At 44.6% G+C, this 68,753-nt stretch overlaps 4 protein-coding genes across 9 annotated transcripts; 1 reads left to right on the top strand and 3 right to left on the bottom strand.

Moving 5' to 3' along the window:
* Positions 1–13,024: 13,024 nt before the first annotated feature.
* SAAL1 (serum amyloid A like 1) lies at positions 13,025–34,277 on the bottom strand. Of its 2 annotated transcripts, none has more exons than XM_024559026.3 (12): positions 34,103–34,277; positions 32,624–32,743; positions 30,221–30,304; positions 26,919–26,998; positions 24,850–24,909; positions 24,598–24,713; positions 23,977–24,157; positions 21,752–21,834; positions 21,479–21,667; positions 15,705–15,901; positions 14,014–14,106; positions 13,025–13,327 (listed from the first exon to the last, which is right to left on the bottom strand). In XM_024559026.3, the coding sequence occupies exons 1-12, from the start codon at positions 34,235–34,237 to the stop codon at positions 13,235–13,237; spliced, it is 1,431 nt and encodes a 476-aa protein (XP_024414794.2). In that variant the 5' UTR covers positions 34,238–34,277; the 3' UTR covers positions 13,025–13,234. The 2 variants fall into 2 exon arrangements, with proteins under 2 accessions (XP_024414794.2, XP_024414795.2); XM_024559027.4 differs by having other exon boundaries at positions 15,705–15,898; positions 34,103–34,276.
* Positions 34,278–35,763: 1,486 nt separating this feature from the next.
* On the bottom strand, positions 35,764–53,849 carry LOC112303318 (serum amyloid A-2 protein). 3 transcript variants are annotated; one of them, XM_024558865.3, is made up of 3 exons: positions 53,184–53,849; positions 36,414–36,552; positions 35,764–36,037 (listed from the first exon to the last, which is right to left on the bottom strand). In XM_024558865.3, exons 2-3 carry the CDS (start codon positions 36,539–36,541, stop codon positions 35,875–35,877), a joined length of 291 nt encoding a protein of 96 aa, XP_024414633.2. In that variant the 5' UTR covers positions 36,542–36,552; positions 53,184–53,849; the 3' UTR covers positions 35,764–35,874. The 3 variants fall into 3 exon arrangements, with proteins under 3 accessions (XP_024414633.2, XP_071077521.1, XP_053781705.1); XM_071221420.1 differs by lacking the exon at positions 53,184–53,849 and adding an exon at positions 38,791–38,881; XM_053925730.1 differs by lacking the exon at positions 53,184–53,849 and adding an exon at positions 38,791–38,881 and having other exon boundaries at positions 35,764–35,926.
* Positions 51,470–54,435, bottom strand: LOC112303317 (serum amyloid A-2 protein). Of its 2 annotated transcripts, none has more exons than XM_024558864.3 (4): positions 54,367–54,432; positions 53,856–53,944; positions 51,951–52,089; positions 51,470–51,762 (listed from the first exon to the last, which is right to left on the bottom strand). In XM_024558864.3, the coding sequence occupies exons 2-4, from the start codon at positions 53,938–53,940 to the stop codon at positions 51,600–51,602; spliced, it is 387 nt and encodes a 128-aa protein (XP_024414632.1). In that variant the 5' UTR covers positions 53,941–53,944; positions 54,367–54,432; the 3' UTR covers positions 51,470–51,599. The 2 variants fall into 2 exon arrangements, with proteins under 2 accessions (XP_024414632.1, XP_045050216.1); XM_045194281.2 differs by having other exon boundaries at positions 51,599–51,800; positions 54,367–54,435.
* A 9,068-nt stretch (positions 54,436–63,503) lies between these two features.
* On the top strand, positions 63,504–66,483 carry LOC112303322 (serum amyloid A protein). Of its 2 annotated transcripts, none has more exons than XM_045194285.3 (4): positions 63,504–63,572; positions 63,995–64,083; positions 65,863–66,001; positions 66,152–66,321. In XM_045194285.3, the coding sequence occupies exons 2-4, from the start codon at positions 63,999–64,001 to the stop codon at positions 66,156–66,158; spliced, it is 231 nt and encodes a 76-aa protein (XP_045050220.2). In that variant the 5' UTR covers positions 63,504–63,572; positions 63,995–63,998; the 3' UTR covers positions 66,159–66,321. The 2 variants fall into 2 exon arrangements, with proteins under 2 accessions (XP_045050220.2, XP_024414638.1); XM_024558870.3 differs by having other exon boundaries at positions 63,505–63,572; positions 66,190–66,483.
* The last annotated feature ends 2,270 nt before the right edge of the window (positions 66,484–68,753 follow it).

The raw sequence follows: 68,753 nt of genomic DNA, 5'->3' as shown, positions 1-68,753 counted from the left end.
AGCTTTAAACATCCTCATACCCAGTTTGCACCCCACACCAATGAAATCAGAATGTCCAGGGATGGAACCCAGGCATCAGTTTTCTTTAAAAGGTTCCCCGGTGATTCCTACCTGCATCAGAGTTTGGAAACCACTGCTTTAAGCTTGTTTCATTAGCTTCACATAAGTCTGTTTCTAGATAGGAAACATAGTTTTTTTTCATTTAAGTAACATTTGGTTCATTTAAGTAACATTTGTGGAACAATAATTGCCGTATTCCAAGCACTGTGTCCCCAGCCTTTAGCACTGTGCCCGGCAGGTGGCTGATAATCAGTAAATGCCTGTTGAATATAAAGGAGCACAAGTTAGGCAGTCTCTCCAGTTCCACATCGGCGACTGGGTATAAAATGAATTTGGAATTCTTCAGTTCCGCTTTTCCTTTAGATGTGTTAGCATTTAGAGGAACACTGTGTAACACATTAGGTGGTCCCTCCGGATTCTGGACACAAGTCAGTCAGCCTCCTGAAATGTCATGAAGTATCTTTTTTATCTATTGTCCTCTTTCTTTTCTCGGAAATGAGTCTATGTGGAAGAATACTGAGTACATCCGCCTATAGAAATTCCAGAAGTCTGTGAGAGTTTTATCTGCTACAACTTGGGCCACTCTGTAGCCTCTGACTCTTTTTCCATGTTACAGGGTCTGAGAATGCAACTCACACTATTATTGAGAGTGGAAAGAAAAGGTTAACAGCTTCATTTTGCCACCATAACAAAGCTGGTGTTTCTCTGAAACTACCTCCCATCTGTCAGTAGCAGGAAAATTAATAAACCCAAGATCCAATTCAGTTTAAATTTATTCTTGTCCAATTATTTAAATAGACCCTTAAGAACTGCATGGCCAGTTCTTATTTAAAAAAAAATAAAGATGGTTCAGTGTCTCAAATGGCTTCCTCCTAAGAAGGTACCAAGGGATAGAGAGGAGGGGCCTAGCGACAGGGACTTCACGGTGGGTGTGAAGAGGACTGTGCTCTTTCCGACTCTGACCTCTTAGCTTCCAGATTGCTGGCTGCCTCGCCGATGTCTGAGGCTGCGCCCTACAGTTGATGTAAATTCACGATTTTGCCTCTTTTGGCTTGGGTCAGGCTCCACAGTGCTCCCGGAGTGACTAGGCCTCACCCTAGCTCCCACTGACGACAAACCCTTGAGTATCTTACAAACACACCATTCCTCCCGCCTCCTGCACCAGGGCCCCTCCTCCCCTCCAGACTCTGTTGTGGCACCGCCATGCGCTGCTGTGGCAGGCCGGCCTGCACGTCCGCTAGCTCTCAATTGACCACTGATATTACATGGGATATTCAGACAGCCTGAGAAACCTAAACCTCAGAGCTTCCCTCAACAGGCAAGAAATGGCCAGGCCCTCGGCTGGAATAGGAGCAGCTAGAGAGGTGATTTCTTTGTGAGGTCCCACAAGAAAAGTGAGGGCAAACATTTATTTGCTGTCCTTAACTGTCATGTAGGGTGGGCGACAGTGGAAGGCGACCTTACTGTTGGGCTGCGTCAAAGTGCAGGGGGAGTCACCCACAAAAGGACCTACCCATCTCCTGCAACTATGTAAGCCTCGAGAGAGCCCCAAATCTCCAACCACATGTAACTTGGAGGAGGGAAGCACATCACTTCAGAGGAAGGGATGTGGATCTTGACTTTCAGACAGTGATGGAATGAATGAACAGCCATAACTAGCTCTTATTTTCCTTTCTTGAACTGTTACCTCTAAATCCCACTGACTGAGCACAGCACTTAACACATGGTAAATTCAACAAGTCACAACATACTGCGGCATGAAGGAATGACAGGTGTCTACGATTCCATTTCTCTCATACTGGTTCGGTGAATGTCAACAAAGCACTTACTGATCACGTATTGGAAATGTATCTCTGAATGAAGATACGACAAGAGACCCGTGTTCTATTAACAATAACCCAGTTCTCCCAGAGACCAAATCCTCTGCCCACTGAAACCCTCCAAGGCTCAAAGATTTGAACTAGAGGTAAGAATTCCCCAAACTTCAGGGTGTGGCGAATAAACTCACGGCAGCCCCTCTGTGGTAGGAGGCACATAAACATCACTAGACCAATGCGTATGATCACAACCATTATTGGTTACAAAACCCCTTTTCTGCTCCCTCTGTCCTTACTTCCAGGACCAGACACTCGTGGCCTCACAGGACACCCTTCCAAGAGCATGCTGGGTCCACTTCCCAGGCTTTCTGTCCTGTTTAGTTATTTAGGCAGCAGAGCTATATACCCTTACTCCCCTTCCTATACGATCCCCACCATCCAACTGCTTTCTTTTATCCAGAATTGCAAAAGAAAATAAACATTTCCGCTCCCTCTGGCAACAAACTCTTGAATCTCTTTTTCATCACTTTTCCAGATGAGAGACTTGGAGGGGAGACAAGAAAGAAAAAAAATTTTTTCAATTAGTTTCCATTTCTTTCAAGTCTGAGTAAACTCTGGGCACAGAGCAACAGGATGATATGATTATGGAAACTATTAATCTCTCCATCAAAGGAGGGCCAACTCATGGTTACGGAGCACTTGGCACGTTCCTCCAAAGGGCTTCTGCAGCGTGATCCTCCAGCGTCCTGTGGGGCCATGAGTGCAGCCTGTGGCAGTTTCGAAGTGACGCAGTAATCCGTGAGTTGCTTTTTCTACAATTGCTCTAAAGAAAGCAGCCAACCCACATTAAAACATGTCCGAATAGAATGGAAGAGAAAAATGTAAGATTTTCAGATGACTCAAGGCTCATCTAAAAATCTGGATCTTTAAAGACCAGAGATCACTTGATGTGGGCAATAAGCAACAGCCTGCATTTAAAGCAAGAAGTCTCCAAATTGTTTTAAATACGGAAAACTATAGTCATAAAAATTGAAGTAACTTCTAGAAGTTATTTAGGACAAACGAGACAGTTGCCTGATTTGTCTAAACCTAAAACACATATAAAAAGAACTCAGAGGATTAGATTCGGGGACTTTGTTCCAGGGTCCACAACAACAGATTTTTTTTTCTAGCAGTTGTGACAAGAGTACAGACTTGTCTGTGATGGGGAAGCTAAAGGACTTAAGTTTCCTCTGGAAGAGCTTGCTGACTGGCCCAAGTAACTCCTTGCTGCTGGGTACAGGTCGGAAAAGGCCAACATCAAATGCATTTCGAAGAAAGACCACAAATGCCACCAGCCTCCCCAAATTCAGTCCCAAAGAAGAGTGAACTGCCAGAGATGCCAGATGGTAAGGGGTCAACAGACACCACTCAAAGCAAAACTTCATGCCCCGACATGAAGTCACTTATAATAAAGCTATGTATACACATTCTCTTGAATTGTGGACTATGATACATATACATCCCCCACCCACCCAGCCAACCTTGCTTTCAACATACACTCCTTCCTGGCAGCAAGCTCACCCTCCAGGAAGTCAGACTCCTCCCAGAGAATGCAGAAAGCCTCTTTACCCCTTCCTCCCACAGTCCCATTGTTGGAGTCTGCAAGGGTCTGACTAAGCAGGAAAGTGTCAGTTTTGTGAAGGAAGTGTTCCCCAAAATGTTTCAATTTCTAATGTAATCATATAAACCCTGAACTGTAAGGAGGAAAACTCATAAAAAATCATTATAAACAGACTCCATGATGTCAAAGAGAAAACAGCTTTGGAGTTTAATAAGCAGACTTCTTTTATTACAATAGACTTGACATCATTATTTATTTCCAACACTAAAACACAAAGCCATGTGCTACGTTGTGAACCACTATGAAAAGGACATGTGGATTTTGCTGAGGATTTTAATATCCTCTTATTGACAATAGATAGAAGATCTGAACAAGGACTGGGAACAGGAAATGATTTTAGTGATTTCATTACAGTAACAGAGAAAAGCATTTCCAACAACAGGGATTGACAGATGGTCTGGTAAGGCTTCACTTCTAAACAGCCGGCAGGTCAACAAGCCCAATATTGATATAAGCTCAGTATGTAATCAATGAGGTGTCCTAGCGAGCAGAAAAGCTTTGATAAATATATGCTGTAGCCTTAGTAGTGGAACACAGAAAGCTGGTATTTAAAAGATAATTTCAAACCATGTCACAAGAAAAGGTATTTAGAGGCAACAAGAGGTGTACAGTAAGACTGTAGCTAAAGCTCTACTGTTCTAAAGTAAAATCATATTTGTAATACAACTATCACGTAAGGTATACCTTCACGTAATTCATCTCTAGTGAAAAGTAAAGGTGGCTTTAGAATTTTCAGACTTTTGAGACTTTTCAGATCGCACTCAAGAAAACCTAAAATGCTTTGTAATGTTCAGGGGTGGGTCGAAAGTAGGTTTAAGGTTGTGAGTACAGGAAACAAAGTTTATTCTTGTATTATTTATTAATTATTGTATGATTTTCCATACAAACAACTATAAACCTACTTTTGCCCCACCCTGTATTTTGAAATCATAAAGTGCATTGCATCCAGCTTTGTTCTTTTTTATTCAAATCGTTTTGGCTATTTGGAGTCTTTTATGGTTCCATATGAATTTTAGGATTGTTTTCTTCTATTTCTGTTTCTAAAAAATGCCACTGGGATTTTGATGGTGATTATTGAATCTGCAGATTACTTTGGGTAGCATAGATATTTTAATCATATTAGTTCTTCCAAGTCACGATCTTGAGATGTCTTTCTATTTCTTTGTTCTCCCTTAATTTCTTTTGTCAGTGTTTCACAGTTTTTAGTGTATAAGTCTTTAAGTCTTTCTCCTCCTTGGTTAAGCTTATTTGTAAGTATTTCATTTTTTTTAAAGCAATTATAAATGAGATTGTTTTAAAACAGCCATAGACCCCTGGAACAGAACAGAGCACCCAGATATAAACCCCACACACAGTCAAATAATCTTCAGCAAAGATGCCAAGTATACAAGGGGTGACCCTCAAAAAATTTATTTATAAAACATTGTGTATTTGTTCTTACCTGTTTAAACCTCAGACACCTTCAAAGTGCTCTACATTTGATGCAACACACCTACCAAGATGTTTTTTCCACTGCTCAAAAGAGTTTTAACTCATTGATTTTGATGCCTTTTAGTGCTATTATGCCATTTTTTGTTTCACCTCTTCCCCATTGGCAAAACATTTCCTTTTGAGGACGTTTTTCACCTGGAAACAACAACAAAAAGTTGCATGGGGAGAGATTGGGTGAATAGGGAGGGTGGGGCACAGGGGTCATGCCATTTTTGGTCAAAAACTGCTGAACACTCAGCGCGATGTGGGCAGGTCACACTCACAAATCACCCACCCTGAAACGGGAGAAGGCAAAGATGATGGCATAGGCAGATGTGGCTCACCTCCTTGCACAATCACATCAATTTTACAACTAAAATACCAACAAGCACCACTCAGAAATTGAGTTGAATGGAAGTCTGACAACTACAGAATTAAAGAAACCACATCCATCCAGACTGGTGGGAGGGGTGGAAACATGGAACGGGCTGGTCCCATATCTACATGTGGTAGATAAAAATTCAGGAGGGATATCTCTGGAGTGAGGAGTCCCAGCCCCACACCAGGCCCCCCACCAGCCCAGGGTGCCAGTGACAGGAAGGTAAGTCCCCACAGCTTCTGCAAAAATTGGTGGGAATTGAGTTGGTGGAAGAAACTTCTGGACTCCCAAGCAATTCCCCTTAAAACCACACACAGACTCATCTACTCAGACTCACTCCCTCTGAGCTCCAGTGCCCGAGTAGCAGCCTGAAAGGAACCTGTGGCATACAGGGAGGAACTGAAGTGTCTGGCATCAAGGTAGTAGCTGGGAGCAGCCTTCTCCCAGACAGAAAGGCGGGGAGAGGCCCTTGTCCTCTTTCTGAACCCTCCTCCAACAAAGCACCAGAACCAGCATGCAGGTACCCTATCTGAGACTCCATCAACCTGGCTAACACTGTTTGCCCTACCATGGAGATCCCCTGAGACTCCATCCTACCTAACTACAGGCCCACTCAAGCTATTAACCGTGACTTTTCCACATGAACAGGTGGTCTTGGCTCATGCTTCGTAACTTCCTAAATCCTATCAAACAAGCAACAGCTGGCCTCAGTAAGCTCCACACCACCAGACTTCTTGCTAAGTAGTCCCAGGTCTTGCATTGGCAGCAGCCAGCCTAGGTTCACAGCTTGGCTTCACCTGGGAATCTCCAAGCCCAGCACAAGTAGCAGCCATCTGAAATGGCTTTATAGCTCATGCACGGTGGCCCTGGGCAGAATACAGGTGACCGCTGACCTAGGCCTGCACCTCCCAGGAAACCCCAGAGCCTGTGCACCCAGTGGACAGTTATAGACCATACTGGAGCACCACCAGCCTACCCCTGCAAAACTGATCCTCTACAAAGGGCAGAGGTTTGTGGTCAGTGGTGACAGCTAGTCCTTGCAGCTGTCTGGCCTGGGTAAATCCCTCCCATTAACCTGACAATAGCAATCAAGACTCAACTACAAGAGGAAAGTGTACTCAGCTCACACCAAGAATATACCTCAAGTATAGGGAAGGCTGTACTACTGGACCCTACAGGACACCTACTATATTAGGCCACACAACCAAGACATGGAGTCAAAGCAGCTCTACCTAATACATAGAAACAAATACAGGGAGGCTGCCAAATTGAGGAGACAAAGAAACATGGTCCAAATAAAAGAAGAGAAAGAAAAAGAACTCAACAAAATGAAGATAAGCAATCTAGCAGAGGCAAAGTTCAAAACACTGGTTATAAGGATGCTCAAGGAACTTAGTGAGGACCTTAGCGGCATAAAAATAGATCCAGTCAAAAATAAAGGATACACTAATTGAAATAAAGAACAATTTACAGGGACACAACAGTAGAGTAGATGACATTGAGAAGTGGAACATAAAGAGGAAAACAAAAACAAACAAACAAAAAAACCCCAACCAATCAGAACAAGAAGAAAAGAGAATCCCCAAAAAATGAGGATAGTATAAACAGCCTCAGGGAAAACAAGCATTCCAACATTTGCATCATAGAGGTGCCAGAAGGAGAAGAGAAAGAGCAAGAAATTGGAAATCTAGTTGAAAAAATAATGAAAGAAAACTTCCCTAATTTGGCGAAGGAACTAGAATACACGTCCAGGAAGCACAGAGTCCCAAACAATATGAATGCAAAGAGACCCACTCCAAGACACATCATAATTAAAATGCCAAAAGTTAAAAATAATGAGAAAACCTTAAAAGCAGTTAGTTACCTTCAGGGAAGTTCCCATAAGACTGTCAGCTGATTTCTCAAAAGAAACTTTGCAGTCTAGAAGGGACTGGCAAGAAATATTCAAAGTCATGAAAAGCAGGGACCTACAGCCAAGATTGCTCTACCCAGCAAAGATAACATTTAGAATTGAAGGACAGATAAAGAGCTTCCCAGATAAGGAAAAACTAAAGGAGTTCATCACCAAACCATTATTATATGAAATGTGAAAGGGACTCATTTAAGAAAAAGATGATCAAAACTATGAACAAGGAAATGGCAATATATACATATCTATCAACAATTGAATCTAAAAAATAAACTAAGCAAACAAGAACAGAGACAGAATCATGGATACATAGAGCATTTTTATGGTTGCCACATGGTAGGGGGGTGTGGGGGAATGGGTGAAGAGGTGAGGGGATTAAGAAGTATAAATAGGTAGTTACAGAATAGCCATGGGGATGGATAGGAAATGGAGTAGCCGAAGAACTTATACACATAACCCATGGATGTGAACAATGGGGTGGGGACTGCCTGAGGGAGTTGGGGGTGCTGGGTGGAGAGGGGCAAAGGGGGAAAAATTAGAGCAACTGTAATAGCATAATCAATAAAATATAATTAAAAAATAATGGGTAAACACATTGACAAGAGTCTCAAAAAAAATTCCCTGAAGCCAAACACAGCCTCTCACACAACACCAGCTGGCACACTAATACAGATAGGTTCCTAGAACACTCACCTGGATGGGGAAGCCTGTGCTACAAGGGGCCCACCCTCATACACCATAAGGGAAGGACAGTCTCTTCAATAAATGGTGTTGGGGAAAACTGAATGCCCAAAGGCAAAGGAATGAAATTGGACCTTTATCTTACATCATACATAAAAATTAATTCAAAATGAATAAAAATGTAAATGTAAGACCTAAAACTGTAAAAACTCCGAGAATATAGAGGAAAAGCTTCTTGACATCATCTTGGCAATCATTTCTTAGATATGACATGACAAGCACAGGCAACAAAAGCAAATATAGATAATCAACAAAATGAAAAAGCAATCTATGGAAAAGTATTTCCAAACCACATATCTGATGGAGTTAACGTCCAAATACTCTATCCTATCTCTATATAAGGAACTCTGACTCAACAGCAAAAAACCCAAATAACCTAATTAAAAATTGGTAAAGGAAGTGAATAGACAATTCTTCAAAGAAGACATACAAATGACCACCAGGTATGTGGAAAGGTGCTCTACATCACTAATCATCGGGGAAATGCAAATCAAAACCCAAATGAGCTCAACGCAGGGTGCAGATGTTTTATTGAGTTGTGTACTTGAAACCTGTATGGTTTTGCAAACCAATGTCATCCCAATAAATTCAATTAAAAAATGAGATATCACCTCACAGCAGTTAGGATGGCTATTATATACAAAATACTCACACACAGAAGATAATACCAACTGCTGGTGCAGAGCTGGAGAAAAGGGAACCCCTGGACACAGTTGGCGGGAGTGTAAATTGGTACAGTCGCTATGGGGAATACTATGGAGGTTCCTCAAAAATTAAAAATAAAACTACCATATGAGCCAGCAATCTCACTTCTGGGTATATATCCAAAAAACTGAAATCATGATCTTGAAGAGATATCTGCACTCACATATTCAGTGCAGCATTATTCGCAGTGAGTGGCCAAGCCACAGAGCAAGCCAATGGCCGACAGACAACAGATGAAGAAAATGTGGCATGCACATACAAAAGAACATTATTCAGTCTCTAAACAGAATGGTACATGAAAGTACTCTGCTTAGATGAGATCCATTAACAGTCTATTGGTCAAAGCAAAGGGACTTGGCCAAGCTCAAAGTCAGAGGCCATCCATCAAGAAGCTATGGCAAAAGAATGGGTACAGGGGTAAAGAACCGAAAACAATGATCTAACCTGCAACAGGCTGTATGACCTCTTCTGTCTGCCTTCTATGCAGACCAGCTTCTCCCTCTGCTCCTCTCACACATACCCTCTAGAATGCAAGTTCCATTTGGCAAGATTTTTGCCTTTGTCTAACACAGTATTTACAGTGTGCAGTTTTGTTCACTGCTGTTTCTAGTGTCTAGAACGATGCCTTGGTACATAGTAGACAATAAACATGACTGGCCACCCCCAAATACAATCCTTAGTCTTGCAAGTTACATGATCTTTAAAGTCCAATGCTCCTGAACCAGTGTTACTTGCTCAGTTTGGATCAGAATCAATCCCTTGTTCAACTATACACTGTACCCAGAGGAAGAAGGTCCTGGGTAGGTCAGGGACAACTCCCAGAGAAAGGGGAAAGGATACAAAGATATCCAGGTGTCTAGTCCCCATGATACGTAAGACCCTTCAGGACCTGATCCATGTCTACCCACAGAATGTAAGGACAGTATAGTTATTAAAAAGACATGCTATAAGGCCAGGCAGGACTGAATTCAAACCCTGGGCCAGCTACTTACTGTATATGCAACTTTGGCCAAGTTATTTAACCACTCTGAATCTTCATTTCCTCATCTGTAAAATGGTAACAATTACCTTATGATACCACTGCACAATTAAATAAGAAAATATATATAAAGATTCTTATAGAGTTCCTGGCACACAGTAAACCCTCAATAAATGGTGGCCATTTCTACCCGGCATGTAAGTCTGGTGTCTACCACGCCATTCTGTATCCTTAGATAAATTCTATACCACATTCATCTTAATTTCAACTTTAGTTGCCTGTAATTTAGTTAGGGGTGCACACTCAGCCCAATGTAGCCAATCCACAGGTCAGTGACCCTCATTGCCTGGTGAACAGGTGTTCCCCGCTCCAGGTCTGATTTCAGAGCAGCATGGCCCTTTCCCAGAACTCTGTTCCCTGCCAAGGCCCTGAGGCATGGAAAATTAGGAGTAAAATGAGAATGACCTCCTCTGTGATGCTGCTAAATTATGTAAGTCTCGTGGGCATGGATTCCCAGGGGAAATGCAGCTGTGAAAGGGGGCAGTCACATGTGCACAATAATCATAGTGGAACAAGTAGCCTAAGAGTCCCAGCTATTTGGTTTGGAAAACTAACTTGGAACCCATGGAGGCTCTTTAGCTTTTACATTACAGATGTTCTTTGAGTTGTACAGAAGTGGATTTAAGCAAATTTGACTTTATGCATATTAACCTAAGGTACATCACAGTATTTTACCAATGCAGACTTTGCATTCTCCAGAGATACAGAACAGTCAGGGTGAGGAACACAAGCCATGAGGTGAGAGTGGAAGACTGGAAGCCTCTACCACAAGGTGTCCTTGATTGCTGCTTTAGGTCTGGCCTGACCTTAGGACTACACTGGCCCAGGCTCTTGCAGGTTTGACTAGCCCAAGGAATAAACACTGGGCACAGGTGATCTCTAATAATCTGTCTGTCTCTAAAACTCTACGATTCTGCTTCTCTCCCTTAGTCTCCTCTACCCATAAAACACACCATTAAAGATCACCAGTAAGAACTTTTGTTAGTAAAAATGCCCCACTATGGTGCTAAAACATATCCTACCTGGTTAGTAGTCACCAACATTCCTCCTAACAAAAGTCTCCTTGTCAAGTCAGCTAAAACACTGAACTAGATACAATAGTTTTTATACAATTGGTTATATACCAACAATAATCTTTTCTATCATGTGTTTATGTTGGTTTCAACTGTATTAAATTCCATAGTATTTAATGCTAATACAACAGTCTGAATTTTATTTAGACATAAAAAGAATAAGCATCATTCATAATTAAATTCAGGCTTCGAATTGTGTGTACAATTTACTTGCTTTTGAAAAGTACTAACAGGAAACCTCAAAGATATACACAAAAATAGAGAGAATGGTATAACAAACCGCCATGTAATCACGTCCAGCTGCAGCAATTCCAATTCAAGGCCAATCGTGTTTCATCTACTCCCTTAGCCCACTGCTTTGCCCTCAGCCCAGACTATTTTGAAGCAAATCCAAAATATCATACCATTTCACTATAAATATGACTTTTTAATGGTTCTTTTATTAGATCTCACACTGACAATAAAAAGAAAAATATTAGTAAGTACTAATTCAAGAGCTGTGTTCATCTATTTTCTCTCTTAAAACTTATGCCAAGCGCAGAGCTTGGTGTTGCAAAATGGTAAAAGAGAATGTACGTTCAAATAGAGTACACAGTTCGGTTCTCAATTAACATGGTCCTATTTCCTTAAAAAATAGTTCACTGATAAGTTTTTTTAAATAAGTTAAAACAGGCAAGATAATTATAACCTCAATATTTCTATTTCTCAGTTCACTCAAATTCACAGTTAACTCTCAGACACAGCATCACTACAGCCCAGTCCTGCAGAATACAAAATGGTTCAACATTTCATGCACTTAAGATTTTCTGAACCCCAAACAGAGGTTGCATCTTAATGTATATGGTTGGTTTCTGCATGCACTTCCTCAAAAAAAGTACACAGGCTGAGAGATGGCATTTAAACTATGTTCCACTTATATGCCCAAGTCATTCAGGGTCATTAATTCAAAGCCAAAGCAATGGAAAATGTTAAAGATAGAGCAGAAAAGTCTTTTGATCTAGAAAGCTGGATCAGCCAAGAAAAGAGCTGAGCTATATAGCCTATTAACTTCAGGAGATAAAATATCTTTAAAAAAAAAAAAAGAGCAAAGGAAACTATGCCTTCTGTATTATCTCAAGTGGTACAGATACTTCAAATTTAACTAGAAATAGAATGACATTTAACATGCTAACTCATGTTCCTCGTGTAATTTCACCCCTCCTCTGCAAAAGAGTATAAGGTAAAAAATGAGTTGCAATTTCACTTGTACATAAGATTCTAAATTTTATATTTATGCTTCTAAAGAAAGCACCATTTCAAAACATCACTGTATTGATGCAAGCCCTACAGTGTTTTTGGTGAATTCTTGAGATTGTATAGCATTAACAAAGTTTTCACATCACTCATGTTTTTTTTTTAAACAATTTATTATAATTTATAACTTAGGAAGTTTTCAAACATGTCAAAGCATTATGAAATTAGGTACCATCTCATATTGTCACAATAACAAGAAGTAACAAGTAAATAGGGCAGGTCCAAGGCAGAAAAGGGAAGCTAAAAATAACTTGGACATTCCTAGTCTTCCCATCAAGGATCCTTCTCCCCTATAACTTACCCATTTTGAACGGCACTTTTTCCCTCAGAAACCCAAGGTCTTTTTATAAAGGTGTTCTTGGAACCAGAGACATGGAAATAGAGAACAAACTGACAGTGACCAGAGGGGAGGGGGAAGAGGGATAATGGGGGAAAGAAGGGGAAGGATCAAGTTAAAAGACCCATGGACAAGGGCAATGGTGCCGGGGGCGGGGGGGGGGGGGGGGGGGGGGGACGGGACTGAACTGAATGTGGGAGTGGGGCAGGGCAGAGCAATGGGGGAAAATGGGGACTACTGTAATTGAACAATAAAAAATATTTTAAATAAGAAAGGTCCTCTCGGGAAAACAAAATGAGAAATTAATATGCACTGAGGTAAACATGACTAATAACTTGGGAGTATTACTCTTATAGGGTTATTTGCACCTTAACCTTGAACTTCAAGAGCTAATAAGAGTGAAATTTTTAGCACCAGCTAGCAGGCAGCAGTGATTTCACCTGTGCCTTTGAAACTTCAGGTTGAACATAGTCACATAGAGCCATGAATAAGCTCTGAAGACATACAAATACATGTAAAGTAAACCTACCAATTACTGTTTAAACAGTAAGAATTTAATTTTATGGTTTAATTCTTTTAAAAGTGAGATAAGGCTGGGGCAGGGAGAAGGACATGGGTGTAATTAATACCAGATAATTACAGTCTTACATGAGCTGTACCTAATACTTCCTATATGTCAATTTCAACTGTCAATAAAAAAAATAAAATAAAGTTTATTTCTTCAGAAGAAGAAATTACAATTCAGTTTTTAAGTCTGAACCTTTAAACTTGGGAAGCTTGTTTCTAGGTCACCAGCAAGTGTCTTATCAACTTCATGCAGGATTTTGAGAAAGTCTTCCACCTGTGAGTCAAACAAAAGAACCAAATAAACATCAGTAGAGAAAAAGGTCATTTAAGATGTTGATTATTGACTATAAAATGCTCTACCTGTGGTTTCTAAATAGTCCAGAGGAAATTAAATAATGACATATCCCCAGAGGACAACAGTATTTCCTGAATAGTCCTCGGAAACATCAAGGAAGTGACTAGCCCTTACCATTCTGTTTTACTCTTAAACGGCTTTATGCTTCCACTGACTATCCTTGCGGGTCCATTGATGAAGTTTTATGTCCATCCTCCTTCCTGCTATATTCCCTCACTCCCACATTCCATACTTCACTTTCCTAAAACAGTTCCTATCCTGCAACTGCCTTTAACAATAGCAAACGTGATGCAAAGTGAAGAAACAGATAAACCTACTGACTATACCTACCTAAGAACCTTATTTTTGATTAATATGTACACGCTGTCACATTTATAACAGAAAGGACTACTACAAAAATTAGTGCTGATTCCTTTCTCCTAAAACCTGAACTGTTCCTCAGGCTAGTCCCATGAGTTACCCAGTGGTCATCTATGTGGCAAAGGCACGAAGTCGTGTGAATTGTGTGCACTCTTTTGACAATGGCCCTGAAGGTCAAGTGTTTATTTTAAAACATTTTATTTGGTAATCCTCTGAGTCTCAGCCACCTATATACATTTACTCACCACAGGGCTGTAGAAAGGAAGAAGGTTTTGAAATGCACAGGTACACTTCTGCTTGCTTAACTGGCCCTCCTTTAGTCCCTTAGCCACAGTCTCCTGAAACAAAACAAAAAGACGTTAAGAAAGGAAAATTTCTGTATCTGCTGAATAAATACAAATCCGTATATATAATTCCCTTACTGATCCTACAGGCATTTCAAGTGTCCCAAACTGAACCTGGTATCATTCCGCCCTGTGTAACCCAAGCATGTGCTCCTCGGCAGTCCTTATTTTAGTGAAAGGTACCACCACCCACCCGCCCAGCTACACAAACCAAAAACTTGGGATACAGCAGACACTCTTCCTCCTCTGCTGCTGACTCCTCCCCCTAATGTTTAATTCTATTAAATCTCCCATCCCACCCCTCCTCTCCAACCACATGTCTACGGTTAAGGCTCTCGTTTTTCAGATTACTCTTGAACATTACAGCCACAAGAGCCTGTTGATTGCTCTCTGGGCCTCCAGTCTCAGCTCTCTCTAATCTTCTCTCTGTTGCTTTTGGAGCAATCTTTCTAAACAGATCCTATCATCTGATGCTTAAAAAAATCTTTAGTAGCTCCTCAGCTTCCTCAAGATTAAGTCCAAGCTCCACTAAGTACAGCATGTAAGAATTTTCACGTCCTGTCCCTGCTTTAGTCTCATCCCTATCATTTAAAAATGAAGAAACATCTATATCCTTCCCTCCAAAAACACAAAAGCAAACAATGGGAAAAATATTTGCAACGAATATGCAGAAGATACAGTATTACCCAAGTAATATTTTATCTTTTGCAAGTTCCATGCAAATAATCAAAATGGATAAATTTATAAAGCACAAAATACAACCAATATACAAATATATGGAAAGATATTCAAATGCAGATATGCAAACTCACTAATAATAAAAAAATATCAATCATAGTAAGGCACAATTTAATCACCTCTTGAATTTTACTTGATATAAAATTATAAACCCAAGGATCAAGTACAATCAACATTCCACAGGTTAAAGCCTTTTGGAAACATGTAGCCATTATGCTCAGTCATCTCTATGTTTATGTCACACCTAGTAATCTGACCTCTGAAAACCTATGCTAAGGTAATAGTCCCAGTCTAGAAAAGGGAAGCAGAACAATTCATCAAAAAACAAGTCGCCAGAATAACAGAAATTTGTTTTAAAAAATATCCTTGAGAAAAATTCAATAAATATGAATATATATTTTTTCTAAAATATATGGACAGAAAGGTTATGCTCAAAGGAAGAATATGCTAACAATCCAGAACATATTTAGGAAAACTATTCCTTGAAACAAGATTACAATCAATTTTAAAAACTGATTTTTTTTTTGACAAATTAGGTATCAAACTCACTCTCAGTAAAAAGTCTTTCAGTGAATTGATCTAAAGTCAGGAAACGTGCTTATAATGCAGTGTCCAATGAAAATTGTATGTACGGGATTATAAATATGTGAAAAACAGATGTATAAAAATATAGCATATCACATCAGTTGCTGGTTTAAGACTTATGGTGATGTTTTTTTTTTTCTATTTTCCCAAATTTATGTACTATAGTTATACTATTTTTATATTAAAAAATAACAGTAATAATAAAGTTGGGAGCACTAAGCAATCCAAACTGTCTTTTGCTAAAGAAACCATTAATACTTCTTTCTTACCTTTGTTAATACCTGAAAAATATTAGAAAGCAATTCACATGAAATATCCTTTAAGATTTTCAAGTGAAAATCATCTTGGCTTAAATCAGACTTTTTAGTTTCTTCTGTGTTAGACTCCGCTGAATTTTCTGGTTTCTTCTGACATTGCTCCATGTTTTGCAAGACACGAATCAGGCTGTCAATCAGAGGAAGATCTACTGTACAAACAAATCAAGAGGCATGAGGTCAGCCAGTTAAATGTGGTTGTTCATACATCATTCATTCATTCATTCATTCATTTATACATTCATTCACACTGAACACCTATTAGTGCCAGAGACGATACCTTAGGTACTACAATTAGAGTGGGAAACAAGATCATCAGGGCCTCAGCCTTCTAGAGACTTACATTTTGTACTCTCAAATAAGCAATGAATAAAGCAGGTCATTTCAGATTTTGGTAAGTTCTATGAAGAAAATTAGGGGGGTATAACAAAGCAGCTGGCAGGGGAGGCTCTCAGAAGAGGTGACATCAAGTAGAGAACTAAAGGAGAAGAAGAATCAAAGCAAAGAGCCCAGAAAAAACATTTCAGGCTGAGGGAACGAGGGAACGAGTGTGAAAGCCCCAAACAGAAATATCATGGGAGGTCTGAAGAACAAAAAGAAGGCCAGTGTGACTTAAACGAGTGAGCAAGGAGAGCACAAGATGAATTTGGAAGGCTAGGCAAGAATCCCACCATGTAGGGCCTTGGAGGCCATAGTGAGAAAATAATTTTAATTTTAAACTTTAACTTTCATGAGACTCTTAAACAAAACTTTCCAATTTTATGTTTTATTAAGGTAAAAAAAAGTATAATTTCTTAAAAGCAGACCATCATTTTGATTAGCCTATAATAAAAAATGAACATAAAACTAAATAAAGCCCCAACTCAAAGTATGCTTAGCATGAACATGCTAAAACATATCTCACTCTGAACCAATCATTTTTAACCTTGCTTAATAATTACTAATCTAGGAAAAATGTTTGCTATAGTACTGAATCAAGTATACTGATTTTTTTAAAAACCCAACTTCATTTCCAAAGTTAGGTCTTTTACATTGCACGAAAATATCATTTTTAAAAAGCTGGCAACCCGGAAAATCTTATCCTTTATTTCTCAGCTCAGAGTCACCTCTCCAGAGCAACTCCCCTGACTGGCTGCTTTACTGTACTCCCCTTGGAATTTCCCCACTTTCGTACTTGTGTTACCCCCAACTCTTGACTCCAACACCCAGTTCCTCAGGCCACGATTTCCTGCAGGTCACAATAATCGATTCTATACAGCCTCTCTACTCTCTCTCTCCCTCTGCAGTAACTCTGCAAAGCCCCAGTTCAAGGCTTCAGGCAGGATGAGGAAATGAGTGTCAATCAGTAAAGTTAAAGGAGCATCTTTACACTTTCTCACCCAATAAGAAAAAACCATAAAGTTTTGGGGAGTAGGGAGAGGAAAAGAATACTTCGCCCCATAATATCAAGAAAGATGTGTTCCTAGTATTCCAAATAAAAACTCTGTATGAAAAAAAGAAAAAGAAAACAAGCAAAAAGAAAAAAACAAACAAAACAAAAACTACGATTTCCAACAGAAAGCGCATATATATATACAAGGAGGTCAGGACCAGCAATGGGCTCAAAGTCAGCATTTCCACTTTCTTCCTTTCAGAAATCACCACAAAGAAACAAAGAGAATAAGCAACAAAACCCAAAATCCAGCTTGGAAAAAGTAGGAGACGGCTGAAACCTCAAACACAAGGTAGCTGGAGATAGCATAAAATGCAGTGTAAATCAATCAGGGAGCGAGGAAGGAATGAGGAACTTGAGGTGGCTGAGATGAGAAAAAGCCAGTAAAGTCCATTTCTCTAAGAATCTCTTATTTGCAACAGTAGGAACAGAGCACACAGAATGAGCAAGATCATAGCTGGCACTTCCCTGGGGTTCTAAGAAGCTGAGGAATAGGGCATAAATGAGTAATCTCACAGACAAGCTAAATTTGCAGGAAGCAAATGGCAAGGAAAAAGTGATACTTAACTGCAGCTAACTCTCGTCCTGAGAAAAAGAGCTAGAAAACTCATAGACCCAACTCCTGTTAACCCAGACCAGCGATTTTCAACTGGTGTGTTGCAAGAATTTTTAAAACGCAGTATCTAACTATTTAGTCAAGGGCAATGAGCTCTTTTCTCTTAGACTGTCAAACTAAAAAATGACAACGGCCAACACAACGATAACCAACTGGTGTGAATGAAGCAAAATTACACCTATTTTTGTTGCCAGATGAGAAAAAATATAACGTATTTTTTGGTGTGCTGCAGCACTTTAGTAGTTTATGTGGGCCATGAGATGAAAAAGGGTGAAAATCAATGACCTAGAACACAGTCTTAGCCTCTCTCCTACATGAACTTCCTGCAACTCAATCCATTCAAAGATGAGTAAGCAAAAAGAAATGGGCGTAAGAGCAATACAAAGATTTCAAAGAAAGAAAAAAAGAAACAGGAAAAACAAATGGCAGGTGAAGAATACTCAGCAAAAAACGTTGACATGAAGCTTATGAATATTAAGATACACAGACCATGATTTTTGAAAAAGCATGTAATCAAGCACAACACAGGAGCTCAGACTGAGAAACCAAAGGCCCCAGGAAGGGGAACTTGAGATGGTGGAGCTCGAGGAAGAAGTAAAAAGAAATTAAAGCCACCAGAGAAATGAAGGCAAAACTGGACACAGTAACAGATTATGGATGTCAGAAAGAAAAACAGCACACCAAAACAGTGAAAATAAAGGCTGGTTTTTTTAAAAGGAAGATAATGGTTATGGAAGACAGGAAAGGAGATCCCACATAAACAAAATTATAACACTCAAAGATGAAACCCAAAGTAATAAAACAGAACAAACATCCAAAAAATGTAATTCAGGAACATCCCTCCCCCTGCCCCCACACATGCTGACTTAAATTTGTAATTGAAAAGCACTGGGAAAAATTGAAAAGGAAGAGTCAACACTGAGATACATCTTTTGAAGTTATTAGATTTTAAGGATTTTTGAAAAGAGGGAGTAGCTATAATTATATTTTGGGAGCAGTTATAAAGGTAACCATCAGTCCAAAATACAAACTTCTCAAAATGTTCGAACTGTACACAAAGGACTCTGGTCCAGGTGGCAGCACAGGTGAACACGGCCCACCTCCTCACACAGCACATCAATGTTACAGCCACACTGTGGAACAACCATCACTCAGAACCGTCGGAAATAAGGGGGTGCGGGGTACAGGAGGGAGGGAGGCAAAGGGGGAAAAATTGGGACAACTGTAATAGCATAATCAATAAAAATTTTAAAATAACCACACAAAAACAAAACAAACAAATCATGTACAGAGACATTTAAATGTAACATACAGAATGGAAAATATAACAGCATTCAGATCAAACACACCTAAATATCAATACAGTTATATGAGTTTAATTCACCTATAAAAAAGAAATCAACACACCTAAAACAAAGTATTGAGAAAGTTTGAAAAGAAAAAGATAGGCAAAGATAATAGTGACAAATGCAAACAAAGGAAAACAAGGGTTTGATCTTTCTAGCTGATACAATAGACCTCAAGCCAAAAAAAAAAAAAAAAAAAAAGCATGAAAAAGGACAAAGATAGGCAATTTATGATGAATGTCTACATTCCAAATAACATGGCATCGCTCATTAAGCAAACTACAAATGATAAAAAGACGAACATATCAGTAGAGACATTAATTCTCCTCTCATTCCATATCAAACTAAGTCAAGTGAAATAAGGTTATAGAAGACCCCAGCTCTAAATTCATAAACTGCTTGCTCAACATTTCCACTTGAATATCTAGAAGACAAGCTCAACTTGCGGTTAAAGTAAATCTTTCCTATCTCAGTAAATGGCAACTCCTTTGGACAAAAATGCCAGACATAGCTTCAATTTTCTCACCATCCTGTCCTGTCAGCAAATCCTGCTGGCACTGCCCCAAAATGATCAGAATCTATTTTTTCCCACCAACTCCACTGTTACTACCTTAATCCAGGTTACATCATCTGTTGCTTCAAGTTCACAGCAAACTCCTAACTAGTTTCCCTTTTGTACCTTGTACCTCTACATTCCTTATCAACACAGCAGCCAGCAGAAGCCTATTAAAGTCAGTTCATGTCTATTCATCCTCTGCTTAAAACCCTCCACAGCTCCCTACCTCATTCGGAGTAAGAGGCAAAATCAGGCTCTCCACACTGTAGTCCGTTACCTCTCTGGCTCCACGTACTATTTCTCTTTCCCATGTTAACTGCACCCCAGCCATCCGGGGCCTCACTGTTCTTCCTCAAACACAGAAGGCATAATTCTAGTTCAGGGCTTTAGCACCTGCTGTACCTTCTGTGTGGAATGCTTTTGTCTCCAAGTATTCACATGACTTACCTCATTATTTCCCTTAGATCTGTACTCAATGTCACCTTCTCAATGAGTTAACTTATCCAAAAAACCCAAAAAGACACTTGAAAATATTCGTTTATTTTTTTATTAAAAACTCGTAATAAAATAGTAATAGATTAGTATCTTCTTAGGCAATAAAACATAAATAGCTTAAGCCCAAAAGAGAATCATGATTAATGGTGAAACTCTAGAATCATTCTCAATAAGGCAGAAACAAGGTAAGTATGTTTTCTGCCACCATTATTACTTAACACCAGACATACAAGGAAACCCATTAGATAAGAGAAAGAAATCAGAGATAGGAAAGTGATAAAACCTATCTAACTTAAACCCAAAGCAGTATCAGATAAAGCCCAAGATTACCACTGGAACAACGATTAAAAACAGTATGAGAATTCAGTAAGGTTACTGGACGTAAAATTAATATAAAGAAGTCAATAGCCTTCATATATTCCAACAACATTAATCTACAGAAGAAAAGGCATCACAGACAATAGCAATCAAAAAGATAAAATATCTAGGAGTAAACCTAATAAGGAATATGCAAGATCTATATGAACAAAATCATAAAACATACTGAGACATAAAACAAGATGAACTAATGGAAAAGCAAATGTTCTTGGACACTCTATAAATTTAACATGGTCCCAATAAAAATGTCAGGAAGATTTTTGGGTTTTATTTTTGAAAATTCTCAATCTAATTCAGTATCAAACAAAAATAATAGTAAAAACATTCTGAAACAGTAAGGTGAAGGGGACCAGTCCTATTAGGTCTGAAAACATAAAGCTGTAACCATGAAAACACCAGAAATACTCATACATGACTAGAGCAATGGAACTGAATAAAATATATAGAATTATTAAAACAGTGATCATAACATTTCAAATCAATGTGGGTAAACTGGTTTTGCTACTAAAAGATGTTGAGATAACTGACTTCTCATCTGGAAAAAAGCTGAAACTGTGGATTATGATTTAATTAGAGTCATAACAATCACTGTGAAAGACCATTTGTTTACATAGAAAAATATTCATTTTAAACTTCTAAATGAAAAACTGTTGCCTAAAAAGCAGGACTTAAAACTATATGTGCATGTGAGTACATAACAATTATCTCTAGATGGCAGGAATACAAGCACTGTTTTTTCCTTTTATAAATTCTATAAAATTTTTTATTAAGAATGTTGATATTTTTGTAATCAAAAGAATAAAAGCCCTAAAATAAAAAGGAGAAAGAAACCAAATAAACAACACAAACCTGGGCTTTAAAATCTGAAAGACGAGAATTTAAGTTAGTGAACTACATCATACTCACCATTTTCTATCTTCAGATACTCCAGTTCCACCTGGAGAGCATAGATGGCAGACAGCACTGAAAAAACGGAGGCCAGCACTGTCTTCTGTTCCTGAAGTATGACGGGCGGATCATCAGACTGGCAGAATTCATGGCAGACCAAGTCAAAAAGTAAATTCCAAGTGTCTTTTCCAGTGCCAGGACACTGCACTTAATAAAAATGATAAAGTAGTACTTAAAAAAAATCAAACAATTAAATGAGTACATATAGTACTTCCCCATATAGCATCTTACCAATTGCTTGAATTCCATCATCCACTGTGGTAAGTAGCTGTAAGATATGCATGTAAACATCGAGTCCTTCCAGATTTTCAGAACTAAATACAAAAAACAAAAGCACGGAATCAAGTACTTTACTGTCATAGGATTGCAATCACACATTCAGTCAACAAACGCTCATCACTCTCTACTAGTCACTGCCCGAGGTGTTGAGGATAAAACAGGGAACAGGACAAAGTCTCTGTGCTCACCAGAGCTTACATTCTAATGAGGAAATCAGTCAAAAAAAATTCCATAAAATAATAAACACGAACAACACAAGAAGTAAACATTCTTTTTCTCCTTTGTCCCATGAAAGCAACGAAAAAACCTATGAGGTGATACTTTATCCTCTGGTTTACTTGAATAGTCAGGACAGGAAAATGACTGGGAGTTTTACAGAATGAATGGAAGGGCCAGCGTACTAAGCACTGACAACACTGCAGTTCTTAAGACTACACAGGACCATCCTAGCTCCCTAGCTCAGAATACTAAACCGTGCTAAGTATAATTTTGTGATCAACAGTTTGAATTCCTAGAAACGCACAATCTTACTTCTTCAACTACATGATTATGTGAAAAGATAGTAAACAATTAAAAGATGGTTCAATAAATATTTAAGTACCTACTGTTTTCAGGTACTTTGTTAGGGGCTGGAAAAACAGATACATTAAGACGTTGTTCCTACCTTCAAGAGGTTTAGAGTCTAAAAGGAAAGAAGATAATGAAAGGGGTAATAACGAAGTAATACAAATGTAATGCTAGAGGAAGTCCAAGGTGTTAGAGGACGACCTAGCAAACAGACTTACTTTAGTTTGGAGTGTCAGGAAAGGTATCTTAAGAGAAATGCTGTTTACAAAGAAATGTGAAGGGGCAAAGAATTGTTTGATGCAGAAGAGACATAGTGTGCAAAGGCCTGGAGTTAAAGAGAGCTTGGTTCAGTTGGAGAAATGAAGGAAATTTCATACGGTTGAAACAGTACAAAGAGTAAGGATGCAGCAACACTGTGCAGGATTTTATAAGCCATGTTTTTAAAAAATCTGAACCGCCTCCTAAGATAGGCAATTGAAGAGTTACAAGCATGAAAGTGATATGGTTATGGTGTCTTCTAGAGTCTAAGTTTAGAAGGAGCAAGCCTCATAGCAGGGAATGCAGGTAAGAGAACGCTGCAGTTGTCCAGGTGAGAGGCAACAGGCAGAAGGTAGCATGGATGGAATCCCAGAAAAAGTCAGGGAAAAGCCTTGGAGGCTGACTGGCCACAGGAAAAGAGTGGAATGAGGAAGAGTCAGCAATAGTGTCCACATTTCTTCCCTGTTGTCCAAAAAGGATAATGACTATATATCATTTACTGAGATTGAGAATACTGAAGAAGGTTTGGGGAAAACATGGTGAATTTAATCCTCACTTATATCAAGGGCATGAAATTAATAGGCTTTAGCCCTGGCTGGTGTGACTCAGTGGATTGAGCACCAACCTAAAGGGTTGCTGGTTCAATTCCCAGTCAGGGAACATGCCTGGGTTGCAGGCCAGGTCCCCAGACTGGGTGTGCGAGAGGCAACCACACATTGATGTTTCTCTCCATCTTTTTCTCCCTCCCTTCACCTCTCTCTAAAAATAAAAAAATAAGATAAAATAAAAATTAATAGGCTTTAATGTGGGTTAAAGCACTAAGAATGCACAACTGACCATTAAACAGATCAATTCATAAATTAATTTTCTAGTCACTAGCAATAACCAGTTTCAATAACCTACAAGACCTAGTAATCACTCTTGGGAAGAGATCAGAGCCCAAAAGTCAGTCACTTACCTAATAATGGCAAATATACACAAGAAACAAGAAAACAAATGTCTGACATTAACTGAAGAAGCTCTTAAACGTCCAACGGAAAATAAAGCACAAGAAAATCTTATCTATTTGATTGGAATTACATAAAATTGCACAAGATTTTAAAACACTGATTATAATTAATGCTAACAGTAGCCTACAGCTCAGCCGTCTTAGAACAGGTACTTTATACCCACTAATGATTCCTGCACAGACCAAATATACTGTCACCACAAACAGTAGTAGTGAATCCAACGTGACCAAGATCAACTGTGTGCTATTCATCCTGTCAAAAGGAAATTAAGATGACTTTCTCTAAGCAGACTTCTAGCAACTGGATTTTCACAGAACATTTTGTACAAAAGAGCTTACCTACCGTACTTGTTTGGCAGCTTCAAGTACACAGGGCACAATTCTAAACACTTGCTGCTCTTCGGAATCTTCCTGGGGTTGGTCCAGAGGCTGAACAGCCCCATTTCTAATCCATTCCAACATTAGCTTCTCATCCAAATCAAAGAGTTTGTCCACAACTTCGCCTACCTTCACCAGCAAGTCAACTGCAGAGAATAAAACAGATATTGAAATGAGAAACAAAATTTTGAAAGCAGTAATGTTAAGCAAAATTCCTAAAGCTATTCCAAAAAAGCCAATCTTGCCAAAGCATTGCTTATTCCAAAAGCAGTAAGTTCGTGTCCTTTGCTTGGGAGTTTAGGAAGAAATTTTCTATTTTTTTAAATAATATTTTTTTCAATTACAGTTGACCTACAATATTATATTAGTTTCAGGTGTACCACATAGTGATTAGACATTTATATATCTTAAGAACTGATCACCCCCATAACTGTAGTACCCGTCTGACACAATACAATTTTTTATCTCAAATTGAAATAATTTCTTACCTTACACTTAGCCTTTAGGTAACCTCTAGAAATAGTTACCTGGTTTCCTAACAATTAAATATAATCAAACATTTTTTCTAGATTACATGGTGACTTACCATTTGTTGAACTTGACATGATGAAGCAAATGCTATCATAAATAGCTGGGTGGTCCCGGATTCTTTCAACCCAGACATTGGCCACTTCTGTCTGGGACAGGCACGTAAGCAACAACCTGCATGATAAACGTGAGCTTGACACCTTATCTTTCAAAAAGAGCAAAGGAAATTCAAGAGTAAAGAATTAACTCTATTTTTACTAGACTCCCTTACGGGTGAGTTTATAAAACCCATAGAAAGAAGAAAACACACCTGCTTGTCTCCAGCAGAGTAGGAGGGTCTGAGTCATACAAACAGTGCAGTAATACCTGGCTAAAAAAACACAGTTTAACCAATGTGCATCAGTTCCCTCATTTTAATCATCAAAGCAGAGTTCTTGTTTAATTTTTTAAACATTTTAAAATAGGACAGTGCTGCATCTCCACAGCCCACGTTCCCCTTCCAAATCACAATTGTTTCCCACCTAGGAATGACGACTACCCCGACTTTCCAGCCACCATTTCTTTACTTTACTTACAATATAGTTCTATCATTTAATGTATTTTGGTTTTGACCTTTACATGGAGGAAATTATATTGCATGTGGTTTTCTGAGTTTCAGTTCCTTTGCTACGTGTTTAAGATCTACCCGTGTTGTTCCTGTAGCTGTTCTTTGATTCACTGCTGCAGAACATTCCATTGTACAAATATTATACACTCTATCTTTCCAGTCTACTGTTTTTATTTGTTTTAATTTTTTGTTTATTTATCTTTTAGAGAGAGGGGACGAGAGGGAGAAAGAGAGAGAAACACAAATGTGAGAGAAACATGGATCAGTTGCCTCTCACATGTGCCCCAACCAAGGACCAAATCCGCAAGCTAGGCACATACCCTGACTGGGAATGGAACCCACAACCTTTCACTTTACAGGACAACTCACAAGCAACTGAGCCACACCAATCAGGGCTCCAGTCTACTATTAATGGAAACTTGAGTTGATTCCAACTTGGGGCCCTTTTTTAAGCAATGCTCCAATAACACTTTTTTGTATCAGCATCCTGACATATGCGTGCGTGGTTTCTCTTACCATTCACCTGTTAGTGGCATTGCTGGCTCACAATATATGGCTATCTTCCAACTTGACTAGATAATGTCCAACTGTTCCAAAGAGGCTGAACAAATTCATATCCCATCATCAATAGAAATTGTTCCATAATAATTTTAAGACAAGCATTTACTGATTTTAAAATATTTTATTTATTTGTTTTTAGAGAGAGGGGAAGGGAGGGAGAGAAACATTGATCAGTTGCCTTTCACACACCCCTAGCTGGGGACCTGGCCCACAACCCAGGCATGTGCCGTGACTGGGAATCAAACCTGCAACTTCCATTTTGTAGGCTGGTGCTCAGTCCACTGAGCCAGGGCAGCATTTATTGAATTTATAAAACCTGTTTACATTACTCATTCTCAGATTTTTGATAGAAACCATTCCAAACAGAGTCCTGAGTTATTTACTCCCTGAATGTTTATATATTACTGAGGAATAAACACTTAGGATCTAAAAGTCCCTCCACTCCTAGAAGAGGTAATCGACTACCTGTATTATATCACTTGAATCCTAGGATAAACTCTACAGCCCTCACTGAAAACAACTGCCCAAGACAGTCTTCTTAAACCATTGTGGGCACAAATTTCTTTGAGATTCTAATTAACAGCCATGAGCCCTCTGCCTAGAATATGAATTCACTCACAAAATTTGGCATGTAATTCCAGGGTGTTCTCACACCTCTTAAAGTAACCACCAGGGTTTCCACCATTAAAAAATCCTCTGCCCCAAACTTCCCTGCATGGGAAGACAACTAGCCCCCAAGAAAAAGCACAAAAGCCTTTGAATCACAGAGGCAATCCTGGACCTTCTGGTCTGTTGGCAAGTCCCACCCTCAGACCTAAGTCACAGTTCCCAGGGTAACTCTGGTCAACAATGCTAGTCTCCAGTTTATTCTGACTCCAGCTCTCTCAGCCCTTGGACTCCCTGAGCCTAAACTGTTTTGGACTCTGGTCAGGTGCCCCATCTGGAAGCTTTGCCTCACTGGTTCCCATCCTATCTGGCTTACCACCTGCTGACGATTCAGGTCCTTCTGCTGTGGATAAAAATCTTGACTCACGTCCATAAACAGTGTGGAAGCTCCTGGTTACCATCAACAGTGGAGAGTGTTCATCAGCAGAAAAGAAGTACTACGTATTATAATATTTTCCTATCTCTCTTATGTATCAAGAGTTCCTTAGGGATATGAAATACAAATCTACTTTTTAAAAATACAATTATTATGTAGTAAGACTTACCCAAGATTTTTATCACTGCTGATGGACACACATAAGTCCTGGAAACAGGCCATATTACCTAATATTCCCACACAGATTTCCTGTCAAACCAAATTTCACAGGTCACAATAGCTCTGAAGTGAAAGACACACACAAGAATAAACACTTGAAGAAACACGTGCACTGAGCCTTAGCAGACAGAACAGGAGCAACATACGCAAGTATGCCGCCCGCACCCTAGTCTAGACAATGTCCGTGTGTCTGTGAAGGGATGAAAGACGTGAGAAAAAGTGAGATTGAAGGCAGGCAGAAGTTATGGAAGAAGAAATCTCATGGATAAACTGAGTCTTAAACGATTGGTAGGGTTTAGACATGCATATAAGACAGACATTCGAACAAGGGGCAAAGAATCAGGAAAGGCAAAAAGGGAACAATGTGCATGGTTAATACAGAGGACAGTAAAGAAAGCAGCCAGGCTGTTGCGCAAAGTGAGAGAACAGCATGAGATAAATACAGCAAGTAGAAAGGTCAGGATTAAGGGCCCTGAATGCCGCGAAGGGGTTAGATTCAGTTTAGAAGGTTACATGGAGCCATGAAGGTGCTCAAGAAGGGGCACAACATACTGCAACAATATTTTAGGACAATTACTCTGGTAGCAAAATGCATTATTTCATAATAGTTAAAAAACTTTAAAAGAAGTTAATAATCCCAGTAATAACAGCCAATGTTTATTTAGCACTTACTATGCCCAGGCATTTTCCATATATCATTTCATATAATAATTTATGAGGTAGGTACTATTATTATCCCCATTTTTCAGAGGAGGAAACTAAAGCACAGAAAATTTAAGCAACTTGCCCAAAGCCCCCACCTAGGAAATAGCAGTGCTGCACAGCCCGTGACCACTACACCATACTGTCTAGCTCCGTCATCAAGACGCAAGAAGACGAAGGTGGTAATGGCATGCATGGAAAGGAATAAAGATGAGAAGGTCTCGAGGTGTAAGCAAAATAATTTGATGGAAAGCAAACTCCTAGGTTTCAAGTTGCTTCATTTCTCCAGGCAGGGATATTGGTCCCATTGACAAGAGAATTGGAAAAGAAAGCGTAGGAAAAGACACGATGAGTTCAGCTACGGTAGTTTCCAAACTTGCTGGATCATAAGAATTACTCAGAGGGCATGTTAAAAACACAGATTTCCAAGTCCCATCTCAGAACCACTCAATCAGAATCTCCAGGGCAGGGCCTGGAAAGCTATTGTTTACCAAGCACACCACATGATTTTTATGATCAGATACATATGATAATCACTGAGTTAGGGTACATGGAATTTTTTACCGCAAAGTGCAGCATACTAGTATAGAATGAATGCCTGAAAAAAGGTGGAGACCTGGCACCAGAAATCAGAAGGTAGGTCATAGCTTTGACACCACAGGCACGGATTTGCAACTTAATGGTGTAATGAGTGGATGAGCTCACTGAAGAAATTAATATTGAAAAAACAAGGGATCTGGGTCTACACCTTAGAAGGAGTCCACACTCAGCGTGTAGGAAGAAAGAAAAAGAGCAAAGAAGTGACAGGGAAGTGACTAAAGAGGTCGGAGACCAAGAGAATAGGTGGCACCAAAGCTACAGTAGTGAAGAGCCAGTAAAATTTGTGTGATCACGTGTTGGTGGCAGATGAAAAGAGAGCTGGGCAGAAAGGAAATGTGTATTTCCCTTACAAACTGAAGAGGGGGAACTGAATTTGCAATCAACGCCCAAGTTTCTCAGTCCTGGCTGCTCACTGGAATGAATCATGGTGAGGGGGGGGGGCACTCAAGAGCTGTCTGGAGCCTCACGATCAGAGATTCTGTTGAAACTGATCTGGTATGGCCTGATTCAAGAGTTTTTAAAAGCTCCCAAGGGCAAAGTTTCTTAAAACGTGGACCCTGGTCCAGAGAACTAGCATCACTTTGGAACTTATTTGAAATCCTCAATCCTACCCCAAACCTACTGGGGGTTCACCCAGTCATTAGTGATTCTGGGATATGCTGAAGTTTTGAGAGTCTATGTCTGCAGTGATTCGAACTTGTGGAAAACGCTGAGAATCATGGCCACAGACAGGCTGTGGCTTGTAGACATGTACAATGATATGACTGATTCCTGAAAGGTGCTATTACTGACATAAACTTATTTTAAGTGCCAATCATGAATCAATGTATTTAAGTTAGAAAAATACAGGAGAAAAATCATTACTACTGTAAAATCTTCTATAATGTAATTACCCAAAGAAAAAGTGGTTCTTCGTTTCACCGGGCCCCAATTCAGGTGGAGCACTGTACTAAGTAAAATTTTAATTCAACATTCAATTTGTAAAAAATATACTACCGAATTCTCTACTTCGTAATTTCCAAGAAAAAGGGACAATACAGTGGTTACACTGAAAGACAGGTTAGGGCTAAACCCCAGCTCTCTTCTTTCCCAGTTGTACGACCTTAGATAAATTTCTTAAGCTGAGACCTAGTTCTTTTATTTATAAAATAGAGATAAATGCCCAACCTCATAGCATAGTAAACCCAAATACTCAGTTAACAGTTGTTATTCATAATTGTAATTACTTAATAGATATTTATTAATCACCTACAATATGCATAACACACAGTAACCTAAATGGCACTAAAGCACAATACATTGCACAGAACACAGATAAGAGCAAATGAGAAGTACAGGTAATTCTCTGGGATGTTTATTATCAGCAATGGCCACTGAGAGCTGACTTATGTGGGAAGGCCTGGAAGAAAGTACCATTTTGGATAACAGATGTGAAAATTGAGAGGGGACGGGAGGCAGACAAAGGGAGGCACAGAGGTGGTGATGATCACAGTAAGCTCCTGAGATGAGGAGCAGACAGGCCTTGCTAAATTAGAAGGACATCTGAAGGTAGATTTTATGCTAGAAAGATGAATTAGATTCTGATTATGGAAAGTCTTGAGTAACAGGCTGAGTTCAGAATGAAGGTTTTGAAGCGATGGAGGATTCTATGAATAAAAAGGAGCAATAAACAGAAATGGGAGGTCTGTTCCCCGTTCTGCCACATATCGGCAGCATAACTTCAGTTACGCTTACATGAAAGCATTGATCTCCCTGGTCCAGCCCACATCTAAAATGCTAGCATTCTGACAACTTTAAACAGCACATTACCTAGTACCTAGTACCTGGTAATGTTCAATAAACATTTGCAGACTACTTTGTAGCCAGTAAGACAATTAAAGTGAGAAAAATGAAAGACATTACCTGTTGTCATTGCTCCAAAGAGGAGGCTATAAAAACGTACATACTTACTCTTAATCGAGGACATCTGGATTTGGCCAATACGCCCATAAATATGTCAGGAGCATTAAATTCTTGGAGAAATAAAGCCACATCCTGGAAATAAAAATGATTATTAACTTGGATGTTGAATATTCCCCTTTAAACCCAGAGCCTAGGCAACCATAAAAAAACTTAACTCTATATATTCATCCTTTTAGGCACAAGAAGGGAAAGTTAGGATCTGTGTCAATAGATAAAAGCCATGTGAGAAAGTCTTTGTTGTGGGGAACCGTTCCTAGCGTGGGAAATGTGGCTCAGCCCCCACTTGGAAAACCAGTGGGGAGCGAGGTTGGCGGGCAGGACCCACGTCCATGGATAGGTTCTCCAGTGGGAAATCAGGCCTGCATTGTACTTAGACTGCTATGAGACTTGCTCTTGCTAAAACACCCTCACCCTGAATTGAGGAAGCAAAGGTTTACTGAGTATCTTTATCTTCCCAGAATCTGGGCTAGACCCTCCAGGTATGGGACATAGCCCTTTCAACCATTTACATTGCAAATGTACTCCTTTGATGTACTCAGTGACTTCCTCTCCTGTGTTTGCAAAGATAACCACCCAAAACAAACCTTTGTATAGTAAAGAGGACCTCTGATGTTAAGGGCCTCAAAAACCTATAAAGGCTGGTCATCCCAAGGCTCTTGGCCCTCTCCCCTTGAGGGAGTGGCAGAGGCGCTGAGAGGTGCTCTCCTCTTGAGAGATTGGCCGCACCATCCCTTTTCCCCCACAGGACGTCTGTAGTCCATGTGTATGTGTATTGGAATACTGAAACCTCAACAGCAGATCTTGCGCGATGAGATCCTCGTCACTTTGTGGTCTCCGGTCCCAAGGCAATGGAACAATTCCATAAACAAATCTAAACTAGTATCAGGCTCAGAGGGTTGACAGGTCAAGAACCTAAGTTTTGTTCAACAACCGAGTCATTTTTTCCATGAACAACTTGGTTGAGAACCTAATTGTTCAAGATGGAAGACAGAGAACCAAGGTCTGACTGTGTCATGATGCTCCAGAGAGCTGTCCTCTTTTGTCTGCCTTGAATATATTCACATTAGCGATCCCTCTCACCACCAGGAACTCTCATTAACTCACTCAAACACATTTTCAGATTACCAGTATCATGTCATGTGTGCCGCACATGGCTACCATGTGATCCAACCATGCTACTCTTGGAATTCACCCAAGAGAAAGGAAAACACATGTCCATACATACTTACACAAAAGTTTGCAGCAGCTTTATCTGTAAAAAACTGTAACTCAATATCCATCAACAGGTGAATAGATGAATAAATCATGGTACATACATATAATGGAATACCACTAAGCAACAAAATTTTTTTTAAAAACTCCTAAAATACATTAACAACATGGATGAATCCTAAAATAATGATGCAGAGTGAAAGAGTCGGACCCCTCCAAAATAAGAACATGATCCATCTTATATAAAACTCTTGAAAACGCAAACTATTCTGAAGTAACAGAAAGCTGCTTAGTGGTTGCCTGGAGAGGTAGAGGCAGGAAGGGGAAGAGGGATTAAAAGGGGCATAAGGAAACTTTTGGGGGTGATAGATATGTTCTCTATCTTGGCTATGGTGGTGGCTTCATGTGTGCATATACACCCATCAAAAATTTTCAAATTGTACAGCTTAAAATGTGCAGTTTTTGTCTGTCAACTATGCTTCAAGTATATTTTGAGTATATTTTGTGTCAATTGTAGCTTAATACGGCTGTTTTTAAAAATGGCTGGAGACAATGAATAGCTGTTAACGATTTTTAAGACAGAAGAAAACAATTAAGCGTGTTGTAGGAAAAAGATAATGTGGGTGGTGACGTGGAAGACAGAAGGGAGAGAGACTGAAACAGGACGTTAACGAGGAATCTGCTGCAAAGTCCAAGTAATAAAACGGGAGCTTATGTGAGTCCATCCCTTTCGCTTCTTCTCTTACCTGTAAAATAAGGGTACTACCTATGTCACGAGGTTATTGTGAAGAACAAATGGAATAATAAAAATGAAAATGCTTCGGAGCTCTAGAGTACAGCACAAATGTTAAAATACTATTAATGGAATGATACAAACACACTTCCTGCTTGTCTAATTTAACCACGGTACATCAACGGTTTCCTGACTCCTACCCTACTCTCGGATTCCAGGCCAAAGTCCTCTTTAGGCAGAAAAGTATCAGAACCTTCCCGGGTTACAAGAGTTCTGGCATTCGTAAAAGCTACGTATTTAGCACAAATCTAAAAGACAAAAGTAGAGCATTTACAGCTCCTGGGGCCTCACGCCCTGTACCACCTATAGGGTCACAGAAAACATCCATTCGCCACCTGCCACCTCCGTACCCAACAGCCTTTTCATTTTCCTCTCCTGCCCCGTACCTCGTCCATTGACATGTCCCACACTCTGCAAATTTCATTCTCCATTTCCTCATCCAGCTCCATGTGCTGCTGCTCCTCCTCCTCATCTGAGCTGGACGTGTTGTTTTCAGGGTTAACGACCTTCAGAAACAGAAAGAAGAGAGATGAACTAAAGCTGTCCTTAGTACAGCTCCTCATGTAGTATCACCCCACAATCATGTAGAAGTGACAAAGAAACTACCCTCCAAGTGTTTTTCTCTTGCAAAAACTGTGTTTAAAAAACCAGTATCTTGGGTATCATTCAACATTCATGGAGTAAATGCTGTCGCTAGGCATTGGGGCAGAAATACAAAGACGAGTAACACTTAGGCCCTGGCTTTCAAGCCGTTTACGGTGTGGTGGGGAAAAGGCGTGTAAACCGATACTTACATAGAAAAGGCTGATTCAACTGAATCGCGGACAAAGAGCTGTGAGGGCAAAAATGATGGACCAAAGACCTACGCCTGGGAGGAGTTAGGGGAAACTTCTCCTAGGTGATATCTGCGCTAAATCTCTGAGGAAGAGGAGCTTGTCGTGTGAGGAAGAGAGGACCACACAAAGGAAGAGCGGAGTTAGCGTCGCGGGCCCCCAGCGTGTGTGCGGCGTGGGGAGCGGTTGAGTGTCAAGGGCAGATGGGGTTACATTCCGAGCTAAGAGATACGCATTTTTCTCCTGTAGGCAAAAGACCTATGAGCAGTTCCCATGCGTACTTTTTGGTGTTTGTTTTGTTTTGTTTTTTAAAGGAAGATTATTCTGGCTGCTGTGCAGAGATGGACGACTGGACAGAAGAGAGACTGGAAGTATGTACATCAGTTGGGAAACGTGGAGGACAGCTCACACCTATGGGCAGCCTCCTATAAGCCAAACACTACGGCAAGCGCGCCATGGCCGTTTAAACCACACAATAACCCTATATACAATGACACAAATATCACCATCCTACTGTGCAGAAATTGCGAAAGGAATCGAGGCTCTGGGCGATTAGGTGATTTGCCAAGTCACGCTGCAAGTAGGTGAGGAAGCCGCGACTTGGGTACCAGAACATTATGACTCCAAAATCACCATTTTTTCTACTACAACAAAAGCCCACAAAACAGAGAAATTGGGACTCAGACTTCGGAAACGACCGTGGGGACAGGGAGCAAAACCCCGAGCAATGGATTTACAGGACCTTATATTTTTTGAAAATTTGCAAAAGTAAAAATGTTTCAACCGCAGGCGCTCCGGCATTCCTGCCGCTAGACTCCTTCCGCGTTGAGGGGCTCCGCGGGGTGGCTGTGGCAGCTCGGGGTAGGGGGAGCTGCCGGGCGCCACACGAGAGACCCCGCCACGCGTGCGCGTGTGGGGGAGGGGCGGGGTCCCGGGGGAGGCCGTGGCTCCGGGCCTGGAGGGGCTGCCCGAGGTGGGGCGAACACCGCGGGGAAAGTAAGGGGAGCCCGCGAGAGGCGCGAGTTTCCACACCTGGATAAGCCCGCTGAGGACACCGAAGAGCCAGTGCTTGCTGTACACCGTGCTCCCTATGCAGTCTCCCCCCACCACCTCCTCCTCGCCCTCGTCCCCGTTCGGCGTTGACGGAGGCGACGGGTTACGGTCCATGATTTGGCCGTTAGGAGCGTGGTGGAGCCGCGCCGGAAGCCGCGGAGGAGGCGAGAGGATTTCTGGCGCCAGAGGGCCCGGCGCTGCTCTCGCCACAGCGCCCCCTGCTGCACAGAGCGCTGCAGTCCTCGGGCCCGCCCAATATTCCCACCAGGTATAGGAGCCCGCAAGACCCGTCTCCGCCTCCCGCTCCACCAGGACCCAGGCACGGTCATATTCGTAATTGTTATTGGTCACCCTCACTGAACCATATAGTTCATGGCCCATCCACTAAATGCCCCACAATTATGCCAGCCCAAAAGGTCCCCAGAGATATCCAAAAGCTGGAGTGGGAACAGGGCTGGGTGCAATGCTGTCCGTGTTAAGAACTACGGGTCTGTCTAGACCTGTGTCCCCAGGACTGGCAAGTTTGGGGAGGAACTATGCTCATGCCATTCTCTAAGGAAATGACCACTTACCTCTCTCTGAAGTTGCCTTGACACAATGATGTAATCTCCCCTAAATTGTTTCTCGGCCCTTTATTACCTAGCCCCCCATACAGATTTACCCCCATAGGCTTGTGAGGATCATCTGGGGTGGTACAGGGAATACATTCATTGAAAGAATGACAAAGTGAACTAATATGTGCAAAAGTGTTTTAGAAGCTCTAAACTTCAATGCATATGCGAGTTACAGCAAATGGTTAAGAATGGGGGTTCTAGCCCTGGCCAGTGTGGCTCAGTTTGTTGGGCGTCCTCCTGCAAAGCAGAAGGTCGCTGGTTCACTTCCCGGTCAGGTCACATGCTTCAGTCCCTGGTCAGGGCGGGTACAAGAGGCAACCCATGAATGTTTCTCTCTCACATGGATGTTCCTCTCCCACTCTCCCTCCCTCCCTTCCCTCTCTCTAAAAACAAATACATTCAAAAAAAATGTTTTTAAACAATGGTGGCTGTACTGTCAAACTAGAATTGGACTTGGATATATATTTTAACTGTTGGTGCCTCAAGTTTCCTCAGCCATAAAATGAGAGGATTCCATGGTATAATACAAGACAACACTTAGAGAAATATCTGGCCCATAGGTGACTTGCAGAATATTAATTGTCACCATAAACATCCTGCTACTACTAACTGGTATGAGAAGAGCTGAAAAACCAACCAGCAAAAGGACTAACATATAAACCACTAACTGACAAGGGTGGACACAAATTTTCCAGAAGACATGAGCAAAGGGCTCTGAAGGCATATACTGTTAAGGTTCAGGGTTTAGAGGCTGACAGAAAGGTACACTGAGGTCTCAACACTGAAAGGCCTGCTCATCGCAACGTAATCACAGGGGTTGAAGAGAAGCAGGTCTGACTCAGGCAAAAGTTGCTGTGGTCTATCTGACCTGAATAACTCTGAGATTGTGTCACCTCCACCCAAACACACAGGCACAGGCCCACCTTCAGGTGGGTGTCCATCCATCAACCCTTAGTACCAACAGAGAGTCCTTATAGCAAAGAATAACACACATTTTTTTAACATTCAGTATCTTAAGTGTTTATTACATACACTTTAGGTGTCCCCTATGAGTATATGGGCATGTAGACCTCAACCACTCAGTGTCCCTGCCCTGAGGGGGCTCAGAGCCCCGGCCCTGGGAGCACAGAGAAGGAGTCAGTACTTGTCCGGCAGGCCAGCAGGTCTGAAACGATTGGGGTCTTTGCCACTCCAGCCCCATTTGTTGGCTTCCTGGTCCTGCCTCGAGTCCTCCACTCCATGGCCACTGTCTCCATACTTGAAAAGGTCTGTGACTCTCTGAGACTGCTCTCTGGCATCGCTGCAATGGAGGAGGGCAGGTAGGAGGTGAATCAGGGGCTGATGAGAAACTGCCCCACCTCCCCACTCTCCCCTTTTCAAGGGATCAATGACTGAGAAGAGCCAGGAGAGACCCTGCCCAGGCAGCAATGCAGCCCTGGCTGACCCCAACGTGGGGTGTACAGCACACACACAGGAGGGTGGGAGTCACCCATTCCAGCTGCCTTGTTCTGGCTCCTTTAGCACCTCAGGCTTCCCAATGGGCCCAGAGGGTCAGGGTAGTCAAGAGGAGGAGGGACCACATTCTTCACAGGAAACTTCTCTGGGCTTGACCCCACCTCACTCCTCAAGGCCACCAAGCTCTGCTCGCCACCCTGCATCCCCAGGAGCCCTGTTACCTGATCACTTTAGCAGCCCAGGCACCTCCAGGGCCCCTCTGGGCAGCGTCATAGTTCCCCCGGGCGTGGAAGTATTTATCTGCACCTATGTAATTGGCCTCTCTCATGTCGGAGTAGGCTCTCCACATGTCTCTAGCCCCTGGGAAGGAAGGGACATGTGAGGTGGAGGTGATCACATCTCGGCAAATGAGGAATAAAACATTTTCTTCTACTGGTTGTATGATTTGAGCCTTTGACTAAGCCCTTGGAGATTAACTGGAATGAGATACATGTTTTTTTACCTTTTGTTCCTGGGTTAACATTATGAGAATCTGATGTGGTACAAGTTTTACTCTGTTTGACTCCATTCTAAGTTCTGTTGCTACTATGGCTGTTTATGAGGCATGTAGAGAAGAGGTGAGATGGTCTTTAGGGGATGGTCGTTTGTACAAGGAACCTCCACCTGGAAGGATGCAGGGAACCCCTGGCTGGGGGTGAGAACACAGGGGATTCTGAGGGAGGCTCAGAAGCACAGAGCTCCTTGCCAGTCAATGGGAGACATTCACCCCCTGGGCGAGGAACAGACAGCCCATCCTGAGGACGTCTGTGTGTCTGGGCACATTTGGCACCTGGGCAACTGTCAGGGTTCAACCCGCACGCAATAAGAGTCAGTTCCCTCAGAGACTTTAAAGAAACGGGGTACTAGATGCAGAACAAGGGCAAGTGCCCCACCAGCTCTAAAGTTCGATGTTCTCCCCATAAAGTGGGGGAGTCTTGCTTCCCTCAGAGTGGTTATGCAGAAACACTGAGAAAAGACTGTGTAATGTCAGAACGTTGTAGGTGGACAATATAGTGTTACTTGCTTCTCTGGACTTTAGGAAGAGGAAGAGCTAAAGGAAGTAAAAGGTCCAACTAAGATGAACAGGGAGTCGTAGAATGAATTTGATCAAGCTAAAATTAAATGGCAAAAATTGTAATAACTTATTAGGCAAAGAGAAAAATCTAAGGTAGAGTTAGAATCATGGTCTACACAACTAATTACTCTATGAGATCACTGATCTTCATTTCCTATGTCATTTGACATTAGAAAAGATAGTTTTAGATAGAGTTACGACATTCCTACTGTACTGACACACACAGAATTAAATAGATCCCTGTAGCCCGGACTTAACAAGAATTTCCAAAATGTGGGGCATATTTTACCACCAGGAGGCAGCGCATCAAAGACAATGCTTCTCAAACTTCAGTGTGCACACAGTCAGTTAGGGGCGTAATAAAGGCCAGGTTTTACACTCAGCCCCAGAAATTGTGACTCAGTGGACCCGGTGGTCTGCCTTTCACAAAGCACCCCAGACTCCGTATGATTCTTGTGCAAGTGGTCCTAGAACAACCTTTGAAAAACACTGACCTAAGACGTGAAAAGATATTTTTAGATGGGTCTATGAGAATTTAGATGGAATTAACAGCAAACTCTTGAAGACAATTACTCAGGGTCAATTGCAGGAAAAAATGCAAAATAATTCGGTGAATAAACGAAATTTTATTTCTTTACTAAGGCTAGTGAGGTATCTGTCTCTATTGGTTTCCTGGCCAGATTGCAGCCCCAGCAGAAACATCACCAGGCCATTCATCGTGGCTTTCATCACAGGGAGGGGAGCTCTGTAGGTTTGCCCGTCAAAGGCACCACATCCCCACTATTAGCAATTTGCTCAGATAAGGAACAGAACAAGTGTTCACAGAACCCTCGGTCTTCCATGTGCAGCCTTGTCTGGGAGGCCACCTGGTACCGTGGTGAATACCCAGGTCCAGGATCTCATGAACCTGATTAAATACTGCTCCACCTGGCGACTTTGCTAGGTCTTTTACTCTCTTTGCTCCTCTGTCTCTCTGTTGAGAGATAATGGTACCTACACTGTGGGACTGACAAATTAAAACAAGAGGAGGAAAATGAGCTTATTATACGTGAAAAACACTTAGGATGGTGTCTAGTATTAAAACCTCTGTTCATCTTTGTTGTATTAACTAAGAGGTTGGGGAATGTAAAATACTCCCCACACCTTTGACTCACCCATTTCATAGCTGAGAGGGAGAAATGAACTGTCCCTGACTGCCATTAGGGGGCAGTAGAGTGTGATTTATATTTAAGGAGTCACCACTGAAGTCCCCATCTCTTCATCACTCCTGCTGAAAGTTGGGGCACAAACTTCTGCTGCCCTGCAGCTCCAGGATCCCCACAAAAGAGTACACAGCTGCCCAGGAAATCCCAGGGAAAATCCTAGGGAACACCTACCATGAAAACACTGTTCTCTTTCTTCCTAGTGAGAATGTGGCCTCTGCTCAGGTGGAACCTGGGTGCAGATCTGATGCAGCCTCCTCAAAACCCAGGCTGGGTCCTTACCATGACCAGCTTCCCTGAGGAACATTCCCCATCCTTGGGTGCTGACGCCCAGCACCAGGGAGCAGAAAATGATGACGACGGAAAGCTTCATCCTGAGGAGAGAGTTAGGCAGACACAACCAGCATGAAGCAGTTGTGTCTCTGTTTTGGTGATGCTGACCTCACCTAGCATTCCAAAAGTAAATTCCACTCAATTTTATATTTCCATGTCAACATCTATGTCCATCTGTCCACCCGTACAGGTGGATGGCTTGTATTTCAGAGCCTCCAGGTCTACATTTTCATCTGACTCATTAGAATCACAGTGCTTTCCTTTAGGGGAGAGTGCAACGTATAAGCCAGTGGTTTTCAACTGGCAGCTGCAACAACTTGTTAAATATGCACTATCTGACTATTTAGTCAGACACACTGACCTGTTTCCCTTAAAATTTAAAATTTAAAAAAATGACAAAAACCAACACAACAATAGCCATCTTCTGTGAATGAATCAAAATTACAACTAATTCTTTGTCAGACCAACAAAAAATATTTTGGGTGTGCCATGAAATTTTAGTAGTTAGTTCACATGTACCATGAGATGAAAAAAAGCTGAAAATCACTGCTGTAAAATAATTTCTATTTCAGACTTCCAGCCAAGATGGAGGCATAAGTAGACATACTATGCCTCCTTGCACAACCAAAAGGACAAAACAATTTAAAAACAAAAAAACAACCAGAACTGAGGGTAAATCGAACTGTAAGGAAGTCCAACAACCAAGGAGATAAACAAGAAACCTTCATCCAGCCAGGTAGGGGGGGTGGAGATGGGCAGCCGGGCAAAGAGGACCCATTGAAAGGCAGTGGCTGGCGGACCCAGCAAGGCAGCAGATTGTGGATCGGGGCAGGCGAGGCTGCAGCTGACCAGTGAGGCAGCAGCTGGTGGACCGGGTAACAGACCAGGCAACCCAGGGCTCCAGGGAGGGGAAATAAAGCCTCAAACCACTGATTGAAACACCCATAGGGGTTGAGGCAGCAGCAGGAGAAGCTCCCGGCCTCACAGGAGAGTTCACAGGAGAGACCAACAGGGGCCTAGAGCGTGCACAAGCCCATCCACTCGGGAATCAGCACCAGAGGGGCCCAATTTAATTGTGGGTAGCGGAGGGAGTGACTGACACCCGCAGAGAGTGGAACAAGCACCAATGCTCATTCTCTGCACCTCCCCCACATACAGCGTCACAGCACAGCCACCAGTATTACCCCACCCGGGTGAACACCTAAAGCCCCGCCCCTTTACATAGCAGGCGTGCCAAGACGGAAAAAAAAAAAAAATGGCCCAATGAAAGAACAGATCAAAGCTCTAGAAGAAATAAATACAACTAAGCAACAAAGAGATAGCCAACCTATCAGATGTACAGTTCAAAACACTGGTAATCAGGAAGCTCACAGAATTGGTTGAATTTGGTCACAAATTAGATGAAAAAAATGAAGGCTATGCTAAGTGAAACAAAGGAAAATGTACAGGGAACCAATAGTGAGGCGAAGGAAACTGGGACTCAAATCAATGGTGTGGACCAGACGGAAGAAAGAAACATCCAACCAGAAAAGAATGAAGAAACAAGAATTCAAAAAAATGAGGAGAGGCTTAGGAATCTCCAGGACATCTTGAAATGTTTCAACATCCGAATTATAGGGGTACCAGAAGGAGAAGAGGAAGAGCAAAAAATCGAAAACTTATTTGAACAAATAATGGAGAACTTCCCTAAGCTGGCAAAGGAAATAGACTTCCAGGAAGTCAAGGAAGCTCAGAGAGTCCAAAAGAAGCTGAACCCAAGGAGGAACACACCAAGGCACATCATAATCACATTAGCCAAGATGAAAGATAAGGAGAGAATCTTAAAAGCAACAAGAGAAAAGGACATAGTTACCTACAAAGGAATTCCCATAAGCCTGTCAGCTGATTTCTCAAAAGAGACCTTAAGGCAAGAAGAGGCTGGAAAGAAGTATTCCAAGTCATGAAAGGCAAAGACCTACATCCAAGATTACTGTATCCAACAAAGCTTTCATTTAGAATGGAAGAGCAGATAAAGCACTTCTCAGATGGGTCAAGTTAAAGGAGTTCATCATCACCAAGCCCTTAATATATGAAATGTTAAAGGGATATATCTAAGAAAAAGAAGATAAAAAATATGAACAGTAAAAATGACAGCAAACTCACAGTTATTAACAACCACACCTAAAACAAAAACAAGAGCAAACTAGGCAAACAACTAGAACAGGAACAGAACCATAGAGATGTAGATCACATGGAGAGTTGTCAATAGGGGATTGGGAGGGGGAGAGAGGGGGGAAAGGTACAGAGAATAAGTAGCATAAATGGTACGTAGAAAATAGACAGGGGGAGGGTAAGAATAGTGTAGGAAATGTAAAAGCCAAAGAATTTATATGTATGACCCATGGACATGAACTATAGGGGGAGAATGTGGGAGAGAGGGGGTGGGCAGGATGGAGTGGAGTGAAGGGGAGGAAATGGGACAAATGTAATAGCATAATCAATAAAATATATTAAAAAATAATAATTTCCATTTCAGTCATCCCCCAACAGCCCTGAAACCCAAATGTAGACGACTTTCCCAAAAGGCATTTGGAAATTTGTGTCCGCTCTACCTCTCTGTAGTATCAGAAGAGTTAACCTATAAATATTGCAGGATACCTGCTCTACCATCACTACCTCACACAGAAGAAGCACATGATGAAATCTCTACCCCAAAAGTATTCCCATTTCATGAATTCTCATTGTCTGAACAGTAGACTCGGGGAAGGTCAAGAGAGCTGGGATGCAGCACAAGAATGCTGCTGGGGAAGGAGAATGTCCACAGAGGGAACATGGTGGAAAGTTCCAGCACCTCACCTTGGCTGTTGGGTCCTGCAGAGACTCCTGGTGAAGCTGGGCTGCCTGTGCACCTGCCTGGGAGCTGTGCCTGGTGCCATATATACTGATGCTTTGTGGTGGGGCAAATGGGAAGAGGGGTTTGCAGCAAAACACTGAGAACTGGGAAATTCCTCCTGCTCAGAACGGGCCTTCCAGAACATGAGGGTTATTTTCCACACACATCTAAGTTTCCCAGATTGTGCAAGCTGGCAGCTTGCAGGAACGCAGCAAGTTGGCATTTCCTGCCCATTTTCAGTCTCCCTTGTGCTGGGAAAGGTTGTTTCTCCCTGCACAGTGCTGCGCTCCCACTTGCTGTGAAGGGGAATCAGCGTAGAGAAGAGGTTTGACTGGAGGATGTGAGGACGCAGGGTCAGTGGGAGAGAAGAAGGGCCCTCAGGGTGAGCGGCAGCTCAGGATGAAGTGGGGCCCAGGGCCCAGGTGTAGGGGAGAAGGACAGATGACCCTGGGAAGGAAAGCTTCCAGCACCCGGCTGTGTGCACTCTGCACTGGAGAGCGGGTCCTCCAGAGTCAAGTGTGTTCCTGGTCAGTCGCTACTGAAGGTCACAATGGCAGGTTGTATCGGAGGTTCTCTAACCCAGGGATGTTGCACTGCAGCGTAGAAACTTGCTGCAATGTCCTGTAGCAATGACACATGGGACGTATGACAATCTCTGAAGTTTGTTTGGTCACGGTAGTAGCAGCGGTGGTTGCTATAAAAACTGCTGTGTTAGGAATAACTTTAGTAAATGTAATTTTTATTATCCTGTGTACTATTCTTCAGCTGCAAGAGCAGAGCAAACATTTCTCTTTTTTATCTTGAGGAAACTTGTGTCTCCAGATCTTAGTGGGGGTTACGGCTTTCAAGGACAAGTGCTGGCATCACTCGGTTAGCCCTGGAAGGTCGCAGGCCTGAGAGGAAGCAGACCTGCGGAGAAGAGCAGAGCAGAGAAGGACTGCGGACCCACAGGATATGGACCATGGAGATGAGGGATGTCCTTTCCTTTCATCTGCCATGACAACTGTCACCTGTGACCCTGAGCCATGGGTCAATTTTTGTTTTATTGTGATCTGTATTAAGCTGGTGCATTATTTATGGACGTGTGTGAGTTTGCACACTTAGTGTCATTCTGGTTTTTGTGTGCGTGCGGAGAGTGACAGAGGCACACACACGTGAAGTGTGTTGCGAATACACAGGTGCCGTTTTCTTTATCCCACCATTGGAATCCTAGCCAGGACAGGAGCTGGGTGGTTGGACTTTTGCCACCATCCATTACCAGTGCTCGGAAAATGCCAAGCACGTAGTCAGGCTCAGTGAATGAGCGGCCTCTACCTGGACGCTCTGGTTCCCTGAAGAAAGCTGGGAAAATACACAATAGATACAAACACAGAAATGAAAAGCAGTACCAATGTCATCAGCCTGGACAGGGGGAGGCGGTGGGACAACCTCTGCAGAAACTTCCTGTTTGGCCTCCACTATGTTTTCTATGTGTTTGTACGTGTGTGAACATGTGAAGACAGGGATGTGACGCCTATTATTTTATGTTCTGCTTTCTCACTTAACAACTTCTCATGATCATTTGTGCATGTACCACGCACACTGCCAGAAAGTTAGCAGCAAAGCAGAGATTCAACCTGGTCCATTAGGACTGAGCGTGTGGCTTCTTAGCCATCTGCTGTACTACTGCCACCTGCATGTGGCCGCAGTACAGCACGTGGGTTAATTCCATTGTGTAGAATACTAAGTAGCTGAATAAATACTCTCCCCGCAGAGTGTTTCCTGCCCGAGAGCACTGATTTTGCCTGTCTGATTCCTGCTGCATTTTCCGGACCAGGAGCTGTTCCTTCCATGTCCTGGGGGCTCATTCCATAGGTGTGGAATAGTTGAATCGATGCCGATCTAGCTTTTTGCAAGTATCTTTATCAGAAATGAAAATAGGTGAGGTTCTGATTAGACTATCTGGAGAGTCTAAGTCCAGGCCTGCAGGGCAGGATGAAGCTGGTTGTGCATTGCGGCTCCCTCCCAGGCCAGATTGCTTAGGTGCAAGGCACGCTGGCCCAGCCAGCAGTTTTTGTCAATGTTCCCAACTCTTTCAGCAAAGGAACAAGTGGGTCATTGATGGGAGGTTTTGCAAACATGTTTTAGATGGTGTGGTTTGACAGGAGTCCATAAAAAATGAATTTGTGTATAAACCAAGCACACTTTTCTCAGAAAGGACCTGGGTTTTGTCCCATAATTAAAAGTGAAATCTGGGAAATTCGAGTATTGAGAAAGAGCCCCCTTGCAACCAAGTTTAAAAAGCAGGCTGTTTGTGATGCTTCTGTCTTGGGACCCACAGCAGAGAAGAATGAGACTCCAAGCCCCCCCCCCCACATCCTAGAGAAAGGATCCAAAAAACAGGGCCAGATCTCCTGAGCGCAATGCTGACGAAGAGGTGGCAACCTCAGGTTTTCACAGCAACCACCTCTGTGTCCTCTCCACCTGTGGTCCAGGTAGAGGGGCCTGAGGAGAAGAATGGGGGAGAGGGCAGGATATCAGTTTTGGGGGGAGTGCAGCATTTGTGGAGATAGGAGAATTCCTCAGATAGGTTTGGGTACCACGAAGAAAAACACCTTTTCAGTCCTGAGCTGGGTGCACACTGAGCTGCAAACACTGCCAGCCCGTTGGGGTGCCCCTGTCAAAGCAGAGGGGAGTGCGGTGAGGGAGTTCTGGAGAGATGGGTGCGGGACCCAGTGCCCATTCTGGTTGCTTCTACTCTAAGGATCTGTAGAGGGTGAGTGGCCCGCGCCAGGGGAGTTCGAGGAGGCCTTGGATGACTGTGGCTAGGAGCGAGGGTGAGCCGTTTCCCATCGGTGTTCTCTGCAGCCGTGGCAGACCTGTTGGGGGTATACCTGTTCCTCTGTGAGGAGGTTCCCCATGTCTGAGGGGCCGGAGTGAAGCTGAGCGTGACCTCGGGGCAGCTCCACCACACTTTGGGATTAATAATGGTCCCCAGCTGATTATTTCCCTTCCATAATATAGTGTGAGTGAGTATCTGAAGAGTTTAAATTTAATAGCATGTTTCATCACCTCTAAGTCACACATTTCTTGTTACAAATTTCTGATATGGGGACATGTCTTACGTTCACTAACGACCAGGCAGCACTGATGATATAGTTGTCCTTGCTTTAGGAAAACCCACCCTACATTTGTTTAGGGTAGGCTTTCCTTCTTGTGTGCACACGTGAGAGGGGTCTGGATAAAAATCTATGTCTAAGCGTGTCCATAACAGTTCTCTCAATAAGTGTAAAACAAAAATTCTGAGTGATAAAAAGGCATTATGCCTGAATTTAGTTGGCAGCGCTTTTTTCTGTTCTACATAAACAATGATGTGTCTCTTAGTCCGTGGCGTCTTCAACTCAGGAATACAGCGTGTCCTTTCCTCCCTCACCTAGTTTCACGGAGTGTTCTGTGCTAACTCACCCCTGTGACCGCCTGCACAGGGGAAATTCTGAATAGTTATTGCTTCCTCCCAAGGCTTCTCATCATATACCATGATGAGTAATAGTTTATTACACTTTGGGGTCCTATTTTTTTTCTGTGAGAGGCATGCAAAGCACTTTGGGAGAAAAAGTTATTTATAGGATAAAATAAAATTATGTTATTTCGGTTGGTATCTTAGTAGACATTTTGCTTTGGATTTACGTTGCCATTTTAAAGTGACTCCTTACCATGTTCTCAGAATCAAAAATTGTGTAAACCACGCATGCAGTCTACAAGTCCCAAATTCTCCACCCAGATCTGTCAACTTCTGAGCTATACTTCCACTTCATTCATTTGAATGAATGAATGAAGTAGAAGTATATTTATTCAACAAGTATTTACTCAGCATGTACTATATGCGAGGTGCTATGACAGGTACTGCAAATATGAGGCTGACATACAATAAGATAGGCAGGGCCTTTCCCTTGGGCTTCCTACCTATGTGCCCTAAAGACAGACCGTAAATGGGCCAACACACCAGAGTGGATGAGTCTCAGGGGCGTCACCTACGACAGCAGCAAGCACAGCTGGACTCCTACAGGGCTCTCGTGCTCCCTCTCAAATGTTCTCATCCCCTGACCTCATCCTCGTGACCTTGTTTCCTTTCTCAGAGCAAGAGATGTTTCTGCTTGCTTTAGGGTTACCCATCCCCTAAAGGGAGGCTTAGTCCCACTGCCTCTTGCTTCCCCCTGAATCTGGGGTTATACCCTCTTCTTTATCTTTAGTGTCTCCCCCTTCATTAGCTCCTTTCTCCACCATATAACTAGACTGACCTATTATGAAAGAGGACCATTTTATTAGTAACTAATAAATTCATTCCATTATTCAGTCAGTCAGTCAGTCAGTCATTCACACAGTAAGCATTTGTAGAGACCCCATTACGTGCCAGGTACTGGCATGGTACTGGATCTTTAAGGGTGAACAAGACAGCAATGATCACTTCTCTCATTGATTTTACACTCCAAGGAGGTAGATGGACTAAAAGATAATGTGAACAAAAGTCAGAAGAATAACCAAGAAATTGATGAAATAATCCCACTTACAGGAATTGTTAAGAAAGAAAGAACACACAGGATAAGCCAGCCAGAGAAGGTGTCTCTTAAGAAAGATTGATTTAGGAAAGATTCACAAGGTGAGAAATCTCCCACGATGTCAAAGCAAGCAGAAGAGCATTGTGGGGAGAGGGAAGGCCATGTGCAAGGCCCTGTGGCTAAGAGGAGCTTGACCTGAAGGAGGGCTTTGAGAATGGGGAACTTGGGAAGAGGCGCCATGAGATGCTGATGAAGGGTTCCAAGGCCAGACAACACTGTGCCGTGTAGGTCAAGATAAGGACTTGGACTTCATTGGAAAGGAAACATGAATCTGTTGAGTGATTTTAAGCAAGGATTTTAAGAGATGTGATCTGATTATAATTGTATGCTAGGCTGAGGTAGGGTAACTACATGTTTTTTATTGCTAGGACATTCTAGTTTATGTCTGTTATTCGGATTAATTGTTAATAATGCCTTCCTTTTCACTCTGGAAAGGGACTTGGCTTGGAGGATGGATTCTATAGTCAACTGGAGTAACTGGGGAGCCACGCCAATGGGGTGACTAGTTAGACGGCTACAGCATCAGGCGGGTGAGAAATGATGTGGCCGGAAGCAAGGGTGGACATGGGAGAGTGCTGATGACCAGAGATGAATTTTGGAAGTAGAATCACAGGACTTGCCAGCGGATTGGATGTGGGAGTGTGGGGGTGAAGGGAAGGGAGACATCAAGCACACTCCCCAATTTCTGGGGTGAGCCACAGAGAGAATGGTCCTGTCACTTTCTGAAATGGAGACGCCTAGTGGGTGGGAGTTCTGGAGAGAAATGAGAGTTCATTTCCGGACGTGTTAAGTGTGAGAACTCTCGAAGCCATTCAATCAGACATGTCAGGAGGCCCATTGGATAGACAAGCATGGAGCTCAGCAACGAGGTTCTGAGGTGAAGGTATAGTTTAAGGGCCATCAGCATGCAGACAGTATTTGCTTTGGTGTGAGAGTATAGAAAAATAAAAAGTGAAGCCCAGGGCAAAGTCTGAGGAACACTTAGAGTTTGGGGGAGATGGCGAAGACCCTGGTTTTCAGGAACAGTCTCAGCAACTATTGTCCCAGCCTAAATGTTAGTAGTCACACCCCCATTTCACCCTCAGAAGTGGCCTTGTTTATATAGTGAATCGGATGCTGCCCTACTCGAGTAGCCACGTGTGGCCAGGCTGCTGAGAGGCCCAAGAGCCCTCCATTTTTCTGATAGCACTGATTTACGTGAAATGGTAGATCACCAAGGCTAATAAGAATCAGGAAACCAAATGAGAACATTTTTAAACACCCCACAAGATACCCTGACCAAGAATGGCAAATTTCAATGGATTTATAAAATATTCAGTTGCAAAAGTAATATGTCCAGCTTCAGTTCTCAGGAGCTTGGAAGGCACCACTCCACCCTCGCAACAAGTGAAAAGCTGAACAGAGTGAAAAATCAACTCTTCCTGGATTCATGAGAGAGATGCCGACACAGGGCAGAGCACTGCCGCTGTGATTGGAGAGACACACGGGCGAATGCAGGGATGAAGGCTCACGGGGCCAGAGACTCGGGAGCAGAAACCGCTGGGGGAACCTGAACTGGAATTGATGAATTGCTGGTGGCTCAGTGAGGGTAACTCTGAGAGTTAAAACCTCCAGGGCAACCCAGCTGTAGTGGGCTGTCTACCTATATTGTGAGATTTACCCTCAGGAGCTCAACCGGGTTTTCACAGAAAACATCTCAGAAAAAAACCCTCTGGCTTCCAGCAGGGGGAGCACGTTGTTCTTAACTTGGCCTGTGGAAGGGAAATAACCAACTCCAGCCCACTCTAATTATCTTGTTCCTCTTAAGTGGGGAGAAGAAACCTGAGAAACACCTGTGAAGTTCACAGTCCAGAGTCACAAGAACACTAATGACTGAGCCATAATCATAGGACGATAGAAGGCTTCCCCTCCCCCACACATCACCACCACAAAGTAAAGGCCTGTGTGCAGTAGGTCCTTTTACCCAAAACATCATGTCTGGCTGTAGGAGAAAAATTACAAGGCACAGCAAGGGGCAAAAACACAATTTGAAGACACAGAGCAAACATCAGAACCAGACATAGTAGTGGGTTGGAGTCATCAGACTGGGAACTCAGAACAACTAGATTTAATAGGCTAAGGGCCTTGTGCATAAACCAGACAGCATGTAACAACAGGTGGGCGATGTGAGCAGAAAGATGGAAATCCTAACAAAGAACAGCAAACAATACTAGACTTTAAAAACACTGTGACGGAAACGAAGACTGCCTCTGATGGGCTCATGAGTAGATAGGGTACTGCTGAGAAAAAATACTCTGAGCTAGAGGACATATCAACAGGATTCTTGAAAATTAAAAAGCAGAGAACAAAGTCTGAAAAAAGGGAACAAAATATCCAAGCACCGTGGAACAACTACAAAGCGTGTAAGATACATGTACAGGAATATCAGAAGGAGAAAGGAGCATGGTAAATATTTGGAACAATAATGAAATAATGCCTGAGAATTGGCCATTGAGTGTCAGACAGGAAGCCACAGATCCAGGAAGTTCAGAAAACAACAAGCAGGATAAGTGCCCCAACCCCCTACACTTAGGCATATACAGAAAATCAATGATAAAGAAAAATTCCTGGAAAAAGCCAGAGGAAGAGAACACCTTACCTATAGAGGAGCAAAGGTAAGAATTACATCCAATTTCTCAGCACCCATGTAAACAAGAAGAGAGGGGGGTGAAATATTAAAGGTGTTTAAAGAGAAAACAAAACCACCATCCTAAGTTCTGTACCCTGTGAAACTATCCTACAATAGCAAAGGAGAAAGTCTTTCTCAGACAAACAAAAATTTGAGAGTATTTGTTGGCATAGACTTGCTTTGCAAGAAATATTTGAAGTTCTTCCAAAAGAAGGAATATAATAAGGGTAGAAACTTAGATCTACGTAAAGAAAGGAAGAGCATTGAAGAGGAGTAAGTGAAGGTAAAACAGCATTGATAACAACACTTGAAGTGGGTCGGGTAAATTGAGACTTTACCAGCAGTGCAAGCAGCCTGGTCTCACCAGCCAGCGTCCACCCATCAGTCTCCACTAGTCTCCATCCTGCCCTTGCTTTATTTTTCTTTCCTTTTTATTGGATGTATTGGCATGACACTGGTTAACAAAACTATACAGGTTTCAGAGGCACAGTGGTACAACACATCATCTGTACTCTGTAGTGTGTGTTCACCACCCAAGTCAAGTCTCCCCTGCTTTATTTCGACAAAGATTCACTCTTCTGAGGCTCAGACGCAGGTGTCCCGCAGCCCCTCTACCTGCACTGCTATCATGGCCTGCTGGTGGGCACAGTATGAGAATGTTCTGTTGTGCCTGTTACCTGCTGCTTTTTCTACCTCCTCCACAAATGACTGCAATTGGCTTTCCTCCGTAAATACAGTTTTACCATTAATCTCCTTACCTTCGGAGTTCTCCTGAATTCCTTTTTCAAGGAAAAGTTGTATGCCACTTTTCAATTTATTTACTTTTAGCTCCACATCCACCGTCCTTTGCCCTGTTTGTGATACTCAGGCTGAATCCTGTAAACTTTTCACCTGTGCAGGCTGGGCACGATGCTAATCTTTGTCAGTAGGGGGCGCTGTAGGAATAGCAGGAAGCAAAGACACCACTTACAGGTCCCCCGTGCTTTTCTTCCTTCTTGTTCTTGGACTGCTCTTGATCAGGAGGTCCAGTGCCACTCACCCCGAGAGGGTCGGTGGTATCCCTAGGCCACTAAAGGTTCCTGACCGATTCCGTGGTACCTCGCCTGCATTCACTGTGTGTTCAGCAGCACCCTGCCTGTGTGAGGGGTGCTGCCTAACAGTTTAGCACAGACTGGGTGGCTTAAACAGCTGAAACGTATTTCTCACATTTCGGGAGGTTGGGAAATACCAGATGGAGATAGATATAAACCAATTCAGTTCCTGATAGGAACTCTCCTCTTGGCTTCCAGATGCCACCTACTCACTGCGCCCTCCCCAGCAGAAAGAGAAAGCAAGCTCTCTGGTATCCCTGATATTATGAGGACACTAGTCCTATTAGACCAGAGTTCCACACTTGTGGCCTCTTGGAACTTTAACCACTTCCTTAATCCATGTACAGCCACATTGGCAGATAGGACTTCAACATATACCTTTGGGGGGGGCGGGGCATGGACCTAATTCAGTCCATACCACTGGCCTTTCACAGCTGCTTCCAGGGAGCTCAGAGGCATTCTACCCTTGTCCCCAAGTGGTCTGTGAGTTGGCAGGATCCAAGTGGCGTTCCTGTGAGTTCAACTGCAACCTGGGCAGTTCCCTGTCCTGTTTCGTTGGCACCTCATGGAGGTGTGCTTGTTTGTCCACTCTGGCTTCTGACACCCAGCAATATTTATCAGCCATGCAGTGGGCAACAGACTTTCCAACAAGATCTAGACCTCAGCACTGTCTGTCCTGTAACCCCTTAGCAGTTAAATCTTATTATCATTAATAACCCTTTTATTAAAATTCCCTTTTCAAATTACCACCTGCTTTCTGTCTCCTGACCGCATGCTGACAGATAACAGGTGTCTTCTCTGTCCTGCTCCCTCTTCACCAGCAACCCCACGATCTTGAGCTACTTAATATGCACAAGGAACTATGCACAAGTAAGGTAGCATTGTATCTGCACTTAGACTTGAAACAAACAATAAAACAGAGTGGAGAAAGACTGCTTTGGGGGCATTCCCTAGGTGGCATGGACAGAAATGGGTTAATAATTGGACTTGCAGGTACAGCTAAGAAATGCACAGAATCAAGGCAGCTGGACAGGGACCCGTGGTCCCATCCTCCCATGGCTGTGTCCCCTCCCCCAGACACAGACCACTGAGTAACTTAATCTTAAAGCAAATAAGCCCCTGGGGGCAGAGCTGGTGACTGGATGTGACAGCAGGCAGTTCCGAGGCCTGGATTTGCAAAAAACAGAAGAGCACAAAGGTAGCCAGAGGGACCTGGAGAAAAGAGAGGTTCTGATTTGGGGAAGAGTTTGTGCAGGGTGTCTGCACTGTGTGACAGTAATATTGTATCTCCTCCACCCAAACACACAGGCACAAGCTCAGCCTTTTAATACGTGCCCATCCATCACCCGTTGGTATCAAAGAGGCAGTCCCTACACCAGGAATAACACACAGTTGTCAACACTCCATCTCCTAAGCGTTTATTACACACCCATCAGGTGCCCTCAATCAGCAAATGGGGATGTGGAACTGAATGACTGGGTGTCCCTGCCCTCAGGGGCCTCACAGCTGGGTCCTGGGAGCACAGTGAAGGGTCAGTACTTGTCCGGCAGGCCAGCAGGTCTGAAGTGATTGGGGTCTTTGCCGCTCCGGCCCCATTCGTTGGCTTCCTGGTCCTGCCTCGAGTCCTCCACTCCATGGCCGCTGTCTCCATACTTGAAAAGGTCTGTGACTCTCTGAGACTGCTCTCTGAGATTGCTGGAATGGAGTAGGGCAGGTAGGAGGTGAATCAGAGCCTGAGAATTGAGGGAGGACGTGGAAAGGAAGAACGTGATGGGGACCCCACAGGTCCCTACAGGGTCCTTTTCCAGGGCTATACCCTCCTGATCCCCAAAGTCAGACAAGCTCTGATCACCACCACCCTGCATCCCCAGGAGCCTGGTTACCTGATCATTCTAGCAGCCCATTCACCCCCAGGGCCCCTCTGGGCAGCGTCATAGTTCCCCCGGGCGTGGAAGTATTTATCGGCACCTATGTAATTGGCCTCTCTCATGTCGGAGTAGGCTCTCCACATGTCTCTAGCCCCTGGGAAGGAAAGCACATGCACAGAGATATCAGGTGAAATATCAGAGAATCGGGACACCCTTAGGGAAGAATCAAGGACGGAAACCTGCCACTGACCCATTTCAGCCTGTGGCCACAGCACCCTGGATACCCGAGGCCGAGGAGACTCAGTGGGCTTTCCCAGGTGACTCTGAGGAGAGTCTCTCTGGTGGGGCGCAGCTGGGTTGTACTGGTGGTCTGACCCGGGGACCCACTCTACGGCTCCCTCTCACTTCGGGCTCAATGACTCACGTTGAGAGGACAGAAGGGAGGTGCCCTGAGAACAGGACCTCCCAACTCCAGCACTACTGAGATTTGGGGCCAGTGATTCCTTCCTTCCCCTGGGCCCTCCTGAGTGCTCTGGGGAGTTTCCCAGCGTCCCTGCGTCTCTGTCTGATAGATGCGGGCCCCGTATTCCCACTGTGCCCACGAAAACTGTACCACCCACCCAGGCCACATGTCCCAGGGCAGCACACTGGCTCGGGATCAAGAAGCTGTGTTATGGAGGGAAGCTATGCATGGGAGCAGCCAGGGAGCCTGGGGAGCTCGGTGGGGCCGTGGAAAGCAGCTTCTGAGAAAGGCGCAGACGGAGAGCACAGCTGCCTGACGCCTGCAGTGTGCAGTCTTGCAGACAGAACGCACGACAGTGTGACTGCAGTCCCTGTGAGTGTTCGGGGCATAAAGGGCGCCCTGGAAACCTTGTGAACGGCCTGGACCGATGGCGTGAGCCGGCGAGCTCTAGAGCACTGACCCTTCTCCTCGGCCTCAGCTGCACTTTCTGGTCACTGGGACACTTGGAAAGTCTGATGCCGCGTCTCAGGCCAACTGCATCTGACTCTCAGGGGTGGTCTCGGGTGTTGAGAGTTTTTCACGGTCTCCGGGGGACCCAGCATGCAGCTGAGACTGACACCCACTGAGCTCTAGGAAGGGGCGCTGAGGCACATCTAGCTGGCAAGGGCTGTGGCCTGGTCCTCCCCCGGGTCCCAACTCTGCTCTGTGACAGGAGACTGGCACACAGGCCCCGCTCAACATGCTCAGCGGCTCTAACCCTGAGGCTGGACAAGACGCTGCCTCACCCAGTTGTTCTCCACTTCAGGTGGGTGACCAGCTGTCCCAGCTTGGCCACAGCTGTGCCTGTCAGCACTGAAAGTGGCATGGAAACCTCGTCAGACCCAGGCAGACCAGGAGAGGCGCTCGCCCTAAACTGCGTGCAAGTGCTGAGTTCCCAGAGGAGCCTCGATGGATGTTACCAGTCCCCTTGTTGTCGGTTAAAAGGCTAGAAAAGGGTCGCACAGGGACTGAAGCAGGGACAGTGTCACAGACTACAGGAAGCCCCAGCAGGAGCTAAGCTGCAGGTCTCTCCAAAGCATCCAGTTAGGGAAGGGGAGGGAGGGAGGGAGGGAGGGAGAAAGCCAGAGCGGGGCAGGGAGGAGGAGGAGAAGGAAAGATAGCAGCTTATATCATACTTGGTGCAGTTTGGCCTGAGGGAAATTTTTTACCATTTCAAGACCTATTCTGTGTCTCCTAGTCCCACTCACCTTTCAGCGGGGAGTGATGAATGCTCTGTCTGTAGTAAGTGACTGAAAGAAATCCCTTGGGTTTCGATCTGTTTGGTGAAAAGCTCCCCAACACCTGGCACGTTCTATCTACCCCATCGGCCAACACAACCTCAGTAATAGCCCCACCCCTGAAGCGTGCTCAGGGTGAGTCCCAGTGCCCTTGGGTGCCACCCCCTCCAGCGACTTTACCTTCATAAGCCTCACTCAGGAAGGAGAACTGGCTGCTGCCCCCCAGGACCAGGGAGCAGAAAAGGAGGCCTGCGAAGAGCTTCATGGTGCTGCAATGGAAGGGGAGGGTCAGGGAGACTCGGGCGAGGCGGGCACAGCTGCCTTTGGGATTGGCATGGCAGAGGGAGCCCGGTTGTGCATTTCCACTTGTTCTCATGGGACGACCTTGTCCTTCTAGGAACACGGCAGGAGCACCTCGGTCAGAGCCATGGCCCTCCCTTCTGACCCATCAGCCCTGAACCCAGACTGTGTAAGAGGTCACCAAGGGAACCGTGATGGGGGAAGAGGGCAGTTAGGACCAAATGGACCCTCCTAAAGCAGCCTGTAGTTCCTCCAAAAGCACTTGCCCTGTGCTCCTCTGCCAGCACAGACCCCATACACACAAACACCAAAGAGAACCATTAGTTTACGTGAGTGCACAGTCTTGCTGGGAAAGAGAAAACTGAGTGAGACTTTGAAAGCAATCCCTCACCTGGTTCCCGTGGAGGATGAGCTGGTCCCTGCCTGCTGGGTGCAGGTGGCTGCTATTTATTTACCCCGAGCCCTCCCTGCTGGGCTCATGGGGAGGGAAGAAAAGCCAGATGTGGCACCTGGGCAAAGTCCCTCCAGGCCATTTCTCCAACAAAGTACAGAGGCACGCTCCCTGGACACCAGTGGCTGTCTTCAGCCCCAGGTCACTTCCCCATTGTGCAACCTCAAGGACACCAGGTAGACTGCTCTGCCCGGCAGCCTCGGGTCAGAGGGTGGCACTGCTGTCAGAGTTGGAGGGGCTCAGGCAGGGCCACCTGGGCTGTGGAGGGGAGGGTGTGGAGCTCCAGAGTGGGGCACCCAGGCTGCAGGGCGGTGTGCAGCTGGAGGGTGTCTGCTCCAGCCAGGTCCTTGCTTTCCTTTCCTGGTCATTTCCTCAGGATGGTCCCTGAGGGGCCAGATGGCAGGTGTGCCAGCAATGAAATCCCTCTGAGTTCTTGTGGAAAGCCCTTGAGCTTCATAACCGACAGGCCAGCCTGCCAAATCTCATGGGGGCCCTGGAGGGCTGCTCCCACCACTCTGTCTGCATATGCTAAGCTCTCAGCTGCAAGGCATAGGGAGACCTGCTCAGCGGGCTCCACCATGAGGCAGCGCAGCAGGATCTAAGCTGGCTGACATGGCCGCAACACAGGGAAGTGCTCTGCCTTCCCTCACCAGATCCTGGAGACCCCTCCCAGGGGTAGTGAGTGTTGTGCGATGAAGTTGCAGCCGAGTGGGAGGTGCCAGGCTCCCAGTCTGTGGAAAATTGGGGTGAGCTCTGTTTCCCCCATGTTGCCCTTGTGGTCACTGCCTATCCCTGGGTCGCTCTGCATCAGAAACATCATGTGGGTGCACAGCTGCTCAGGGGCTGAGGGAGGAGTACGGGGTGAGGGAGTGGTCAGTCCTGCAGCCCAGCAGGGCAGAGGCCAGGACAGGAACAGAGGCTGGTGGACTGCATGTGCCTGCTGGTGCCTCTTCCCCAGGCCATCGTCACACCCTGAGGGCTCCGTGTTGACAGTGGCTATGGAAACGCCTTGCAGAGGGGCAGGCTCGGGAGGAGGTGAAGGAGACCACACGGCCTGCAAGCAGTATCCGAGTGGCTTCATCCTGGACAGCGTGTTATGCCCGCTCTGCCAGCATGGCCACTCACCACTGTCCCCTCACCAGATACTACACTCCAACACCTAAGCCCACTGAGCTGGCTCTCGCTGGACCCGGCTCTACTCACGCACACACATGCATTCGAGGCAAGAGTGCCAGCTTCCCAGGAAGAACGAGCTCACAGGGCAAAGCCACCTCACATCCAAGTAGCACAGCAACTCTGAAAGAAAGACAACAACCTAAAAAAATAATACTGTGTTTTTCATAATTAGTGAGTAGGAGAGAAGCAAAGGAAACTTATAAAACTGAATAAATTTTATCAAAGGGGTAAAACACAGTAGGAACTAAACATTATCAGTTTTGAAGAAGAATCAAATGAAAATAAAATTATAACACTTAATAAAACACCTTAACAAAGAAGTGAATAACAGATCAATGCCAGTGCATAATAAATCATCTGTCAGAACTGCTCCAGGAACTGTCCCAAGAGGCAGCAGAAAGAAGCAGAGAGGGGAATTGTTAGAAATTTTCAGAAGACTTAGGGAAGTCATAGGAGTATCTGTACCGGTCTCCAAGCAGAAAGAAAACAGAAAGGTAGAAGCAGTCCAATTCCTGACTCATCATGAAAAGAACATGTTCTGATACATTTGGTAACCTAGATAAAAAATGTATTTTTGGAAAATAGAAATTCTGAAGTGGGCACATGAAGAAATAGAGAAGCTAAGTAGAACAATATCCATAAGTAAATAGAAATAGTAGAGACTGTGCCCCCAAATCCTCCAAAACATAGACTCCAGTTTACAGTTTACTAATACAGCTACTGAGAGAATTCGGAGACTGACATATCGAAGGTAAAATTTTAAAAATGGACGGCATTTCTCTACAACAATTCTTTTAAAAGACTTCACTTATTTATTTTTAGAGAGAGAGAAAGGGAGGGAGAATGAGAGAGAGACAAACAGCGATCTGTGGCCTCCCATTTGCTACCTGACCTGGGACCGGACCTGCAACCCAGGCAGGTGCCCCGAGGGAAATTGCCGGGGAGGCCCCTCCCCTGAGGCCCGATGCCTCGCTGGCTGAGCCGCACTGTCAGGACTCTACGTCGGTGAAAAATACAAAACAGAATGGTACCCGAAACATTAACTACCTCGGAAACAACCTAAGAAAATGCACAAGTATTTACAGAGAAAAAAGGAAAGTTTGTTAAGGAATAATAAATAGGGATGTATGTCGTGTTTGTGGAGAGGATGTTTTGACTTAGATATAAAGTATTAATTCTCCCCAAATTAATTTATGCATTCAGTGCAATGCTAATCAAAAATTCCTAGTGGAAATTTTTAGGAAGGCAACAAACGCATTCTGAGGGGATGAATAAAGGTCCATGAATAGTTAAATCGATTAAAAATAAGAGGGAGAGGAGACGTGTGCTGGACTCCGAGGTGCGTGAACTGGGGGTTGACCCCAGCGGGGAGACTTCTGTGATGGCATCCCCAGGGCAGAGGCTGTCAGGGCAATGGGGGAGCTGGGAGAGTTGGCAGCCCGGTGACGCCCACAATTCCCCGCCCAGGCCTGAAGGAAACCATTTCCCCGGAGAGCACGTGGGGCCGTGGAGAAGAGAGTCCTGCCCCTGTGACAGACTCGCTCTTCCTGGCCGTCATCTGCTGATCTGTTGGCCTCGCATTGTCTGAATAATAATCAAAACTATACTTTAAAACAAATCTTCTTATTGTTACAAGTATTTCAAACAGAAAAGAGAGACAAAATGATCCAAATAGAAAACAACAAAAAAAAACCTGGTGCACATCAGCAGTGGGAGGGAGCATCTTGAGGCAGCCAGGCAGGGGTACTGGGTGAGAGGCAGGATGAGGCGCTGGCCCTGAGGCATTCAGGAAAGTCAGTATTTGGAGCTGATACATCTCAATGGAGATGGGATGGGGCTGGGGTGAAGGTCTGAGGAAATACAAAGCGTTTCCTTCTCTGATGATTCTCCACCTGTCTGAGGGACCCCAAGGAATACAGTTGGAAGAGCAGCAGGTGTGGCAGAAGTTGAGAAACAGATTCAGGACATGCTGTATCCAGCTGGACAGAGGAAGCCACAGGCTCAATTCTCCCTTGACCATGAAACCTTCTCGCTGATCCAAGTGCCAGTATTCCACGCCTTTCTCAAGTGTGCGGGGCCTGGAGGCAAGCACGTTCATATGCCAAGAAGGGCAGTTATGCCAAGCAAGGACTCAAGTCATTATTATCCCCAGTGTTTCAATGAGTGGCACCTGCCCCACCTTCCCTTCTAAGATCCGGTAGGGTCAGGTCTCCTGGCTGTGAGTTCCCCACCCCTGGGAGTAAATGTGGTGAACTGGGAGCTCTTGGGTTATGCTGAGGCTTCAGAGAGGGGAAGGACCCTGGTCCTGAGCAGTATGTCCACTCAGGAGGTCTGACCAGAGGATCACTACTGAGATGATGGAAAGGTGTGAGTCTCCATTTAAATAGGGAATCTGTTTTTTTAAAAAATTTTTAATTAAATTTATGGGGGTGACATTGGTTAATGTGAATCAGTGTTTTTTAAAAGATTTCATTTATTTACTTTTAGAGAGACTAGAAGGGAGGGAGAGAAACATCAATGTGTGAGACATACATCCACTGGTTGCCTCTTGAGCACTCTAACAGCACACCCACAACCGGGGGCCTGGCCCTCAACCCAGGCATGTGCCCTGGCCAGGAATCGAACCGGCGACCCTTCGGTCCATTGATCCTCATCAGCCAGGGTGAAAACCAGTTTTGCTTAAAGGAAAAGTGGAAAGCAAATCCCCTGGACCTCAAAGGACTTTTTATTTATTGAACCACTGTGTTGTAAACCATGTCTCGCAGAAGGTAAGAGAAATCAGGAGTTCCAGAACAACACAGAAGGCCAAACAAGCACTCCTCATTTTGCTAACTAATCAGATTGAGACAGACTGTCCGGTAAATCTGAAAATTTGACTTGGCTCAATCATAGGCGGTAAATTCCCATGTTAGCGGTTATTGCCAGTCAGTGCAAAGGAGAGGAATCTCTTTTTGACAGAACATTTTTATTGTCCACCTAGGGTGAAAACCTACCTTTTCTGTTTTATTAAATTGAAAAACATGCTTAAAAATCTAGATTTCCAAAGGGCTTAACTGGTGTAGAAGGTTTAATGAGGATTCATAAGATGCATTTTTAATTTTGAACAACACTTAAGAATTTGGGGGACTTAAATTTTTTTCCCTCCCCAAAGGAGTTCTTAATTTCACCAATACTCTACAATTCCATATGAGATTTGGGGTTTTGAGTAGTATATAATTCTTTTTTGCAAAATATTTAAAAAGAGGAAAACTGAAATATTTTAAAACACAGTGTGGAGCCTTCCTGTGCATTGAGAACACTAGTTCCAGACCCCAAGGCTGGCCTCGCGGTTGCTGAGAGAGGGCTGGTCGCAGAACCGCCCCCCCGCCCCGTCCCCCAGCACGACCTGGTCCTTGCTTCGTTCCATCAGGTAGACAGAATGCAGGAAGCTCCGGAGGAGCGATGAGGTTCAGCCGACAGCCTCCGTCTGGCAGACAAGGCAAAAAACAGTACAGGCAGGTTTGAATCCAGGTTTCCTTGGCCAAGGGAGTGCAAACCGGGCACACCAAGCTTGAAGGAAAGTGTTCTCTAAAAATGAGGGGATGTGGACTTGGTAAGAAGGGACACACAGAATTAGGAGTCCCTATACTTAATTAAGTAGTTGGTCCTTTCCGTGCCTCCTTATTATCTTGTTTAGTAAAAAACAAGAGGAAAATCATCTCTTCTGTCCTCCCAGTTCCAAGAATCAACAAAGGGAGGGCAGGAAGTAAAGACGCAGGGGACCTTTGGACAGCTGGGCCATATCTGATATTCTTAATTTTAGGGAGGACAAGATGGGACGAGTAATGATGTTAGTCTCCGGGGAGAGCTGCTCTTTGGGGAGACAGCAATCTTAGGAGGATTAGTGACCCCTTGCCTTCTCTTTTCCTTTCTTTCTACTTTTTGTACACATAATCTTTCCCATGTTGAATTGGAATCTTACTGTCTTTACCGTCAAATAAGCATGAGTTTTTTTCCATGCATGTATGACCACTCTTCTCCCCAATCACGTGTCTCATTTTCACGCAGGCATAGCCTGGATCCGGGTATTCCCGCACCCCCATCTCCACGCGTGCCCAGCATCTAGTGTAGCGGGTGCTGCATAGAAGGCCCTCCATGAGGAGTTGATAGATGCACACACATGTCATTACAGGGAATTCTGAAAGCCCAGAGTACCACAAGCACTTCTCACTAACTAGAAATACAGCCACTGTTGGACGTGCAACATCCTAGGTTGTGTTTCACTGTGGGAACGTGTCTTCGAACAGAAATGGGATCAAATAAAATTGCACTTTTTCCCTTAAAACATCATCTATACTTCCCCAAATCATTAAATGCTCTTCCACAATATGAGTACATGGCAGAGCAGTAAGTTAGACTAGCTCCGCTGGAATCTAAGACTTGGCTCCTAACTTCTATGCCAAGCTGCCTCCAAGTCCCAGGGGCTGGGTTTTAAGATCTGTGATGGGAACTCGGTGTCACAATATCTACTGGAAAGGTATCCTGGTGTTTTGTAATGGGGTTTTCTGTTAGAGATAAGCATGGAAAATGGAATGCGCAAAGTCCAGGTTTCTGTTCCCAGATGCAGAGATAGCTGTGTCCGATGGCATTCTCCCAAAACAAATCATCCAACCTGGAGTTACCACCAGTGCCCCTCATATTTTTAAGGGGTGTACAAGTTTGTGGGAAATAACACTGTTAAGGTATGGAAGCAAGGAGCTGAGTAGAAAGAGCTCTGTCCAAGGCACATGTGCATCCTTGGTTCTGGTCCTGAGCGAGCCATTTCTATTCTCTATACCTTCTCCTTCAGAAAGAGAATGTGGATGGGGTGTTTCTTTGTGAGTAAAGGACAGTCATTCCTAGGAGAGCCGGGGCACACATTAACAAGAGTGGATTGACTGCCTCTGTGAAAGTTTAATTCATAAATAAACAAACACACCTGTCCTAGGGAGGAGGGTTGGGTCCTCTTTCCAGTAACGAGAGCTCTCAAAAACGCCACGACCTGGCTTGTTGGGCCTGTGCCTGCAAGTTTAAACGATGTGTGTTAGTTTGAAGGGAAAAGGACTCATGAACGTGGACAACAGTGTGGTGATTGTAGCAGGAGGTGAGTATAACAGGACTAAATGGTAATGGAAAAAATGCCCCCTGCTGAGGAGACAGCAACATCTGCAGACTCAGGGAGTGTCAGAGGCTGGCTGTAGGGCATGGCCATTACCTACACTTTCCCAGGAAACAGACTGGTGCTTCCCCCTCAAGGGAGAGCAGTAGAAACACCCTCCCAGTTTCTGACAGACCCAAAATCTGGGCTCTGGAGACTCCACTCATTAGCCTACAAGGAGCCCTGCCCAGCTGATTCTAGGGGAATAATCCAACACAGACTCAGGCTAGTGGCTCGAGTGGGGGGGTGGGGCAGGGAAAACACCAAGCATCTTCCCTGAAGCCTGACAGGCACCTGACCTGCGAGATCCAGGAGCCTCATCTCCCCAGTTGCACCAGAAGTCCTCTCAGCCACAGTTAGGTCTGCGACCAGCCTAAGACCGACAGCAGGCCCACAGGCAGAGACAGGCAGAGGTAGATCCTATGGTGACTCAGGACGTTGCTGACGCACACCTGGTCCCTGTGCTGATACAACCGAGATTTGCAGAGCAGCTTGGCTCATCCTGGGTGCAGCCAAGAAAAATTAAAAGAAGAAAAAAGAAAAAAAAAGAAAAAGAAAAAATGGTAATGGGAAAAAATGCAATAAAGATTAAATCAAGTAAATAAATAAATAAAAACTTATAAAATGTGAAAATAAATAAATAAGAATAAAATAATTACATAACATTGTAAGAAAATGCTAGCTTCAACCCCTTAAACTGATTTCACAGCACTCTACTAGGTTATAGCTGGAATTTGGAAAACACTGACATAGGTGATTTTCGTTGTGTGCCCCAGTCCTAATACCCTACGGTAATGATTACATACGGGATTTCTTTGCAAAAATAAAAACGGTGTGCATTAGTTTGAAAAACTAACCTCTTATTTACAAAGTTCTCATGTTAATCATGTATTAAGAGTATACCGTATCTACCCTCATTAACCACTCTTTTCCCTTGCCCTCCTCCTTTTTCCCTCCCTTCTCTCTGAAACTTCTGTTAATAGCAGACTTGGGAACATCTGGAAAGAGATCAGAAAGGCATCTGCATTGTTCATTTGACTGTCCATTTGGACTTTCAAGAGGTTGTTCTCCTGGCTCTTCAGTATCAACCTTCCATAACACAGCACCCCATCCTCGGCCTCAGAGCAATACATGATCTCAGCCTGCAGTCACTAACCGGCACACCAAACCACTGTTTTCTGTTTCCTGTTGCTTCTTCAATACATGTTGCTATTTTTCATAGCACATGTCTGGATACCTCCTGGCCAGGCCTCCTATATCCAGGCCTCATCTCACGGGGCTGACACTGTGGATGTCTTCAGCTCACAGTGACAAGAGGTCAGACACTGGCCCCAAGGCCCCACTCCTAGGTAAATACAGGAGACAAAGAGCTCTGCCCTGCTATTCCCCTGACAGGGAGCCTGGCACTTCCCCAGCTGGGCTGTCACTTTCCATAACAGACTTTACCTCCCTCTGTTCTTTATAGGTTTCCTAGTGTTTACTCTTCAGTTCTGTTAAGGAGGGGAAATTCTCCCCCACCATACCTCTTGAGTTCTTATGAATGAACTAGTAACAAAGGTGGCATAAGACCAGATCAACAGGAGTTAAAAAACCCATTTAACATGTAGACACAGGTGATCATAATGGATGTTCACACAAATGATGGAACCAGCCAGCTTTTAATACTTTTTGGACAAAGAAACAATGAAGTTGTGACAATCTGACAGGACAAAGTAGTTCAGGGTTTGGTTCTCATTAGTGAGGAATCTACACAGGGTTTGAGCTTGGGTAGCAATTTAGGAAAGAAGTAACACGGTTTGCTATAAACAGGCTTTCCTTACTTCTGGCACTAGGGTGTCCCTCCCAGCCCCCTGGATGGGGTGTAGGGGGAGAGGGTACCTCGCACAGGGGAGATTTACTTCTTGCATGAAGCACAGTCCCTTCTACTTGACGGACCTCAACGAGTAGCCAGATTATATTTATTTATTTTTTAATTAACATTTTTATTGAAGTATAGTTGGCATATAATATTGTGTTAGCTTCAGGTGTACAACATAGCGATACGACATTTCTATACCTTATCAAGTGATGACCACAGTCAGTCTGGTAGCATCTGTCACCATGCACAGTTCCATGATAAAATGAAGGAGCCAGCTTAGATGTCACGCTGCCTCGGAGGCGGAGCCCGCTGAGCAGGCCTCCCTGTGCCTTGCAGCTGAGAGCTTAGCATATGCAGACAGAGTGGTGGGAGCAGCCCTCCAGGGCCCCCATGAGATTTGGCGGGCTGGCCTGTTGGTTATGAAGCTCAAGGGCTTTCCACAAGAACTCAGAGGGATTTCATTGCTGGCACACCTACCATCTGGCCCCTCAGGGACCACCCTGAGGAAATGACCAGGAAAGGAAAGCAAGGACCTGGCTGGAGCAGACACCCTCCAGCTGCACACCGCCCTGCAGCCTGGGTGCCCCACTCTGGAGCTCCACACCCTCCCCTCCACAGCCCAGGTGGCCCTGCCTGAGCCCCTCCAACTCTGACAGCAGTGCCACCCTCTGACCCGAGGCTGCCGGGCAGAGCAGTCTACCTGGTGTCCTTGAGGTTGCACAATGGGGAAGTGACCTGGGGCTGAAGACAGCCACTGGTGTCCAGGGAGCGTGCCTCTGTACTTTGTTGGAGAAATGGCCTGGAGGGACTTTGCCCAGGTGCCACATCTGGCTTTTCTTCCCTCCCCATGAGCCCAGCAGGGAGGGCTCGGGGTAAATAAATAGCAGCCACCTGCACCCAGCAGGCAGGGACCAGCTCATCCTCCACGGGAACCAGGTGAGGGATTGCTTTCAAAGTCTCACTCAGTTTTCTCTTTCCCAGCAAGACTGTGCACTCACGTAAACTAATGGTTCTCTTTGGTGTTTGTGTGTATGGGGTCTGTGCTGGCAGAGGAGCACAGGGCAAGTGCTTTTGGAGGAACTGCAGGCTGCTTTAGGAGGGTCCATTTGGTCCTAACTGCCCTCTTCCCCCATCACGGTTCCCTTGGTGACCTCTTACACAGTCTGGGTTCAGGGCTGATGGGTCAGAAGGGAGGGCCATGGCTCTGACCAAGGTGCTCCTGCCGTGTTCCTAGAAGGACAAGGTCGTCCCATGAGAACAAGTGGAAATGCACAACCGGGCTCCCTCTGCCATGCCAATCCCAAAGGCAGCTGTGCCCGCCTTGCCCGAGTCTCCCTGACCCTCCCCTTCCATTGCAGCACCATGAAGCTCTTCGCAGGCCTCCTTTTCTGCTCCCTGGTCCTGGGGGGCAGCAGCCAGTTCTCCTTCCTGAGTGAGGCTTATGAAGGTAAAGTCGCTGGAGGGGGTGGCACCCAAGGGCACTGGGACTCACCCTGAGCACGCTTCAGGGGTGGGGCTATTACTGAGGTTGTGTTGGCCGATGGGGTAGATAGAACGTGCCAGGTGTTGGGGAGCTTTTCACCAAACAGATCGAAACCCAAGGGATTTCTTTCAGTCACTTACTACAGGCAGAGCATTCATCACTCCCCGCTGAAAGGTGAGTGGGACTAGGAGACACAGAATAGGTCTTGAAATGGTAAAAAATTTCCCTCAGGCCAAACCGCACCAAGTATGATATAAGCTGCTATCTTTCCTTCTCCTCCTCCTCCCTGCCCCGCACTGGCTTTCTCCCTCCCTCCCTCCCTCCCTCCCTCCCTCCCTCCCCTTCCCTAACTGGATGCTTTGGAGAGACCTGCAGCTTAGCTCCTGCTGGGGCTTCCTGTAGTCTGTGACACTGTCCCTGCTTCAGTCCCTGTGCGACCCTTTTCTAGCCTTTTAACCGACAACAAGGGGACTGGTAACATCCATCGAGGCTCCTCTGGGAACTCAGCACTTGCACGCAGTTTAGGGCGAGCGCCTCTCCTGGTCTGCCTGGGTCTGACGAGGTTTCCATGCCACTTTCAGTGCTGACAGGCACAGCTGCGGCCAAGCTGGGACAGCTGGTCACCCACCTGAAGTGGAGAACAACTGGGTGAGGCAGCGTCTTGTCCAGCCTCAGGGTTAGAGCCGCTGAGCATGTTGAGCGGGGCCTGTGTGCCAGTCTCCTGTCACAGAGCAGAGTTGGGACCCGGGGGAGGACCAGGCCACAGCCCTTGCCAGCTAGATGTGCCTCAGCGCCCCTTCCTAGAGCTCAGTGGGTGTGAGTCTCAGCTGCATGCTGGGTCCCCCGGAGAGCGTGAAAAACTCTCGACACCCGAGACCACCCCTGAGAGTCAGATGCAGTTGGCCTGAGACGCGGCATCAGACTTTCCAAGTGTCCCAGTGACCAGAAAGTGCAGCTGAGGCCGAGGAGAAGGGTCAGTGCTCTAGAGCTCGCCGGCTCACGCCATCGGTCCAGGCCGTTCACAAGGTTTCCAGGGCGCCCTTTATGCCCCGAACACTCACAGGGACTGCAGTCACACTGTCGTGCGTTCTGTCTGCAAGACTACACACTGCAGGCGTCAGGCAGCTGTGCTCTCCGTCTGCGCCTTTCTCAGAAGCTGCTTTCCACGTCCCCACCGAGCTCCCCGGGCTCCCTGGCTGCTCCCATGCATAGCTTCCCTCCATAACACAGCTTCTTGATCCCGAGCCAGTGTGCTGCCCTGGGACATGTGGCCTGGGTGGGTGGTACAGTTTTCGTGGGCACAGTGGGAATACGGGGCCCGCATCTATCAGACAGAGACGCAGGGACGCTGGGAAACTCCCCACAGCACTCAGGAGGGCCCAGGGGAAGGAAGGAATCACTGGCCCCAAATCTCAGTAGTGCTGGAGTTGGGAGGTCCTGTTCTCAGGGCACCTCCCTTCTGTCCTCTCAACGTGAGTCATTGAGCCGGAAGTGAGAGGGAGCCGTAGAGTGGGTCCCCTGGGTCAGACCACCAGTACAACCCAGCTGCGCCCCACCAGAGAGACTCTCCTCAGAGTCACCTGGGAAAGCCCACTGAGTCTCCTTGGCCTCGGGTATCCGGGGTGGTGTGGCCACAGGCTGAAATGGGTCAGTGGCAGGTTTCCGTCCTTGATTCTTCCCTAAGGGTGTCCCGATTCTCTGATATTTCACCTGATATCTCTGTGCATGTGCTTTCCTTCCCAGGGGCTAGAGACATGTGGAGAGCCTACTCCGACATGAGAGAGGCCAATTACATAGGTGCCGATAAATACTTCCACGCCCGGGGGAACTATGACGCTGCCCAGAGGGGCCCTGGGGGTGAATGGGCTGCTAGAATGATCAGGTAACCAGGCTCCTGGGGATGCAGGGTGGTGGTGATCAGAGCTTGTCTGACTTTGGGGATCAGGAGGGTATAGCCCTGGAAAAGGACCCTGTAGGGACCTGTGGGGTCCCCATCACGTTCTTCCTTTCCACGTCCTCCCTGAATTCCCAGGCTCTGATTCACCTCCTACCTGCCCTACTCCATTCCAGCAATCTCAGAGAGCAGTCTCAGAGAGTCACAGACTTTTTCAAGTATGGAGACAGCGGCCATGGAGTGGAGGACTCGAGGCAGGACCAGGAAGCCAACGAATGGGGCCGGAGCGGCAAAGACCCCAATCACTTCAGACCTGCTGGCCTGCCGGACAAGTACTGACCCTTCACTGTGCTCCCAGGACCCAGCTGTGAGGCCCCTGAGGGCAGGGACACCCAGTCATTCAGTTCCACATCCCCATTTGCTGATTGAGGGCACCTGATGGGTGTGTAATAAACACTTAGGAGATGGAATGTTGACAACTGTGTGTTATTCCTGGTGTAGGGACTGCCTCTTTGATACCAACGGGTGATGGATGGGCACGTATTAAAAGGCTGAGCTTGTGCCTGTGTGTTTGGGTGGAGGGGACACCATCTCAGGGTCCAATGGGACACACAGCCTGCGGCAACCCTCTGGGAGTCAGAGGAAATCTCCCCCTCTCTCCAGGTTTCTAGGTCACACTGTTGCTCCTCCTCACTTCCTGTCAGTTGTGTCCTGTCACTTTCTCTGCCCCCAGGGTCTTATCTTAGTCTCCTGAGTTCTGTCCCTCAGTGGCTTCTGTCTGGGGGCAGGGGACACAGCCATGGGAGGATTGGACCATGGGATCCAGTTCCAGCAACTCCCACCTTGATCGCCTGGTCATTTCTCAGCAACACCTGCAAGTCCAATGAGTAACCCATTTCTGTCTGTCACATGGAAGAAATGCCTCCAAAGCGTTTTCCTCACTCTGTCTTACCACCTTATTTCAAGCCTCAATGAAGATGCAATGCCTTCTCATGTGTGAATATTTCCTCACAACTCCTTCACCTTAACTAGCTCAAAGTGTGGAATTGGTAGTAAAGAGAAACGCTGATACAAGGATCATTTGTCAGTTGTAGTATTTACTAAGGAGCAAAGAACACAAGAAGGAATAAATTTGAGAAAGGGCGCCCCACAGGGCTGAGATCTGGGGCTTAAGGAAAGCCTGTGGCCCATCAAAAGACTGATACAGAGGCTGGGTGTCAGAAGCCACAGCTGACAACAAGAACTTCCCTCGAGAGCTGCCAGTGAAACTTGGCAGAAACTACCCAGATGCGGTTGCACTCCCTGGGGATGCCACTTGCTTCCTGCAAGCGCACTGGCCACAGCCCCCTTGGGGACAGGAGTCAGAATGCTGCCGAACTTTCTGGAAGCCAGCTGTCAAGAAGCAGTGCTAGGGGTTTAATTATATCCCCCCACCCTCAATTTATGTCGACGTCCTACCTTCCAGTACGACCGAATTTGGACTAAGGAAGTCATTAAAGTTAAATGGTGTCCTAAGAGGGGAGCCCTGGTCTGATAGGATTGGTGGCCTTATGGAAGGAGACGAACCGATTGCCAGCGCATGCTCGAGGTTCGCGCCAGGCAACCCACGCCAGGATGAGGGTCAGCAGGAACCACACATGGGTGGCAATCAGACTTTGCTGGGGTGTGGGAGGCTGGTGAATGGTAGTTATAGTAGCTATTTTACTTCATCCCAAAGCCAGACTGTGCACCATACTGCACAGGCCTCATTAGATTTAAGCTGTAGAGAAAGTCTTTGTAGTTTTTAGGGGGAGAAACTGAGCTTTAGGGGTACGTGCCTCGGCTGTAAAGGGGGCAGAGGCAGGACTGCAGGCTGGTGTGTCTGACTCCAGAACCTTGCATGAGCTGTCCAAGGCCAAGAGGGTCGGCAGTGGAGACCCGCCGTCCTTCCCCGGTCTCGAGCACTGGGTGTGAATGGCCAGGAGAGCACTGATGCCGAAGATGCCGGCTTGTTCAAGGAGAGACCCCACATCTCATTCATCCTCGTGAGCATGATGCCAAATCCAGGCACTCAATCACTGCTGTCCAATAAATTACTGCATTGAAAATAGGGCTGTAATCCACATCACTCTTCATTCTTATACATTTTCCTCTTCTTAAGAGACAAATGTCTTGAGCTCTGACCAGTGTGGCTTCATTGGTTGGGCATCGTCCTCAAAAGTGGAAGGTCACGGGTTTGATTCCCGTTCAGGGGGTACACCTCGGTTGCGTGTTCAGCCTCCGGTATGAGAGACAACAGATTGATGCTTCTCACTTACATCAGTGTTTCTCTCCTCCTCTCTCTGAACATAAATAAATAAAATCTACTTTTAAAAAACTGTTCAAAGTCTTAAAAGAGCTGCCCATGTTCATTTCTGGTTCCTCACTTCTGACTCACACAGGACCCGCTCCAGCCTGGCCTCTGTCCCCACCACTCCAGCTAAATAGCTGCTGTCACCATTGACATACATGTTGCCAAAAACAACTGATGTATTTATGTCCTCTCATCAGCAGGCCTCTGAGCAACACTCAAGTGTTACCCTCTCCCGCCTTCCGAGACGGTTTTCCCTCTTGGCTTAGTAATACCACACTTTACTGGTGTGTCTACTCCCATTTTCTTTATCTCCTTAGCTAGGTCTTCCCCATCTCCTCCAAACCCTAGGTGTTCCTCAGACTGTGTTCTGGGCTCTCACTTTTTATTTCTCTAAGCTCTCAAACAAAT

Source organism: Desmodus rotundus, chromosome 5, assembly GCF_022682495.2.
Source record: "Desmodus rotundus isolate HL8 chromosome 5, HLdesRot8A.1, whole genome shotgun sequence".
Taxonomy (NCBI): Eukaryota; Metazoa; Chordata; class Mammalia; order Chiroptera; family Phyllostomidae; genus Desmodus; species Desmodus rotundus.
The sequence above is the reverse complement of the archived record's forward strand: the minus strand, read 5'-3'. Positions and strand labels throughout refer to the sequence as shown.

Bases quoted from the DNA above. Each gene is read 5' to 3' on its own strand.
- SAAL1 (XM_024559026.3), bottom strand. From the start codon at position 34,237: ATGGACCGTAACCCGTCGCCTCCGTCAACGCCGAACGGGGACGAGGGC. The intron at 32,744-34,102 runs GTGTGGAAACTC...CTGTTTCTGAAG, and splicing joins TCCTCAGCGGGCTTATCCAG to GTCGTTAACCCTGAAAACAA. The intron at 15,902-21,478 runs GTGAGTATGATG...TTGTTTGTACAG, and splicing joins GTATCTGAAGATAGAAAATG to TAGATCTTCCTCTGATTGAC.
- LOC112303322 (XM_024558870.3), top strand. From the start codon at position 63,999: ATGAAGCTCTTCGCAGGCCTCCTTTTCTGCTCCCTGGTCCTGGGGGGC. The intron at 64,084-65,862 runs GTAAAGTCGCTG...TTTCCTTCCCAG, and splicing joins CCTGAGTGAGGCTTATGAAG to GGGCTAGAGACATGTGGAGA. The intron at 66,002-66,189 runs GTAACCAGGCTC...ACTCCATTCCAG, and splicing joins TGGGCTGCTAGAATGATCAG to CAATCTCAGAGAGCAGTCTC.
- LOC112303318 (XM_071221420.1), bottom strand. From the start codon at position 38,881: ATGAAGCTTTCCGTCGTCATCATTTTCTGCTCCCTGGTGCTGGGCGTC. The intron at 36,553-38,790 runs GTAAGGACCCAG...CTTCCTTCCCAG, and splicing joins CCTCAGGGAAGCTGGTCATG to GGGCTAGAGACATGTGGAGA. The intron at 36,038-36,413 runs GTAACAGGGCTC...CCTCCATTGCAG, and splicing joins TGGGCTGCTAAAGTGATCAG to CGATGCCAGAGAGCAGTCTC.
- LOC112303317 (XM_024558864.3), bottom strand. From the start codon at position 53,940: ATGAAGCTCTTCGCAGGCCTCCTTTTCTGCTCCCTGGTCCTGGGGGGC. The intron at 52,090-53,855 runs GTAAAGTCGCTG...TTTCCTTCCCAG, and splicing joins CCTGAGTGAGGCTTATGAAG to GGGCTAGAGACATGTGGAGA. The intron at 51,763-51,950 runs GTAACCAGGCTC...ACTCCATTCCAG, and splicing joins TGGGCTGCTAGAATGATCAG to CAATCTCAGAGAGCAGTCTC.